Below are 63925 nucleotides of genomic sequence, written 5' to 3'. Positions count from 1 at the left end.
TAGTGACAAATCATACATTATAGACCATACAACATATTCCTTATGAAACCAAAATACCATTTTCCACTATAGTAGTCATCTAAATCTCTAGCTCAATCTATCATTGCTTTTACATTAATGCAAAAAAAGGCAGCACAAGTGGGAAGAATACGGTTATGGCTCCAACTATCTTGTGCACCTGGCCTGAAAGAAACCTCATTTCCCTATTTGCAAATGAAAAACAGGTTAAGAGGACCAACCAGTCACTATTCCCAGTGGAACTGATAGTTTGGTGAAGATACACTCACAGATAATATCTAGCTGTGCAGTTCTGATTTTGTCACTCAATTGTAATAATTTAAATTCTCTTAAGTAGCATTCCCACTTTATGGACTGATACATATATACTGCAGATTATAAAGTTAAATTCTGCCCTAAACATATAAGGGATATTACTGACAGCAGGCATTTGATAAAATGTCTCCTAAAATGGGTTGATAAAATCATTTTTGCTCCCTCTTTAACCCACTTTATAGTAAGACATTTAACAGCGTTTAGAAATGGCCGCAATTATATATTCCTTTAATTCTTTGTCGTCATTTATTTGATCCATAGTAAAAACCTTTAAGGTGAAGGAAGCAATCATTATCCAAATGTATACAAAGTACAAACCGATTTTATTCTGATGTAAATAAAGTCATGTTTAGTCAGTAACAATAGAAAATATACTGACACTATTAAACACACAGGCTCACTCTTGCCTGATAGTGAAACTGCTGGGTCAGTGAAGTAATTTTCAACTTACTGGCTTTCAGGTATAGAAAGACTAAAATATGTATAAAAAATGCAACCATTTGAACATCCTCTAGTCCAGCGATAGCCAACCAGTGGTCCTCGGACCATTGGTCCCTGAGGTCCGAATGTTTGGCAACCGCTGCCTAATCAACCATTGAAGACCCAGGAAAAGAACCACCTTTCCAAGACTTCTAATGATGTTCAATCACACACACAATTTTGATAGTGGGTCCTCTGTATCCCATTCCAGTGTTTCCCAGCTGCAAATCAGTTATTCTAGTAACTACAGATACTAAATATATAAAATCAGGCAATGAGATCTAATAATCTGAAAATCAATGGCAAATCTGCTACAAAATGTATAGTGCAGTGTAATAACTACTCCAAGATTATGGACAATTATCTCAGTTGTGTGTTTTTTTAAAACATGAGTAAACAACATGAATAACGAAGTTAATAGCAAAGGAATCAAGACCACCATTAGTGGCAATTCAACAAATGAAAAAGTTAGGTCTACTGCGTGGGCTTTCAACACACATTCCTGATTTCTAGGTTGAGGCCCTTAATTCTTTTACCTTCAGTGGTCCTCTTAGGTCCTTTCACTAGTTAGTAACACTGATAATTGAGTGTTCATAAGAATACTGGAGGGGCCATAACTGGTTTGCTCAGTGGATAGAGCATCGGCCTGCGGACTGAAGGGTCCCAGGTTCGATTCCGGTCAAGGGCATGTACCTTGGTTGTGGGCACATCCCCAGGAGGAGGTGTGCAGGAGGCAGATGATCGATGTTTCTCTCTCATCGATGTTTCTAACTCTCTCTCTCTCTCCCTTCCTCTCTGTAAAAAAATCAATAAAATATTTTTAAAAAAATAGTGCTCTTTAAAAAGAATACTGGAGGGCTCTAGCTGGTTTGGCTCAATGGTTGAGTGTTGGCTTGTGGACTGAAGGGTCCCAGGTTCGATTCATCAAGGGCACATGCCCGGGTTGCTGACTTGATTCCCAGTGTGGAGCCTGCAGAAGGCAGCCAATCAATGATTCTCTCTCATCATTGATGTTTTTCTCTCTCCCCCTGCCTCTCTGAAGTAATATATATATATTTACATAGAATACTGGAGGGAGTGACAGGTCTCAAAAATTAAGATAGCCCATCTTCAAAATTTCTCATGGCCAGTAATATAAAACAAACGGTTCTGGGTATAAACAAAGAGAAAATGGAGAACTAAAAACAGAAGCTCTAGTTAATAGTAAAGCTTTGGAGAAATTTTAAGTGACAAATGGAGGATCCTTAATATAAAATGAAGCATTTCAAATGATATATAGAGTTCAATTAGCCAAGATTCTATGTTATTTTACTTCATAAAATAAACACGTACAAAACCACTGAAAATTCTTAAGTTGCTGGTGGCCATACAAAAAAGGCTATGTGCATATATTAGCACAAGAAAATGATTCAATATTAAACTGAGGACAGAAATGGCCTAAATGGTTACGTCTTTATAAGGAAAACTGAAGCAGTAAATCTTTAAATATAAACCCTTTCCCCTCTTTGCAAACATTAACCAGTCCTCACACCAAACTAATTTAAAGGTTTAGTTTATACAAATGAGTTAATTCTGCAAACTCAATATAAATGGCAATAACCATTTATTTTAAATACTGTAATAAAAAGTCATTAGTTAATTCTATAATGCACTAAGAAATAACCTAAAAAACAAAATTGTAAATAAAGGCATATTTAATAAATTAGGGAACATCCAAATTACTAATAGACTGAGACTCTGAACTTTTATAATAGATACACAAAGGCAGTGAAAACAAATTACTACACATTGTTGCAGCAGAGAAGAAATCAGGTGTATTTTATTAACAATTACATCCTCTTTCCTATAGCCTGGCACAGGAACAATCTCAATATCTGATGTGAGTCTCCAACAGCAAGCAGATACTGCAATATGTTATCACCAACTTACTGCAATGTGATTTCACACCAGATGTGGCAGTAAGATATTTTTTAAAAATTAAAGGCACGTGTAAGCTAATGTCAAATATTTTTAGTCTGGGTTACTTAGATACAATGTTTAAAACACTTGTATAGCAAAACAATTTTTCAATAAACACTTCCCAAAACTTGAATACACAACTTAGGAGCAAAGGATCTGTACAAAAAAAAAAAAACAAAAACAGTGTAAGGATCATGAAATTAGTTAACCTATATTTAGAAGTTGAAAAATAACTTGTAACCAACCTATATACTTTAAATAAAGTGAATGGTTTAGAATAAGTATCATGTTTATTAAGTCAGTTCTCACTACAGTTCATGCCTATTTAAAATTCTATCTTTAAAGATGTGTAAACTGATTTTATTGTTCCGTACCACAATTAGACTTGACTTACAGAGCTCAAACTAAAGCAACAGCATTTTTCTTAGCATGCACACACAAAGTAATCTACCACTTAGTCATTTCATTAACTTATGTTTTCACTTTTAAGGACTGATCAAACTGTCTCAAAATATTGGAGAACATTTACTCTACTTTGATGACATGTTTATGCATCTCAGGTAACATTTTTATATTCATATCCTTTTCTTTAATAAATGTTTTAATACCAGTACACTTAAAAGAACATATGTAAAGATAAATGAGGCAGACTGTACTCTGTAAGAGTCATCCACATCACATGCAAAAACAAAATAAAAACTTGAAATAAGTTTGAATGTGTTTGTCCCCAAAATAAACGTGCAAGTACCCTACATTGCAGATGATTTGACTGCCTTAGCCTTTTGTGAAAGTACAAAGCTAAGTTCTTTCTGATGGCCCACTTTGAAAATAATCTAAGATCTATAAATTTGAGAAGCATTTTTCTTTAGTTTTCATTAAGTACAATTTATTGAGGTGATATTTATATCCTAAAATAGAGGTACAGGATTGAGAATTTAAATCTTTTTCTGAGTGCTTAGTACTTCTTAAAGGTAATACTGATGTCATAATTGCTGTATCAGCATAAATATTTGTAAAAATAGCCATTAAATACTAATCCATGAGTATATTTAATATACATATAAATCCTATGTTAAAAGTATGAGAAGAAATGTAGCATAGTTCTAGGATTTCTAAATTGCTGACCATCAAAAAGTAAACCACCCTCTTTAAGACTTAACAGAACTTTAAAAAAAATTGCTTCAACATATGAATTTAAGACGACTTTATTCAGCAAAATCATTTATTTACACAATGGGGAATGCTGGTTTGATTTTGTCAGTGAAATAAAAACAATTTGAACAGAGACAATACTGAACTGTATATATTTTGTGTTAGAGCTGACCAACTGTTTCCTTACCTGTATCAGGAACATCAAGAGCAACAGTATCATGAGGACACTGATTTAACAATATACCACATAGGTCCAATAACACCCCAGGAGCTTCCAATGCAATTACCAACTTTTTCTTTTTTTATAAATATATAAAAAAACAAAAAGTCAGCAAAACCAGCATTACGATGTAGTAAACAGAGTATAACTCCGAAGTCTGTGGGTCAGTAAAAACCTTATCAGACCATCCACAATTTATAAAGTGATCTGCTCTTCTTCAGATCACTAACACAGAATCCAAACAGGTGAAAAATATATCACTTTCTAGAAGATAACAATGATCTGATAAGGATTTCACTTAATAGAAGTTAAGGGGGAAGAAAAGGAACTGCAGAGCATAGCCCCTATTAGAACAAGCTAACTTTCCAGATTTTCCAATTTAAAAAAACAAAAACAAAATGAAACAAACAAAAAAAAAAACACTTCAACATGAAGCTACAATACAAAGTTTTTCCATTTTTCTTTGTAAAAAGTTCAGAGTTTGCAATTTAATCCTGGGTTTTTAAGGAGAAGGACAGTTTGGGCCTGGACTTCCCCTTGCCCAGGATAATTTTTTGTTCTTCTTTTTGTTGACGTTGTCGCTCTTGTTCTAGTTTCATCCTTTCCTCATGAATCTTTCTTTGTTCTTCAACAATTCTCAACTGTTCTTCAGCCTGAAAGTTAGAAGTAAAAAGTTGAAAATTCTGTGAATTTCATGGCTTTCATTCGTGGTATTTGGGAAATTAGGTGAGAATTTTTAATCAATAGAAGCAAACAATAGTATGTTTAATAAAACTTGGCCTAACATCATACAAACAGTGAGAAGAAAAATATTGAGAATTAGAAACGAATTTATTAATTATGCCTATATTTTCTAATTTTTAAAGAAAAAATATAAAGAAATTATAAAAAAGCATTTATATATTTTGAAAATTTCTACAAGCCATGCTTGAGGTCAGTATACTTTTAGTCCTGTTACATATTTTTATAGATACCTTCAGTACCATTAGATTAACAGATTATCAATTACAAACCATGGTATGGATTTATTCAGAATATTTTACCTACCAACTATGATAGCTAAATACATAATTAGCAAGCCATACAAAAAATTATAGGAGAAATCCTCACTGGGACTACATTACATTGTCAATATACAACCAAAAAATAGTAAAAGCCTCTTTCTTTGGAGAGAAAAAAGTTAAAACTTTTTTAACCTGGCTGACTATAAAATGCTGTCAATTTCAAATGGACACTTGTATAATTAACTCCTGCAGTGTGTTCAACTCCTTCAGTCTCAAAGCAACCACTTCCTTTAAGCATTCACTATAGATTTCCCCTCTGCCAAAAATACAGGCCAGTCACATGATCTTCTTCCTCAACAAGTCTCTCCTTGCACCCCAAAGGTACCATGCCTTTTTCCTTATTAATTTACAACCAGGAGCAACTTTACTCCTCTCTCAGGGGACATCAGGCAAATGTGTGATGGTGATTTTGGTTGTCACAATGGGGGAAATGGCTCCTGGCATCTAGCAGATAGAGGACAGGTATGCTGCTAGACATCCTACAGTAATGCATGGGACAGCCCTCCACAACAAAGAATTATCTAACCCCAAATGTTAATAGTGCCAAAGTTGAAAAAACATTTTCTAACTCTTGGATTTTTAATCTCAATGATCAATGAGTTGTCTTTTTCTGTATCTGACCTTGATCTTAAAACATTCAACAGAATCCTTTGAATGCCTACCTATTCGCAAACTCAAATATTAAAATGTCATTACTTCCATCATCTCCATTAATTCTACTGAAATTATTTTTTACATGGTCAAAAACTAACAGTAAGTTTAGTGCCCGTTCTCTTCAGTCATTCTCCTGCCCTTGAACTTGAGTCTCCTGTTCATCTCCACTGATAGGAAATGGACTCAGAATGCAAGATAAAATGTTGAAATTTTATCTTGCGGGTAAGAAAAAGCCCATTTTTTTAAAATACATAATTAACAAAGAGGTTTATTTTACTTTTTGCTCTCAGATGGGGAGTGGTGGTGGTGACAGGCTAAAAGGTAAGACAGTGGGGGGCAAATCCACTGTGATCAAGTAAGGTCAGAGATGAGGTAGATCAGAATTATAATAGGGGGAATCTGGTGGGTAGGCAAGATGGAAAAGTAGATTTCCATGTATTTCTAGGTCTTCATAGTCTCATAAGGTGGAAAATCCAACACAGAACTGAAATCTATCTTCTTCCTCTAAGATCTTTTTCCTAAGCTACATTTTCAGCTGGCTAATGAACATCCACCTGGGAAAGCTCTGGGCACCTTCAAATTTCAACATGTTCAAGATTTAAATTCCAGTAGCCTAACCCTAAAATACACCAGCCCTTTCAACGTTTCCCACTGCCATCCACATACTATAGTTTTCTGTCTTTTTCCTCTTTTCCTGACAACATCAAATAATCATAAAGTTATGTTCTCTCACCTAGAGTTTTTTTTTTTCCATTTCCAATTGTTACGTAACTGAGTGGTTCCCAAACTTATTTGGCCTACCGCCCCCTTTCCAGAAAAAATATTACTCAGCACCCCCTGGAAATTAATTTTTTTTTAAATTTTAATAGCAATTAAACAGAAAGATGTATTAATGTTTCTACCTTTTTCGTAAAATATAGTAAAGAAAGGTGTAAATTAGAAACATTGAAGTTTGAAATTATGAAACTATTTATTGAACTCAGAATAGAAAGGTAATACAAAAAAAGTTAAAACAAATGCACCTGTGGCCATCACCGCCTCCCCCCTGGATCGCTGCAGCGCCCACCAGGGGGCGGTAGCGCCCACTTTGGGAATCACTGCCATAACTGTTCAGGGCATATCTCTTACAAACTTAAAATCGTTTCTGTTTCTAGTCCCTGCCCTTTGATCCACCCTACACAATGCTGCAAGTCTCAACCTTCTTAAGCATTGCTCTCTCCTGCCCCCAAACTTCCAAAGATTTTCAATGTGCACAGAATATAGCTAATTTCCTAAATTAGCATACTACCTAGGACTTCCTTTTAAACGGCCCCAACTGTTTCTACTGTTCTCTCTTAAATTGTCCTTTCTATCTTGCTTCCCCTCCTCCTCCTTTGCTCATGCCACTTTTCCTCCTATTGAAATCCAGTCTGTACACCAAAATCCACTTCAAATCACCACTCTCTTGCTTAGACTTTCACTGGTAATTACAATAAAAAATTATCTGCTTCTGACTATCTTTAGTAAAATCATATGCCAATTACTTTACCCACAGTTTTAATAAATCATCACACATTTGGAGGTAAGAGCTGGCATGTGCAACTGAATCAAAGTAAAGATTCTTAGTGTGTGCGCATATCCTTGGGAAACCCTCACCAACACCCAGACTCACTTTTCCCTAAGGTTCTAGTTCAGCCCCGAGGAAAGTAGATTATAACCTTGGGGAGTGAAGGGTTTGAACATCACAACCTCAAGACATAAGAGAAATCTATTTACAAATAGCATTTTTTACCCTGTCACATTGATAGAAATTCCAAAGTATAGTATCAAGTGCTAGCTTATGAAGAGTATATTGGCAGTAATCTACTAAAATTGCATCTTCATAGTACTTTTACCCAGCTATTTAATTTTCTGGAATTTTATTCCATAAGTGAACTTGCACATATGCAAAATTATACAAAGTTATTTATTGCAAACATAGTTTGTAAAAGACTGAAAAACCCAAATATTCACCAATATGGAACTATCAATAAATTACAGATCTATAAAACAAAACATCGTGAAGTTTTTTTAGAAAAGGTGTCCCCTATATACTAAAATAGAAAAAATCTCCAAGTTACACTATTAAGTGAGAAAAGCAAAGTACCAAATACTATGTATCATATGTTACTTTTGTGCAAAAAAGGGAAAATAAAAATGTATGCTATTTGTATCTGCCTAACAATGCATTATAAACTCTGGAAAAACAAAAACATAATTGAATATACCTTTTGGAAATGGGAATGGTTAGTGGATGGACAGGGGAAAAAGGTAGAAGATTTCACTGCTTATTTTTCTAAAACAAATTTTTGAATCATACAATCACATTACCTAATCAAAAAATTAAAAACAAACAAGATTTTAAAAGTAATTTTTTTTATAGACAAACAATACTAATTCTACTGCACTGAAATTACTTTTAGATTGGGTAAAGAAAAAGTTTCAGTTTCACTTAGGTCTACAAATATAGGAGATAAAAGTATGTATGTGTGTACAGCAGCTGTATTATCACAGGTAACAGGGGTACCCTTAGTGTCTTACAAGTAAGTACTTGATAATGGAATAACTTTTATAAATAAATTAAACAGGTGACTATCCTGTCTTTACATTAAATATTTGTATTTTGTTCTATTATAGCTTTAAAATAAGCTTAAACATTATTCAATCACAGCTTGGCAAAAACAAACAAACAACAAGAAAGAAAAAGTAGACTTGTCTAGTAAAAACCAAAGCCATCTCTCATCTTAATACAGTGGCTCTCAAGTGATGAAAAACCGGTTTCCTGCCCATCCATCTGTATGGTCCGACCCTATACCTTATTTGTTTGGTACTCTTCTAAACCCTACCCTCTCTCTGCAGTAACTGCCTGACTTGCTGTATCGTTCCTGATGACTCCATTTGCTAGAGAATATACATTGTTCCTTCCCCTTTTGTTTCAAATTTATGCAAAAGGCATTATTCGCAATGATGGAGGGAGGAAGGTATGTGCATGTGTGTAAGTATGAACAATACTAAGCTCTCCTATAAGAATTACGTGGTAGACATCATGGAGGCCAAAGAGAAAGCTAACACCCATAATATTAGAGTCATTACACCCAGGGCCCTGTTATGTCTCACAAAGATGGCTTTCAATTCTATACCTCCAAAAATTGGCGAGATGAAATACACAAAAGCAAAACATACCATTTATAGAAGGCCTATTTATCCCTCTCAGTATCTTCTGTTCCAACTTCCTTTACCTAGAGGTCTTACTGCCATTTAAAAAATTATAGTAAGCGTTCTTCTTATGCTGTCTAGTTTTAGATTAAGGTAATCCTTTGCAGCAATCTCTAACAAATAAGAATACTGAAATCTACTACTCTCCACCTGAAACATGTATTAAATTTAAAAAATACAGATAGAAATATTTTATATGTTATAGGAATGATGGAAAAAAACAAAAAAATATTATAATTAGGAATCATGCCACTAAGAAATAACTCAAAACTATTGGTTCAACAAGATAAACTAGCACTACTGACCTAAAGTCCCATGCTGCCAACAACATTATCATATTTCCCTTCTTTCCTTAAATATTTTTTATTTTAATGGGGCTTTCAATAGGAAGATGAAAGGACAACAAAAATAGAAATCTCAATATGTGTCTTGCATCTTTATACAATAACATTTAAAAAATACATTTTTATTGATTTCAGAAAGGAAGGAAGGGATAGAAACATCAATGATGAGCGAGAATCACCAATTGGCTACCCCCTGTACACTCCCACGGGGGGTCTAGCTCAGCATGTACCCTGACCCAGGAAATGGACAGTGAGGAACGGTGACCTGGTTCATAGGTCAAGATTCAACCATTGAGCCACACCAGCCGGGCTACAATAACATTTTTTTGTGTCCTCCTACACAAAGGATATTCTACTTTCCTTGAAAGCATATAGAACCAAATAAAAGTTTCTCCAACATCAATAATAATTTCTTATGCTTTCAAATTTACTGAACACAAGAAGTAAATTAGTTAATTATGTCTAAATTCTTACCAAAATTTCTCAAATTCAAACTTCTTTTTCCAAAAGATACCTTTTCACTGAAGTTTTATTGATAACATGAAGTCAGAATAGTGTCAAACACAAATATTCTAGAACCACTAGTGCTAAAGGCCCATGGACCAGTGGCAGTCTGCAAACTAATAGATCCACAGGTATAAAAGTGTTTTAGAAGCTTTAAAAAAATTTATTTTTCTATTATTTGTCTTAACAGTATTATGCAAAAGTAGGACGCTAAGGCATATTGAAATTACAATACAAAAAATAACTGAACAATTACCACCACTTGAACAATACTGCTCTGTAATGTATTTGCTCATCTTTTCCCAGACACACAGAAAATAAGGTTCATGAGGGTAAACAAAAAGGCTACTAGATGAAAATCAAGAGGCCAAACTGTCCCTAGACACCTAGGCACCCAGACACCCAACCTAGAGTTAGAAGGAATCAAAATCTTGGCAGGGCACACTAAGTTAAGAAGCTTTGCTCTAGAAGTCACAATCTGGCATTCCAGGCCACCCACAAAGAACTCACTACACTATCCAATCTCTTATGTCCTAAGAGAAATTCTATTCTACTTGATGGAAATTCTGTTTCAATCAATGTTTTAAATACCAATTATAGAGTCCCTCTCTTCTAGAAATATCCATGCCTTACAAACCATACTGTATTTACCTTTCAAAGTTCAACCTTCAAGGCTCAAATTAAGATGCACACTTTCTTACTTCCTCCTAACTGCACTGAGATTTTCTCCTTACATGTAATCACTAAGAAACATTATCACATACAGGGTGGTACAAAAGTAGGTTTAACCCAAGCCATTATGCTCAATTAATATTTGACAAAGGAGGCAAGAGCATACAATGGAGTCAAGACAGTCTCTTTAATAAATGGTGCTGGAAAATTTGGTCAGATACAAGCAAAAAAAAAGAAACTAGATCAGCAACTTACACCATACACAAAAACAAACTCAAAATGGTTAAAGGACTTAAATGTAAGACGAGAAACCATAAAAATCTTAGAAGACTTTATAGGCAACAAAATATCAGACATATGTCGTAGCAATATCTTTACCGATATAGCTTCTAGGACAAAGGAAACTAAGGAGAAAATAAACAAATGGAACTACATTAAAATAAAAAGCTTCTGCACAGCAAAAGAAACCATCAACAAAACAAGAAAGCCCACTGCTTGGGAGACATATTTGCCAATGCTATTTCAGGTAAGGGCTTAATCTCCAAAATTTACAGGGAACACATACAACTTAACAAAAGGAAGATAAACATTCCAATAAAAAAATGGGCAAAGGACCTAAATAGACACTTTTCGAAAGAGGACATACAGAAGGATGAAAGACATATGAAAACATGCTCAAAGTCACTAATCATCTGAGAGATGCAAATCAAAACAACAATGAGGTACCATCTCACACCTGTCAGAATGGTTATCATCAACAAATCAACAAGGACAAGTGCTGGCGAGCATGTGGAGGAAAAGGAACCCTCGTGCACTGCTGGTGGGACTGCATACTTGGTGCAGCCACTGTGGAAGACAATATGGAGTTTCCTCAAAAAGGTAAAAATGGAACTCCCATTTGACCCAGTAATCTCACTTCTAGGACTATATCCCAAGAAATCAGAAACACCAATCAGAAAGAATATATGCACCCTTATGTTCATAGCAGCACAATTTACAATAGCTAAGATTTGGAAACAGCCTAAGTGCCCATCAGCAGATGAGTGGATTAAAAAATTGGTATGTCTACACAATGGAATACTACGCTGATATAAAAGAGAAGGAACTTTTACCATTTGCAACAGCGTGGATGGTACTGGAGAGCATTATGCTAAGTGAAATAAGCCAGTTGGAGAAAGATAAATATCACATGATCTCACTCATATGTGGGATATAATGATCAACATAAACTAATGAACAAAAATAGATCCAGAGACAAGGTAGCATTGAACAGACTGTCCAACCTCAGAGAGAAGGGGGGGGGGGGGGGTGGTTAGAGATCAATCAAAGGACTTGTGTGCATGCATATTAGCGTAACCAATTGACACAGACAGTGTGGTGGTGGGGCTTGCCATCTGGGGTGGGAGTGGTGGTGGTGGTGGGGTCAACTGGGGGGAAAATGAGACATGTAATACTTTAAACAATAAAAACATTTTTTTAAAAGTATGTTTATAGTAGTGAGTACACAAGTTTATTCTTGTATTATTATTGTATTATTTTTACATGAACTATAAACCTACTTTTTCCCCACCCGCTACTTATTGATAAGTAGCGATATATCTTATAGTGACTCCTTCTCCAATCCATTTGTATTGCTTTTTCTACTTAAGCAGATTTTAAGGTCTTTTTACTGAAAAAGCAGAATTAAGTCTTCCCCTTCCATTCTGGCTTTCAAAAAAACCAGGACAGTGATATTAACTAAGAATTCATTATACTGTGCTCACTAAGTTGCTTAAGGTATTTCCAACACTGGCTCTTATACGGGGGCACAATATCTTTTTTAAAAAACCATGCTCCAAAACAAGAGTGGAGAACCTTTTCTCTGCCAAGGGCTATTTGGATATCTATTAACATCATTTGCGGGCCATACAAAATTATCAACTTAAAAACTAGCCTGCTATATTCGGCCAAACATTTAATTAACTTAACTCTTATGCCTTGGCAAGGCCAGACCAAATGATTTTGCAGGCCTTATATGGCCTGTGGGCTGGATGTTCCTCACCCCTGCTTTAGAACCAACTACCCCCAAGGTTCTAACTGTTTTATATTCTTATCAACTATGGATACATTTTCTATGGTTCTCTTTCACTTCCACCTTCAATGAGATCCACTGTTAATTACTAATACCATCCCAGATCTTTTTCAGTGCCCTTATAGTCACAGAATTTGTTTTTTCTAAACCACTTAACTAGAGCTTGCAACTTGCTTTTCCCCCTCCAGTCAGCAGTATGACTTAGCTGCAAATGTCTTCCTATGGCTGTATGATTTTCAACACATTTCTAAATAGACAAAACTTTTTTAGACATCTAGAACCAAGAGTCTCTTTTGAGCCATGTCTTCATTCTGGGTACTAAATAGCACTAATCTCTCATTCATCCTAAAGTAAAATCCCTTCCATCTCTGACTTATATTTTTACTTGGAAGTAGAATCACCCATATGCCACGTTCATGATGAAAAGGCTTTTTTCCCCTATACAGAAATGTCTGATTATCCTTTGGTTTTTGGAATATTTATGCCCACAGACTGAATTCTAGCATTCCTTTTCATCAATTTTTTTTCTATTTTTAAAAAATTATTTCATCCTCGCCAGATAGCTCAGTTGGCTAGAACGTTGTCCCGATACGTAAAGGTTGGGGGTTTGATCCCCGGTCAGGACACATACAAGAATCAACCAATAAATGCATAAATAAGTGGAAAAAAATTACCTCAATATCCTTATGTTGGCTTCTTTAAAATTTAAATATTGCTTTATGTCACCTTTTCCATCTCTGTATCATGTTATAATTAATTGATTCTCCATACTTATTAGATTATAAACTTGGAATAGGAAAAAGAATTTACTAATCTGGTACACTTATCATATATATATATGAATATATATGATCCATCTATTCTGTCTAGCAATCGGTAACAAGGCAACTAATGCAAAGTGAAATGTTGCTTATTAGTTGGTTTAAATACTTTTAAGACTGTTTTCATTATTTCAGGCACAGAAGTGTGAATGAGGGTAGAATAAAAAAAAAAAAAATTGGGAATGAAGGTAGTACAATTTTCTCCAGGAAACTGGTTTTAAACAACTGCAAATTTCGGAATTTTCTTCAGATAATTAGAATATCTGGATGGTCCCCAAATAGATTACTGTGGAACACAGTAGCTAAATTCTAGTCAACTATTCCACTCTTGCCTCAAATACCTTAAAATGACCCTGAGAACTAATCTATACTAATAAAAGGGCAATATGCTAGACTGGGAGACCTTCCAGGAGACCTTCCAGACATTCTTCTGGACAAAGCCATGGTGGTGGGGCCAAGGCAGAGGCAGTTAGAGGCCAAGAGGGGAGGGTAGTTGTGGGTGATCAGGCCAGGATGGGACGGCAGTTATGGGTCATCAGGCTGATGGGGGTGGGGCCGTTGGGGGTAAGCAGACCAGCAGGGGGCCAGTTGGGGGCAAGCAGGCCAGTGTGGAGGGGGCGAGCACACTGACAAGGGGGGGGCAGTTGGGGGTGATCAGGCTGGCGGTGGGGCATTTGGGGCCAAGCAGGCTGGCAGCGGGGGGCAGTTAGGGGCGAGCAGGCCGGCAGGCAGAGTAGTTAGGGGCAATCAGGCAGGTGGGTGAGTGGTTAGGAGCCAGCAGTCCCGGATTGTGAGAGGGATATCCGACTGCCAGTTTAGGCCTGATCCCTGTAAACTTGCAGTAGGACATCCTTCGAGGGGTCCCAGATTGGAGAGGGTACAGGCTGAGCTGAGGGACACCCCCCCTCCCCCGCATGAATTTCGTGCACCAGGACACTAGTAATAATCATAAAGCACAAAATTATTCAACAAATTCAGAAAAAACAAAAAAATATTATTCATGTATGCTTTATACATACCAGTTTGGCTTGTGCTTCGGCAATTTTTCGGTTATTCTCTTCCAGTATTCGCTCTAGCTCCTCACGTTTTGCACGTTCTTCCTCCTAAAGGGGAGGACATGTTAAGATGTTAGAAAAATAAAATGTTTAATTTTATTGATAAATATTCACTAATCTTCCTCTGAACTTTTTTGATCTGATTTACAGGGTAGCTTTATATAAAGCTACCTTCTGTCTGACAAATGATAAACTGTGCAGCCACTAAAATTTGTTTCTAACCCTAAATTTCAATCATCCCTCCCAGTCCAAACAGCAACCGACTAAACCCTCCCTAATTGATAGTTTCCTGGCAATTATTACTAGTACTTTAATATCACACAAATCAACAAGGACAACTAACAAAACTGGAATAGTATTTACCAAATTAAAAAAAAATAATATAAAATATAAATAAAGTGAATATTTGTCTCACCAATTATGTATACCTACGTATTCTTTACCTATACTCCTTTAATCAGCATTAAAAGTTGAATATTTACTGTCTTGTCCAGTGTCCTGCAGAGTGTGCTCCTCGGCTGCCATACACGCCAGCTTCCTCTTTAAAATGATTTGTACTGTTAGCTTGGCAATACCTGCATCAGCAGCTCAACCATTTATAAACAACATACAAGGAAGGCTGAGCTGAGGAATGCAGATGTTTATGGTAAGAAGGAACAAAAAATGTAATTCATCATTCCTAAGGCAAACAATTAATAAGAAAAATACATTTACTGTTAGTGAAAAATACAAATGGTAATCCATACTTCATGGAACTAAGGGCTTCTTCCATGGGGAAAATGGACTTAACATTCAGATGTTGACAATTTCTAAAGGCAGCTTATCTTGTCATCTACAGTCTGAACTGAAATTCAGGAATCCATGGGGTGCATAGTCAGGAAATAAAATTCTGTAGTTTATTTTTTCTTGGAGAATTTAATGAGATTTTTATAATGCAAACTATATGAAGATTGCTCGATGGTTTGGGCAGTGTTAAGATCACAGCAGACATATTCAAATGATTTTAATATTTGGAAAGACTGGCAGAGGGTTGTGTCCGTGTTAAAAAAAAAAATATTGTTAATATGAAACAAAAAGCACATGAAGAGAAAAAAATCTTCCTATGATTAATAACTCGCTACAACACAGCACCATTACTCCAAAAATATCTTCATAATTAAAAGCCCCTATACAAAAATTTCATACTTTCAATTGCATCAAGTCTGTGATATCCACCAAATACAGACATGTATATATGTAGTTAAAGACAGCACAAGGGAAAATACATCTGAAAAGCTAAGCTTACTGAAAACAGAGATTAATGTCAATTTGTCCACAATAATGCCAGGACTAAAAATGACAATGAGGCATAAAATATTTAAATTCAAGAAAATATAACTATAGGATTTCCAGTGGCACACACCAATTGAATTCATATTCACTATGGAAACTATGTTGAGGGACACTCAGTGCTGTAAAATAATTTGCTCTGAGTGTGTTTCAGAGACTTTCAACAAGTTTTAGGATCCTGGAGTAATCAGTGCAAATAAGCCATAAAGCTTCAGTAGCAAATTACTGTCTCACAGAAAGACATTTTCAACTTCTGCTCCAGCTGCTGATAGAACAAATCATGTGTTTAGCTTGACTCCAGACAAGGACAACCTGTTCCTTCATAACTCTCTAGAGAAAAAAAGGAGTTGTTAGTAGATACTAAAAAGTGGATGAATATGGACATTTTTCCTAAAAAGATTCTTTGAAACACATTAGGAAAATGGAGGGCCTTATGATCAAAACACTAGAATTAGTCCATGGTGTTGAGGCAGAATTTGGGGCAGGAGATGAGGGATAAAAGAAGGGAAAAAAAGATCAAGAAAACCTATTTATCAAAAGCAGGTGCTCTCGTCACTCAATGTTAGGCCCTGCTCTTTTTAATCTGACTGAAGGCAAAAAGCCTCTCACAGTCTAGGTAATAAGAATGATAAACAGAAAAGAATACATAACCACAGGTGGATTTTTAACCTCTTCCCTTTAAAACTCCCTGTGTCCCCGACCCTCCCAAAAAAAGAATGTAAGTCCTGCAGCCATGGCAAAAGTTTCAAACACTTCTCAAATATGTAAGCCAGTTCCATTAAATCAAAAAGTTTCCTTGAATATGTTTTATGAAAATAACTTTTAAATATCAGTCAGCACTTCTGAATAGCTAAAAAATTAACTTTCGCAGCAATGTTAAGTTTAGATGAGAAAGGAATTAGTCTGTATTCCATCTCTTTCTGAACTGAGCAGGAGGCACAACCAAAACTGAAAGTTTTGCCATGGACTGTCTCTACTTTCCAAACGACCGAGCGTTACCTCTCTGGCTTTTTGTGCTGCAAGCTCAGCTTGTCTCTGTCGCTCGAGTTCTTCGAGCAACTGCTTTTCCATGATGCGCTTGGCTTCCTCCACCCTTCGGAGAACTTCTCGCTCAATTTCATCCTTCCTTTTCTCCAATTCTTCCTCTACCCTTTTTGCTACCAATTCTTCCACTCTTCGTGCTGTTTCTTCCTCGATGAGTTTTTCTTCTATTTCCTGCTGCCGGCTAGCAAACAAAATGGAAAAAATGACTTAGATAATATAAGAAATAAACCTAAAGTTTAAAACTAGTTATAAATCTGTAAAACATTGAGCCTGATATTAGGTTTCTATGATTTTGCAATTCATTTTCATGCAACATTCAAGGATATAATAGAAACCATGATGTTAAGTGATACAGAAATTCAAATAAACATAAAAGCATGGTTTTTTCCATCACTTTCTGAAATTAAAAAAGCAGTACAGTACATACAAGAGCTTACTTAATTCACCAGTTTTTTTTAGAAATGTAGAGCAAATGTACAACAGGAAATCCACTTTTGTTATCAACTTTACAATGAAAAGACAAACTGTAAATACTAGTATATGGACTTGCTCATTTGCCAATCCACCCAATCTAAGGGTTGAGCTGCAAAGAAGTCAGGAACAATCATTATGTAGCTTTTACTAGTAATTCAGACCGGCAAAATTCATTCCCCTCTTCTACCATCCAGGCAAAGTCAGAAGACAGACTCAAAGAGTTTCAGAGTGCCAAGGCAATAGTTGTATAACTTTTAGTGAAAAATACCTTATTCAGATTCTGAACTTTACTGTATCTTTTCTTTATTTAATTGGTTTTCAATTAAAAGTTCTTCTAGAGATGGAAAGTGGATAAAAAATATATCATCAGTTCTATTAAAAAGCCCAATGAACCAAATACTGTTTTAATTTAACTCCATTTAGATATTATGAATCAACTTACTTAAAATAAAATTCTGCACTGAAAGTACTGTCGTTTATCAAATCAGTATAATGGAAACCTTGTTTTATACCACTGGTGTCCAATGACTGCCTCACACATATCTAGGTTGAATTGAAAACCAAAACATAAAAAAAGACCTCATATCTTGATTTGATTACATCAAATGACAATATTTTGAGATAGACTGGAAATATATTAAAATTAATTTCAAAGGTTTCTTGAATAAAGTGAGCATTAAACACCCAAATCCACTTCAACTACATTTTGGGGGGTGATTCAATTTACACTCTAGCGCTTTCATTCTCAATTCCTGTTACCACAGTGATACCATCCTAATACTGACTTACCTTTCACATTCTGATTCATGTGAAAGATATCTTTGCATTTAAAATCTCTACATTTTTTTTCTGTCAAGATAACAGCTACTTGAGAAAGAATAACTTCTTTTAAATTTCTACGTATTTGAAATATCTATTTTGAAGATATTTAATTCCTTTTTTACCTTTATTTTTATTACTGACACTATTACAGATGCCTCCATTTCCCCCCACTTTGCCCACCTCTACCCAGCCCCCGCCCTTCCTTCCCTCTGGCCATCACCATACTGTTGTGTTGCTTTTTTAAAAAATAACTACTCCCCACCACATTAGTGATTTTATTTTTAAAAGGCACAAAAGCCTAACATGCTCTAACTGGAATTTTCTTTTACTCCTTTTTAATATCCAATAAAAATACAGCATTAGGGTATAAACCTTATAGCAGCTCAGTAAGAGAACAGATACCTACCCCAACATTAAAAATAAATAGCTAGGAATGTCTAAAGGAAATTAGGCAGCAATTTCAATGGAAATTAAACTACATTTCAAATAGAAAATTTTTGTTTACCTACTTCATCCAGAAAAAAATAAATAAAAGATAAAACAAGTAAGACTGACAGCTGCTAAATCTGGATGATGGATGTATTAAGCTTATAATATTCTCTCTACTTTTGCATTAAGTTGGAAAGTTTTCATAACACAAAGTTTTAAAAGTATACACACCCATATATACATATTTTGTTAGTTGGTTCTAATGCAGTTAATAAATTAGAAAAGCCTAAGAAGAAACTTTATAATGGTACAATTCAACTCTTAAAGGAAGGACAATGTAAAAAGTTCCAATTAAAATTTTCCATGTAAAGTAAAAAAGAAGGAAAAGAACAGGATAAAGCTTTGGTTAGCTTATCAATAGAAAAGTTGCCAAATTAACTTAGAAATTTGGTAAAGGTAAAAAGACCTGATACAGATTCAGGGTTTTTGTCAACCAGTCCTTAAGTAATAGCAATAACACAAGGGCTAATAGGGCCTCATTTCCAAAGATAAGTATGTAAGCAAGCAAGCAAGCAAGGAGAAAAGGAGTCTAAATAAATTCAGTTTATCACTTACAACAAAAGCCAGATCAGCATGGTGTTAGCTCCCCCATGTCTCTGCTCCCACTTATGGATACCAAACCACAGGGGCTGGGTGACAGGTACCAGCACAGGTGGTGGGTTGCTCTGCTGCTAAGAAGTAAATGCTAACTACAGCTCAGCAGTTTTATAGCCTGAAGGGGAGGGCAAGTGGAAAGTCCCAAGCTCAACTAAAACAGGGAGGATGAGAAATGGCCTTATAGAATTTCTCACAAGGCTGCTTATCTCCCTTTGTTCCTGGAGGAGCCACAGAGCAGCCCACCATGACTATAATTAAGCCTTGCTGCTGTGTCCAACTGGGAGACAGGCTAGGAAGGTTACACCCCTACAACAGAGTATTATCAAGAACATAATCTTTGTTGTTGCTGTTATTCTTGGTAAGGTTAAAATTGCTACTCTAGTAAATCAGAAAAAAGAATTTTAATCAATTTTTAGATCTAGTGCTGAAAAAGCTAAAATCTAATATTGCTTTAATTCTCCTCCCCGTAACACTGAATTCAGAAAACCAAGGGCACTTGTACAACTGAATTAAGCATGAGTTAATCTTTACTGATGACAAATTTACCATAATCAATGATAAAGCAGCTATTATACCAACTCATAAGAGGCACTGCAACTTTCGTAAAACAAACAAATAATCACTTTTGTTACCTTATAAAAGATGTATCATCTAATATCATTGCCTATCCACTCCCTCAAACTTTTGCCATAGGAATTGTCAGTCTCTTGATGTCCTTTTCTCTCTCTAATCTTTTCCTCTGGCTCTTCTGCAGAGTCCATCATTTCCTTGCCTAGATTTTGGGGCACTGATGAAAGAGATATCAAAATCTTCAAGTTTTTCAATGGAAATGGCGTAATATTAAGTCTCCTTGATCTCAGGTGTTTTAAAAACACTAGTCACAATTGATTTTAAAATGGCAACTATTAAAATATCAAGAGCCCAGAAAAACAACAGCTTTAACTGTTGAATTTGTACATAGCAGCTTAAAACATTATTTTAAAATGTCTTTAAAATGTATGAACTCAACCCTAGGAGCTTACTTCTCAGAACTACTTTCATAATATTACCAAACAACATTTACTAAGTATTGACTAGGTACCAAATACTCTGCCAACAGCTTTATATACCATGTCATCTACATACATCTTTGATGGTTCCTGAGGCTAAGCAGGTTACTAACTCGGCTATACCTCACTGCAAGAGCTAAAAGGTGATTCTCAATCTGGGCAGACTCCAGGGCTAATGATCTTAAGCACTATACCACCCGTCATTGTTTCTCCAGGACAAAAGTGAGAGATAAAGGCATACACAACGATCTAAATACCAAAATAATTATTTTAAAAATTCATAAAAATCTTACCAGCTAGTTTGTATGTTCTGATGCCCTCACTTCCCCAAAATACATAGTTCCATCTACTAAATTTGCTTACAAATGCTGCTCTCAGAACAAGTTCAAGTAGTCTTCAAATAATCACTCATATAGATCCCATGTTCAGTTTAGATATTCTAACTTAGCAGGCTCCCGATTGGTCATGCAGTTAAACACTAAGCCTACTGGAATCTAGATATCGCCAATTACCATTTTCCTGATTTGCTGCAAGTCATTTTCAGCTGCCCACTTTTCATCAGTTAATACAACATGCATACAGCATCTCAAAAGATAACCATATGGAAACGACAATAAAGGTGCGGGGGGCGGGGGGGGGGGGGGGGGGGCAGAGAGGGATTCACACTAAATGGCCTGGACTCAGGGAGGAGAGGCAGAGCTTTTGAACCAGGTGAATTAGCTATGGCATAGTATGCTATGCAAAAACAAGGGGAAAAAATCTTTTTAAATTTTAAAGGTCTGCCTTTTATTGCACTAAGATTGTAACTTGTAAGATCACTTCTTAAATTCACCAGGCTCAATATGGCTGCATTTACATAAATTATATTAAACAACATTACTTATTGAGGCCCATTATATGCCATTGTTTTGATAATTTAAATGCACAATTTCTAATCTTCATAATAAGCAAGTCAAGTATCTTAGTTTCAGATAAGAAATCAAACTTACAGGTAGGTGATTTATTCAAAGCCTCAGAATTGTTAAAATGGCAAGGCAATCTGGTTTCCATCCTTACCACAAACTTTCTAATTAGTTAAGCCCAGCAGAAGATTCTAATTTTGCTGTCTCTCTCCATCGCAAAATGGACCTCTTGAAGGTACACTTGACACTAGGCATTCTTCTGGTACCTTTTCTCAGCTTCCACCCAACCCAGTTGAAAATACAAACATTCCCTTAGGTTCTTTCAATCCCTGGAACTCTTTTCCACCCTCTCCAGGGGTCATTCCACTCTCAAGGTTCCCCCAGGTTTGTCCCTATATCAACGTTGTGTAAACTGACTATATCCAAAAATTAGTGCCCACAGTGAAAGTGCGAAATAAAAACTCCCTTTGAGGGAAACTCCCTTTCCCTCATCCCTCTCCACTGGGTTTCTGACATTTTAACCAGTGTCTGAGACACAGTAGTTAAATATTCGGTAGCTGAGATGTAATAGCCACAATATAAACATGAACCAACATTATTACTGCTTTCTTTCCCTATGTTTCACATCCAATTTTATTTGTTCTAAATGTTTAAATATCTCTCTTTGGCAATCCCACAACTGCTCCCTCACTACTCCTGTGTGGACTTACTATAACTAGTTTCTACCCTATACAGCAATCAGGGATTTTTTATTTATTTATTTTTTATAAAAGGCCTTATGTCATTTATCTGCTTAAAACCTTTCCTGTTTCTAGGGTGAAATCCAAGCTCCTTAATATGGCATACAAGACCCTTCCCATGATTCCCAGCTTCTACTTGACCTTTCCAGTTACTCCATGACTTTAGTATTTATAGAACTTCATGTTCCAATTAACATCCACCTTTTTACTCTTCAAGTATCCTTCTAGGCCTACTCTGACAATCTCTATTTTTATCCACCACTCCTTCCGTAGAACTTAAGTGTTGACCCATCCAAGATACTTCTTCCTTTCCACAGTCACATCACTATCACTGAATCTGTACCTATGTCTTCCAGTTAGATCAAGATCTTGGAGAGGGGTCAATCTTTTTTTTTTTAATACATTTTATTGATTTTTTACAGAGAGGAAGGGAGAGGGATAGAGAGTTAGAAACATCAATGAGAGAGAAACATTGATCAGCTGCCTCCTGCACACCCCCTACTGGGGATGTGCCCACAACCAAGGTACATGCCCTTGACCGGAATCGAACCTGGTACCCTTTAGACCACAGGCCAACGCTCTATCCACTGAGCCAAACCAGTTAGGGCAAGGGGGGGGAGGGGGTCAATCTGTATATTAACAGCACCTAGCACACTACCAGGCACATAAATTGGGTAGTTGAATGAACTAACCCAGCCATGGGCAAACTACGGCCCGGGATCCGGCCCGTTTGAAATGAATAAAACTAAAAAAAAAAAAAGACCGTACCCTTTTATGTAATGATGTTTACTTTGAATTTATATTAGTTCACACAAACACTCCATCCATGCTTTTGTTCCGGCCCTCTGGTCCAGTTTAAGAACCATTGTGGCCCTCGAGTCAAAAAGTTTGCCCACCCCTGAACTAACCAATAGGGATTTGCAAACAGAAGAGTTCTGCCCATTCTCATGGCTTCAAAACCTGGGTCTTTCCCTTATTTCCTTTGCATTATTTCAAAGGCACTACTAAACCATTTTAAGTAGCGCCCACAGTATGACACACGAATTCAGTGTACAGGTGGTTGCTAGCTCTGCCCATTCCTTCCTTTATAAATGCTAAAGGTAGTTTGCTTTTCCTATCAACTTGGAACTACAGAGCTGCTCTATTTTCTGAGTTTCATCCTTGGACTTCTCTGCTATTTATGTATTGCTCACTGCTAAATGATTCTAACTATTCTTAGCATACCACACTTCCTTTCACTTTTCCTACAAGTCTTAGCTTTCTAGTGAATGTAAAGTGTCTAGTGAATTGAAGGTCTCCTTTGCTTTCACATGAAAAACGTATGCAATATCTTAGGTAATTTTAAAAAATATTCATCTGTTGATAGTTATTTGAGAGCTACATCTTTACAGTTAATCTTGTTCCAGACCAAAAAAACTGGATTCTATATAATCAAGGTTGGTTGAGAAACAATTACTTGTACTTGGTTTTCATATATATCGTTGACAGTTCTGAAAAATAAAGGAAAGATGAAAGCATTGCTTACATTTTAAAATGAATGCAGCAAAATACTTCTCCAGGTACTGTATGCTCTGTAATATTAGTGTCCCAGTCCCCTACCTCTCAATAACTTTGCTCTTAGAAACAGGTTCTGCTGAAAAATCTACATAATACAAACCTATATGCAGAAAAATTAAAAACCCCCAGACAATTTAGTACACATAAACTAGAGGAAAATTGTCTCAGGAAAATTTTAAATTCCCTGCCTCATGAGCATTTTCTAAACATGCACTGAAGAACGGAGGAAGACAGCCAGTTCAATAGCGGAAGTGAACCTACCTAACTCTACCTTTCAACCAAACTGTGGGAAAGGACTATCCAGAGCAGAGCACCAAAACTAAATGCGACGTTTTAAACGCAAAAGTCCCTCCGTTTGGGATTATTTACACCTACTCTTGAATCAAAAGATACTTGAAGAATACATTCCACCCAAACAAGACTTCTGCACGCGAGCAAAGTCTCAACATCAACTACACTACAAGGGGAAACGAATGTCAGGACTGTGCCGAAGTTTGCCGCAGAAGCATATAATTCACAGCTCATCCAAAGCAGTTCGCAGGAGGAGGAGACTGACAGGGATGGTGTTACCCAGGTGAATGCCGGCGTCAAAACTGACTGTACTGCATGCACACCTAAGGTGTGTACAATCTGTCTTTACACCTCACATCACAAAACCAAACACGGAACAGCAGCCGCGACATTTTAAACTACTAGGAATACATTAAAATAGAATGTATTTGGGGGTGACGGGGTACTGTTGGACCTATAGACCTAAAAAGGGAAGCCCGGACCCACGTGTAAGCGGCAATGCAACAGTGCTCTGGGCAGCGGTGACCGGCATCCCACGGGTGGGCTCCTTCCTGCGGGTCTGCAACAGCCCTGCACACGCGTCTCCGGGCTGGCTCATCGCGGCCACGCAGCCCTCCGGCCCCACGCGGAACTCCACCCCCCGCTTCCTGCGCTCTTCACCCTCTCTCGCGCCAAAATCGCGTGCTCCCCTCTACGCCTATCCGGCTCAAAGTCCCACTATTTTCCTCCCCAGCCCAGTCCCGGGTATGTCCCGCCCTAGGCTCCCCGGAGGGTCCCCGCGACCCCCCGCAGCCCCCGGCGCGGCCTTCATCCCGACTCCCCAGCCCCCACCCCCCCCCTCCCCCGCGGGCGCTCACATTTTTCGCTGCCGCTCGAACTCCGCTTTCTTCTCCTCCTCCTCTCGCTTCTGCTTCTCGTCCAGGCTGCTGCGCTTGCTCACCGTGCGCCCGAAGATGTCGATGCGGTCGGGCGGGGACGAGGCGCGCTCCCGGTCCCGCTCGCGCCGGGACACGGCCGTGTTGGTGGAGCGAGAGCGAGACCGCGACTCCCGCCGCCGGTTCCGTTTACTCTCCCGGGACTTGGAGCGCTTCCGCACGCGCTCCTTGTCTCGGGACCGCGACCGGGACCGGCTCCGCTTCTTGTTGTGTTTGCTGCTCTTGGTGTGTTTGGAGCGGGACGAGCTGCGGCTCCGAGACCGGCCCATCCTTCCGGGCGGCGCTGTGTCTAACTAACCGCTGGCCTCAGCCCCGCACGCGCCTGGACGCTCTCGCCTGGGTCTCCGGACGCCGGCTGGCGACTCGCTGAAGCCGGGGGAAGGAAGACTGTCCGCCAGCTGACTTTCCGTCACTCCCTCAGGTGCACGGCCGCCACGAAGGCCACCTCCAAAGACAAGGCCGCAACACCCGGAGTTACTAAGATGGCAGCCGATGCTGCACCGGCCGCCCTTCCCACAATGCCCCGCGCGAAACGCGCTGTCGCGCCAGCCCCGCCCCCGGACGATTGTTGCCGAAGGCGAGGCGAGCATTTCCGAGTGCGCTCGGCTCCTTCCGCCAGCGCCCGCGCCCCTCCCAACGCGCAGGAGCCCGAAGTCCCTGGCTTCTGGATACGTAGTACACTTTTGCTTTCTGGTAAGATGCCACGCCTTAAGAATGAACCTAATACGCTGTGGTGCGAACGAAATCATGTCTTGGCAGGAACTGACGGCTTTATTTTTCTAGGCTCTGGTTTTGTCAGGCAGCCCTAAGTTACATCAGAGTGACCCTTCGCAGATGACTTGCCTCTCTGAGCTAACTTCCTCATTGGTACAGTGGAGATAACCACACGCTATGAGGTGATTGTGAGGCTTACAGGAGATAAAATAGGCTTTGATAAGTGGGAGCCTATGCTTTATATAGGCCTCCATGTGCCATTGTTTTAAATGCTTTGAATTTATGAACAGGTGTTTAATTCCCATTTTAGGGATGGGTAAGCTGACGTCCAGAGGGTAAAGTTGCCCAGGTCACACAGCTAGCAGATGGCAGAGAAGGAGTGTGCAAAATCCTTGCACATAACCAGTAACCCCACCAAGCCCTAGCCAGGTAAACTGTAATCCTACATAGTACAACAAACTGCTACTGCCCTTTTAAACAAGCAATAACCTATGAAAAGTGAAATAAAAACATTTTCTCCACAATGGCAGCAAAAACTATATGGAATCAAATTCAACAAGTTAAAAGATCCTGATGATGAAATCCCTCAACCTTTGTTGAAAGTCAGAAACAAGACCTGAGTAAATAAAAACCAATGCCCCTTTTTTGAGTGAAAGATCAGTATAAAAAATATGCCAATTCTTTCCAAGTCAAATGACAAAATTAGCACAATTTTCATCAAAGTGCCAATTCTCTTGAGGATTAGTTACAACTAACTAATTTTAAATGTTATATGGAAAATCACACAGTCATGAATTATAAAGAAAACCTTGAAAGAAAAGAGTAGTAAGGGTTTGCCCTATAAAAAAAATTAAACACAAAGGTTTTAGCACATAAATAGGAAAATAATCAGTTTAATAGAAGGATAATGTAATTCTCTTTCTTCAGATACATTTAAGTAAAATAACATTTAATAATTTAGGATGTATAGAATTACCCCCATTATACTGGAAATACTTATGTCAATCTATTATCTATATTATATACATGAACACACATACATATACATACATTTGTAATGATGCCCATCAAATGTTAAAGACAGTTTTTCCTAGAGCACTGCAAACTGATGGTATAAAATAACAGGAACATATTCGCTTACAGTTCTGGGGTCCAGAAGTCCAAAATCAGGATGTCAGCAAGGCAGGTTCTTTAGGAGGCTCTGAGAGAGAATCTGTTCAACCCCTCTCTCTTTGTTTCTGGTGGCTGCTGACAATCCTTGGCATTCCATTTTAGTCTCTGTCTTCACATGTTATTTACTGTGTGTCCTCTTCTTACAAGAATGCAAATTATTAATTAGGACACATTGTAATCCACTATGACCTCATGTTAACTACATCTGCAAAGACTCCATTTCCAAATCAGGTCCCATGAATTTTGGGGGGACATACTATTCAATCTGCTACAATTTACATATATATATGTAAATTTGATACTGATTATATATATATATATATATATATATATATATATATATATATATGGTTAATCCTCTCCAGAGGATAACTTTTCCATTGATTTTTTAGGGAGAGTGGAAGGGAGGAAGGGAGAGGGAGAGAGAGAAAGAAACATCGATGTGAAACACATTGATTGCCTCCCACACACAATCCAATCAGGGCCTGGGATTAAACCTACAATCTAAGTATGTGCCACTGAGCCACACTGGCCAGGGAACAGTTGAAAATTTTGTTTAATATATTGGTTTTTAGAGAAAGAGGAGGAAGATAGATAGAGGGAAGGGAGAGGGATAGACAGATAGAAATATCAATGAGAGAAAAACATATTGATCTGCTGTCTCCTGCATGCCCCCTACTGGGGATGAAGCATGCAACCTGGGCATGACCTCTAGGTTCCTAGGTGGACGCACAACCATTCAGCCACACCAGCCAGGCAATAGTTGAATTTTAAAAAGCTTTTTTCTTAGTATTTTTTTTGCATGTCGTGAATTCTTTATAAGTGCATGATATTCTATGAAAAGAATAGGAGATGTTTCTTTTAAGTAGTACAGGAATGTGAGAATGTCACAATCTAATATATGATAAGGATAATGCTTTAATTTAGTGAAAACATGGTTTATTAATAAATGCTGCTGTCATAATTAAAATAAAGTTATTAAAAATAAGGTACAGCCCTAACCAGTTTGGCTTAGTGGATAGAGCATCGGCCTGTGGACTGAAGGGTCCCGGGTTCGATTCTGGTCAAGGGCATGTACCTTGGTTGCGGACACATCCCCAGTAAGGGGTGTGCAGGAGGCAGCTGATCGATGTTTCTCTCTCATTGATGTTTCTAACTCTCTATCCCTCTCCCTTCCTCTCTGTAAAAAAATCAATAAAATATATTTTAAAAAATAAGGTACAATTAATTTAGATTTTTGTATCATAACAGGAACAAAAAACTAATATAAGATGGATTGAAATCTAAATATATTCAAAAGCTTAAAATATTTTTAAATATAATCATGTAAAATATAAAAATATGAAACATTGGTTCTACAACTTAGAGATTTTTTAAAAAATACAAAACCCTATTCCCAGAGATTTTCATACAGAGCTTGAGCCTCAGAATCTCAATTTTTAAAGAAGCATTCCACATAATTCTCTTGTAGACATTCCACCAACCATAGTTTGAGAAACACTGGTATAAATGAATAGGTTAATATATGTATCTACATAGATAAAAGACAACTTTGGGAGAAAATATTTGCAATATTTAGCAAGCAAGATATTAATATCATTAGTATATAAAGTTTCTAATAATCAATAAGAGAAATATAATTCAATAGAAAAATAAACAAAAGATATAAACAAGCCATCACAGAGAAAACACAACTGTTAGTAGGAGTTTATTACAACCTTTCTAGGGTGTAATTTGGACACGTCTATAAGCATTTTAAGTTTTTATACTCCATGATTTAGTCTTTTCACTTTCCAGAATTTGTCCTAAAGGTATAACAGAACTATATATGACATAACGATATGTAAGAACATTTATCTCAGCATTGTTTGAATGGTAGACAATTGAAAATACAAATGGTAAAGAAGAAAATGTTTTGGGTTCATTGAAACCCATGGGTTAGCATATTAACCTAAAAAATGTATGCTGAATACATGTTGAATGAATAATATGCCAGAAGCCAGTCCATCCTTGCTGCTTGACATAGTCGCTGCAGGGAAGAAACATCTGCACAGCATATGTTTCAAGGGACCTGGTGTATATGGCATACTGTTCTTAATATGTTTGCTCCCCTTCTTAGCACTATGTGTTTTAACCAAGGTCACCTCTCCGAGAAAGGCTGTTTCCCCAGGTGGGAATTTTTCCCTGGAGTTAGGGATTAACAGGACTAAGGAAGGGAATAAAACCCCTTAATTAAGTGCCAGGCGGGTAGTTAATCACTTTAACTATGAACAATCACACTTAAGCTACATAATCTTTACTTAGGATAATCTCCTTCAGTTGCTTCTTTGTAGCTTAACAGAACAATAGAGTAGTGACCTTGGAATGGAGATAACAAACGCCCTAACCTTTGGAATAGAATGGATAGGATTAAAATCAACTGGTATAAATACAGATGTAACAGGAGAATAAAGAACAGAACCCGGCTAGGCTGCTGATCAACTGAATGCTGTCTCCATGTCGTTTCTTTGCCAACTCCGTCCACACCTTTGGGAACCCCTGGACCTGTTAGGGTTGGACCCCAACAATAATAGTTGAGTGACTTTTACTTTGCATATGTGTTTGGTTCTGTTATTATCATAATTAGCTAGTTATTTATATTAATAAAGGGAAGAGAGCAAAAGGAAGTCAGTACCAGAGTTTATGGAGGTGAAGGGATAAAACAGAGGGGGAGGCAGACACACATACTCACACACTCAGTAAAGTGAAAATGGCTCAGGGGAGTTGTTGCCCATCAATCTAACCTAGGAAAAAGATAATTGGCTAGGAGGGTGGAGTAACATGAAATTTTGGAAAGTTAATTGGTCAAGTTCCTTTCTTGAAGGAAACAAAGGAACTTTATCTTTCTTTCTCCCTGACCAGCACTCACTCACCTGTGGGTTTGCAAGCTCCCTCACCATAGCCTTGTGGCCTTGGCAGCCACATGGCCCCTGGCTGTGGGGACTCCACATGCAGGATGCTGAACTGGACTGTACTTTAATATAGAGCAGAAACTATGGGCAGTGGCCTTTATTCTGTCCCTGCTGAAGACATGGTTGGACTGTTTCCATGGTGAGAAGGACATTGGAAACCCAGGAGTTGAGTTCCACTCGAATTATTACCCACCCTCATGACATTGCAAGAACTCCACTTCCACCGACAATGGTCCTATTTCTATTGTTTTGTTTTTAGACTCTCTTTAAACTTCCTGTTGCCTCCTCCCCCCCCATTCACTCCTATTAAAAGTGTTTCCTCCATTCATCTTTGAATAATTATAACCAAATATAAGTACCATGTTATTAAAAAACAGATCATTCTAAAGAATAATCTTGTAATGAAGAAATTACCAAGGAGATGCTTGTATTTATTTTTCCCCCTAATTCTTTACTAATTCTCAACACCTTTTGTCAACTTCTCAGAAGATGAGATGTATCCTGTAATGTGTTAATGAAGCTTCATTTATTCAGGTCATAAATACTAAGTACCTAGTTTGTGCAAAATACTGTGCTAGTTGTTAATAGATTTATACCTTTGCTGAAGAAATAGGCAGAGCCCTTGGCACCAAGTACCAATCTCTGGGTAGCTCACTTATCAACTGATCAGTCTTTGCTGTTTCTTAGATCATCTTCCTAACTTTTCCCTAAGCGATTTGAAACCCCATTTATACACATCCTTCCCTACCCCACTCAGTCCCTTGCCCTTTGGCAGGTTAGTTCTCCTTGGCAGCACTTTTCACATTTGTAATGTTTAGAAAATGTTAATTAGCTATTTAATATTCATCTCTCTTATGAAAAAGTGAGCTTCTCACGGGGAGGGGAGGGACCATGTCTGATTTGTTACTTGTATTTCCATTTTGAATGTAGAACTTTGCACATGGGAAGCATTCGACAAAACATAATTTGAAATGGTAAACATGGAATGAGTTACCTGGTTTCCCTTAGAAACCTTAAAACATTGCTTCTTTTAAAACTGCTTTAGACAATCCAAGATTACAGAATATTACATAGTTTGAACATAGAAAAACTGATTGCCATCACAGCTTTGGCAGTAAAATCAGCAAAACTCTAGTTTCCGAAAAGCTATCTTTTGATTCAATTCAGAATGTTTGGTTCTGCATACAACATACTGCTTCCCCACCCCCACCCCCCCACCCCCAAAACAAACGTTACTCTTATTCTTCATCTAAAACTATTGTCAGGAGGCCCTATGCTAGGCAAGGTTAATTATAAAATTGTATGTATGTCCCTATGCAAATATTAAAGGGGGGACAAAAGCCAACTTTGCCTAAGAAACAGAAAGGAAATGCTTTACTCAGAAAGCAGGAAAAAATGTTTTCAGACGGAGAGAAACACAAATAGTTCTAGCAGCAACAAATGCAGAGATCTCTATCTTTTCTGCTCAGATGCCTGAAGAGCAAGGCAGCAAAAAGGCAAAGGAAGCCCTCTGGAAACTTGTTGAGACTGGCTGGTGACTAGAGCTGATCTCTGAGATGGGCGTGTGAACTTGGCAGGCCCTGACATGGAACCAGTCCAAAGTGGGAGGCCAAATTTAGTGTCAAATAAGAAACAAATCCTGACTTAGTAAGAAGAGACTTTATTCAAAAGGATTATTGCCAGAGCTAGGGTGGGGGTTGGAAGACTATCACAAAAGGGAGGGGGAGACCTATGGAAGTAGGTAGAATGTCCTGACAATAAGATCTGCAAGTGTCTCCAGAGTTAGGCAAAAAGGGGTTTTCTTTTAGAAAGGAAAAAAAGAAAGAAAGAGAGAGAGAGAGAGAGAGAGAGAGAGGGAGGGAGGGAGGGAGAAAAGATTAAACGTGGCTAGAAAGTAAAACAAAATTAGAAAGAAAATAATATTTACATTATAAAGTAAATCAGCAATATAGTAATGCAGTACTTTAGAGCAGAGAAGCCCCCATTTGCTGTATTAAAATACTTTTAAAAGTAAAGCTGTATTTTTCAACAAAAAATTTTTCTCCACAGGAAACAGTATTGTATATGTGTGATTAATTGCCTAGATACTTGCTTGGGAACTACACTGCTAAGCAATTGTTTATCATCTGAAAATCTTGTGACATTTAAAAAAGAAAAACCTCTTGGGATTGCCTTATATTTTTTCCTCAAAGAATCTGTGCTACAGAAAGTTAAACTTCCAAACCAGGTTTTAATTCATTTTTCTCCTCAAATCAAATACAGTATTTTGGCTTTAGTTAGCCTCAGGTGAAATAAAATAGACTAGAAATGATTTTTCCCTCTTCATTCCCCATTTAAAAGCCCCATTAGAAAGGAAACAATAGTGTTTATATTTCAACTGCTGCATAACAAACCACCCCCAAACTCAGTGGCATAAAACAACCATTTCATTATGGTCCAAGATTCTGGGGGTCAGGAATTCAGAAGAAGGAGCCAATAACCTGGGGCCACATGGACTCACATGACAGTTGATGCTAGCCATTGTCTGGAACCTTAGCTGAGACTATCAGCTGTATCGCCTACATGTGGCCTCTTCATGTGGTCTCTTCATGTGGCCTGGGCTTCCTCACAACATGGTGGCCTGTGGCAGCTCCAGATGTGAGTGACTTAAGTAAGAGAACAAGTGAGACAGAAGCTATCTAGCCTTTTCTCATGTTATTTCAAAAGCTGTGTGGCTCATTTCTGCTACATTCAATAGATTATAAGTAAGATACTAAGGTTAGCCCAAATTTAAGTGGAGAATACTTACATACCACCTCTTGAGAGCTCCAAGAATGTGCAAGTGTGTCAAAAAATCATCACAATACCCTTTACAAGTCAATGTTTCACATAACCTGTAATGAAAATGGTAATGCATTCTAGTTGGAAGATGTCCAGTTCCTGTTTGATTTGAGTAAGATATTGTACCTCTCTAGCCCTCACTTTCCTCAACTGCAAGATGAAGGGCTGCACTAGGTGGGCTCCACAGCTCTTTGCAGAGCTATGATTTTATGGCTCTTCCTATAATCAAAACCTTAGAGAGTCTAGTTTGAATTTCATATCTGACCTTTATCTGAGAGAAAGCTATGATGCCACTGCGAGCAGCATGCCATTCTAGGGCAGAATGAAACAGAAACATGTATCACCACCCTCCAATTCTAGTTCTGCCCATTGTAATTACTGGTAAACATAGCATCCACCTATTGCAAGTGCTAGATGCTGTTTCTTTGCCTCCTTTGCCTTATTTTCTCTCCATCCTTATAGCAACCCTAACCTTGGTATTTCTTTAGATACCTTTTGGGGGATCTGCTCAGGCCCACTCCCTCATGGGGACATGGCTTCTCAGCTTTCATTAGAATAGCCAAGAGTCAAGGCTGTTGACTTTCAAAAGCAAAGTTGATGTGGTTATCAAAATAGAAAATGGTCAGGAGGTAGGAGGGGTGGAGGGTAGGGGTGGAATGCCTGAACTGACCAATTGAAGTCTTATGTGAAGGATATTGCCACCAAACTCTAACTCAGTGATGGCGAACCGTTTGAGCTCAGCGTGTCAGCATTTTGAAAGACCCTAACTTAACTCTGGTGCCGTGTCACATATAGACATTTTTTGATATTTGCAACCATAGTAAAACAAAGACTTATATTTTTGATATTTATTTTATATATTTAAATGCCATTTAACAAAGAAAAATCATCCAAAGAAATGAGTTCACGTGTCACCTCTGACACGCGTGTCATAGGTTCGCCATCACTGCTCTAACTAGATGTGTTGGTAGTATATCACATTGAACATACTTATTGCATGGGCCATACTTATACCAAAAATGCATTGTTTATCTGAAATTTAACTGGGTGACCTGTATTTTTATTTGCTAAATCTCACAACATGAACAACATATTCTTCCCATTTTTCTTTTTGTCAAGACAATTCTTGCTGCACCCTGTGAATTGCTGAGACCTGCTGATTATATACTTCAAGGACAACCTCCAAACCCTTCAGATATGCCAAGGTAGGCTCTTGCCTGTAGAGCACTCTGAGATAAGAGATCCCTCTGTATGAAGAGGTCATAGAGGATGCAGCCACCAATGACCCTCAAATTGAACCCAGTGCAATCAGAGGCCCCCACCCCCTCCTTTGTCCTTAAAATATATGTTGTGCCCACTCTTCTCATACCAGCAGTCATTTCAGTGATGTGGCCTTGAAATAGTAATGTGTTTCTAAGATCAACTGAACCGAATATGTACGTGAACCCTGGTTAAGGCCTCTAGCCTCTATGTAAATTGTAAGATTCCAGCAGGTGGGTGTGGAGATCTACTTGTCTTACGCACCCAGGACAAGCCTGATATAGAAGGTCCCTTGCTTATTACACCTGCCAGTGTAGTTTCAATAACTATTTTTTTTTTTTTATCCTCAGCCGAGGATATTTTTTCCATTGATTTTTATTTTTTTAAATATATTTTTATTGATTTCAGAGAGGAAGGGAGAGGGAGAGAGAGATAGAAACATCAATGATGAGAGAGAATCATTGATTGGCTGCCTCCTGCATGCCCCCCACTGGGGATTGAGCCCACAACCCAGACATGTGCCCTTGACCAGAACTGAACCTGGGACCCTTCAGTCCATAGGCCGATGCTTTATCCACTGAGCCAAACCAGCTAGGGCTCCATTGATTTTTAGAGAGTAGAAGAGAGGAAGGAGGGGGAGAGAGAGAGAAGCATGTAAGTGAGAGAGACACATCGATTGCAGGGAATCGAACCTGCAACCCTTTGTTCTATAGGCTGATGCTCTAACCACTGAGCAGTTGGCCAGACCTATAACTATTTTTCTTATTATGGATGGACGTTGAGTATTTTTTCATACGTTTAAGGCTTACATTGGCTTTTCTGTGAATAGTTTATATTCTTTGTGTATGTTTTCTTTCTTTTTTTCCCCATTAAGTTCTTTTCCCTCTCAATTTCTAGGAACTCTTTTATACCAGGAAGATCAATTCTTTGTTTTGAATATGACTGAAAATATTTTTCCTCAGTTTACTGATATTATCATGTCTTTTCACTATTGGTATTTATTTATTTTTGGCTTATGGATTTGTCATATGCTTATAGGAGAATTAAAACCTCTTCCCATGAGTGGGCTGTGTCTATTTCTCCTTGTGTATCCTGGTTTGTTTGTGGGTAGTTAGTGCATTACAAAGTGCTCTTCATGTCACTTGTAATGATTTGGGGCCAGAATTCTACTCTGTCTGATTTTAGTATCAGGACCAAAGCTTTCTTTTTGTTTGTATTCGCTTAGTTGTACTTTACCCATCTTTTTATTTTCATCTGAACTGAATCACTTTTATAGGGCATATCTCTTGTTTTTTTTTTTTTTTTTTTTTTTTTTAATTTTTCGCTAAAAGTATTATAAAGGGTATTACATAAGTGTCCTCCCCCCCCCCCACCCTTGACAAACCCCTGCCCTCCCTTACCCCCCAGTGTCTTATGTCCATTAGTTATGGTTATATGGATGCATACAAGTCCTTCGGTTGATCTCTTACTCCCCTCCCTCCTGTCCCCCAACCCTCCCTGGCCTTACCACTGAAGTCCGACAATCGGTTTGAGGCAGCTCTGCCACTGTATTTATTATTGTTCAAAAGTTTGTAATGGTCTTAATTATCCATGAAAGAGTGAGATCATGTGGTATTTTTCCTTCATTGACTGGCTTGTTTCACTTAGCATAATGCTCTCCAGTTCCATCCATGCTGTTGCAAATGGTAAGAGTTCCTTCTTTTTAACAGCAGCATAGTATTCCATCGTGTAGATGTACCACAGTTTTCTAATCCATTCATCTACTGATGGGCACTTAGGCTGTTTCCAGATCTTAGCTATGGTGAATTGTGCTGCTATGAACATCTGGGTGCATATATCCTTTCTGATTGGTGTTTCTGGTTTCTTGGGATATATTCCTAGAAGTGGGATCACAGGGTCAAATGGGAGTTCCATTTCCAATTTTTTGAGGAACCTCCATACTGCCTTCCATAGTGGCTGCACCAGTCTGCATTCCCACCAGCAGTGCACAAGTGTTCCTTTTTCTCCACATCCTCTCCAGCACTTGTCGTTTGTTGATTTGTTGATGATGGCCATTCTGACAGGTGTGAGATGGTACCTCATTGTTGTTTTGATTTGCATCTCTCGGATGATTAGTGACTTTGAGCATGTTTTCATATGTCTCTTGGCTTTCTGAATGTCCTCTTTTGAAAGGTGTCTATTTAGATCCTTTGCCCATTTTTTGATTGGATTGTTTATCTTCTTTTTGTTAAGTTGTATGAGTTCCCTATAAATTTTGGAGATTAAGCCCTTATCAGATATGACATTGGCAAATATGTTTTCCCACGAGGTGGGTTTTCTTGTTGTTTTGTTGATGGTTTCTTTTGCTGTGCAGAAGCTTTTTATTTTGATGTAGTCCCATTTGTTCATTTTCTCTTTAGTTTCAACTGCCCTAGGAGCTGTATCAGTGAAGAAATTGTTTTGGCATATGTCTGAGATTTTGTTGCCTTTGTATTCTTCTAGAATTTTTATGGTTTCCTGTCGTACATTTAAGTCCTTTATCCATTTTGAGTTTATTCTTGTGTATGGTGTAAGTTGGTGGTCTAGTTTCATTTTCTTGCATATGTCTGTCCAATTTTCCCAACACCATTTATTGAAGAGACTATCTTGGCTCCATTGTATGTTCATGCCTCCTTTGTCAAAAATTAATTGAGCATATTGGTTCGGGCTAATTTCTGGACTCTCTATTCTATTCCACTGATCTATATGTCTGTTCTTGTGCCAGTACCAGGCAGTTTTGAGAACAGTGGCTTTGTAATACAGCTTGATATCTGGCATTGAGATCCCACCTACTTTGTTCTTTCTCAGGATCGTTGCAGCTATTCGGGGTCTTTTTTTATTCCAGATGAATTTTTGGAGAGTTCGTTCTAGATCTTTGAAGAAGGCCATTGGTATTTTAATGGGAAGTGCGTTGAATGTATAGATTGCTTTGGGTAGTATGGACATTTTAATGATGTTGATTCTACCAATCCAAGAACATGGTATGTTCTTCCATCTGTTTATGTCTTCCTCTATCTCTTTTTTCAACGTCCTGTAGTTTTCTGAGTAGAGGTCTTTAACCTCTTTAGTTAAGTTTATTCCTAGGTATCTTAATTTTTTTGGTGCGATGGTAAATGGGATTGTTTTTCTGATCTCTCTTTCTGAAAGTTCACTATTGGTGTATAGAAATGCCTCAGATTTCTTGGGGTTAATTTTGTATCCTGCTACATTGCCAAATTCATGTATTAAGTCTAATAGCTTTTTGATGGAGTCTCTAGGGTTTTGTATGTATAATATCATGTCATCTGCAAATAAGGACAGTTTTACTTCCTCTTTTCCAATTTGGATGCCTTTTATTTCTTCTTCTTGCCTAATTGCAATGGCTAATACTTCCAGTACTATGTTGAACAGGAGTGGTGAGAGTGGGCATCCCTGTCTTGTTCCTGTTCTTAGGGGAAATGGTGTTAGTTTTTGTCCATTGAGTATGATGTTGGCTGTGGGCCTGTCATATATGGCTTTTATTATGCTGAGGTATGATCCTTCTATTCCCACCTTTCTGAGAGTTTTTATCAAAAATGGGTGTTGGATTTTGTCAAATGCTTTTTCTGCATCAATTGATATGACCATGTGGTTTTTTTCTTTCAATTTGTTTATGTGATGTATCACATGTATTGATTTACGGATGTTGTACCATCCTTGCATCTCTGGGATAAATCCTACTTGGTCATGGTGTATGATCCTTCTGATGTACTGCTGGATCCGATTTGCTAAGATTTTGTTGAGGATTTTGGCATCTATGTTCATGAGGGATATTGGCCTGTAATTCTCTTTCATTGTGATGTCTTTACCTGGTTTTGGTATTAGGGTGATGCTGGCTTCATAGAATGAGCTTGGAAGTGTTCCTTCCTCTTGAATTTTTTGTAGTAGTCTGAGGAGGGTAGGTTTTAGTTCTTCCTTGAATATTTGGTAGAACTCCCCTGTGAAGCCGTCTGGCCCTGGGCTTTTGTTTGCTGGAAGCTTTCTGATGACTGCTTCAATTTCTTCCATAGTTATTGGCCTATTGAGGTTTTTAGATTCTTCATGATTGAGTTTTGGAATGTTGTATTTTTCTAGGAATTTGTCCATTTCCTCCAGGTTGTCTAGTTTGTTGGAGTAGAGTTGCCCGTAGTATTGTTTAACAATCATTTGTATTTCTGTGGGGTCTGTTGTTATTTCGCCTCTATCATTTCTGATTTGGTTTATTTGGGACCTTTCTCTTTGCTTCTTGGTGAGCCTGGCGAGGGGTTTGTCAATCTTGTTTATCCTTTCAAAGAACCAGCTCTTGGTTTCATTGATTTTCTGTATTGTTTTTTTGGTCTCTATGTCATTGATTTCTGCTCTAATCTTTATTATCTCCTTCCTTCTGCTCACTCTGGGGTTTTCTTGTTGCTCTCTTTCTAATTCTTTGAGTTGTAGAGTTAGATGATTAACTACCATTTTTTCTTGTTTTTTGAGATAGGCCTGTAGAGCTATAAACTTCCCTCTCAGGACTGCTTTCATTGTGTCCCAGAGGTTTTGGATTGTTGTGTTTTCATTGTCATTAGTGTCCAGGATGTTTTTAATTTCTTCTTTGATGTCATCGGTAACCCAATCAATATTTAATAACATGCTATTCAGCTTCCAAGTGTTTGAGTATTTTGGGTTGTTTTTATTGTAGTTTATTTCTAACATTATGCCATCGTGGTCTGCGAAGAAGCTTTTTATGATTTCAATCTTCTTGAATTTGTGGAGACTTTGCTTGTGACCCAATATGTGGTCTATTTTTGAATATGTCCCATGAGCAGCTGAGAGGAATGTATATTCCGCAGCTGTGGGGTGAAGTGTTCTGAAGATGTCAATTAAGTCCATCTGATCTAGTGAGTCATTTAGGATTGCTGTTTCTTTGCTGAGTTTTTGTCTAGCGGATTTATCTAGTGATGTCAGTGGTGTATTAAAGTTCCCTACTATGATTGTATTGTTGTCGATCTCTCCCCTGATATCTTCCAGAAGTTTTCTTATGTATGTGGGTGCTCCTGCATTGGGTGCATATATGTTTACCAGGGTTATATCTTCTTGTTGTATTGATCCCTTTAGTATTATGAATATAGGGCATATCTCTTGTGCATGACATAGTGTTGGATTTTACTTTGTGATAAAATCTGAAAATCTTTCTTTTTTAATAGGTGATTTAATCCTATTTTCATTTAATGATTAACAGATATGTTTTGTATTAGCTCTGTCACATTATTTTATAATGTATGTCAGTATTTAGGGTATTTTTAAAAAGTCTTTTACGATATAATCTGTTTGCTTTGTGTACAGAATTTTTATATTAAAGGTATGTATTCACATTTTATTGACTACTTTTATATACATAACTAGAGGCCCAGTGCACGAAATTCATGCACAAGAGGGGTCCCCTCAGCCCAGACTACACCCTCTCTAATCTGAGACCCCTTGGGGGATGTCCGACTCCGGCAGTCAGACATCTCTCTCACAATCAGGGACTGCTGGTTCCTAACTGCTCACCTGCCTGCCTGCCTGATTGCCCCTAACTGCCCCCCCTGCCAGCCTGATCAACCCTAACCACCTCTGCCTGCAGCCTGATCGCCCCTAACTAACCCCCCTGCTGGCCTGGTTGCCCCCAACTGCCCCTGCCGGCCTGGTCACCCCCAATTGCCCCCCCTGCCTGCCTGGTTGCCCCATGCAGCCTGCTGTTCAGTTGTTTGGTCATCTCTCACTAACCCCCCTGCCAGCCTTGTCGCCCCATGCAGCCTGCTGTTTGGTCATTACTGTTTCTGTGATGGCATCACTGACAATTTGCATATTTCTCTATTATTAGTATAGATACTACACATACTTTTTACTCACTTATTTTTTTTAGACAGTATTGATGACATTAGAATCATCCCCATTCCTCTTTTTCTTAACTTGATTCTAATTAATAATAATAATATATTTCTTAGGATTTACATTTGAACAGTGTGATCTGCTTATACTTCTCTTACTTGGTGTGTCAGCTTTGAATCACATCCTCCCACTCTCAGCGCTCAGCAGATTGTCTCTATCTTCCATTCTCTTCCCCTGCTTCTGTTTGTTAATTGTGTCATCTCTACATCATCAGCACCATGGCATATGCATTCTTCTCCTTCCCCTTCATCACCACAGTACCTTTGGAGCCAGTCCTTCTGTGATGGTTTTGGTTGACTAAAGTTCATTCTCTGAGAATTCCCCAAGAATGTCTAATGGAAGTCGTGCTCACTGAGTTTGTGCAACTGCAAAACTCTCTGTCCCCTTGGTATTTGAAGGATACCTTCATTTGATATAAAATCCTTGAATCATGGATTTACTTGTTTTTGTTGCTGTTTGCTTGTTTCTAATCTTAGAGTGACTGCTTTGTTGTCTTCTTGTGTTGACCATTGCTCTGAGGAAATCAGATGCCAAACTGGTATTTTTGTCTATCCACCCAGAGGAGTCTTTCTTTAAGGTTGGATAACACCTAGCATATGTATTTGCATTGATGATACTAATACAGTTTCTCAAACATAGTGTGTGCTCTTCTTATTTAGAAACATGTTTGCTTTTATGTTTGGAAAGTTTGTTTTTAATTCTGTATTTAAATATGCTTTATATCATTGCTATTACTATTACTATTATTATAGGTGAGGGGATTCTAACCATGTGTACATTGTTTTTCTTTGCAGCCTTTGGCAGCTTCTAGCTTCCTTTTAATACTGTTAAATTTTTAATTGACATTGTTCATTTCTCTTATCTCTAGCTTCTATTATTTACTATGCCGTCAATAGTATCTCTTTTCCCTTATTTGACTTCCAATTTATCTTCATTTCTGTATGATTTTTTCTTTTTTTGTTTTTTTGTTTTGTTTTGTATTGACATTTCTTACTTGTGTTCTCGTGTTTCTCTTATGGGGCCTTAATAAAGACTTTTTTCTTATTATATTTCTTTTTTTTTTTTTTTTTAAGAATGACGGTGTTCCTTGGTTACTGATGTCAAATAATATCTGGTGAAGTTTAAGTGAATAAAGCAACAGACAGAGTCATGTGTCACTAATAGTATAAAAGAAAGGAGAAATAGAAATGTTTGTATATGCATAAACTATTTCTGAAATGGTGACATTGTTGGCCCCCAGGTGGGAGAATGCATGTTAGGGAGATACTAGCAAAAGGGAGATTTTTTTTTATTGTATGCTTTTTGTAACTTTTTAATTTCACACTATATGAAAGTATGATTACTTTAAATAAAATGAACTTGAAACAAAACTTAGGTCAGCTGGAAATACATATATGCTGAAATACTCATGATAAGTTTTTAAAATAAGATGAAAAATAATGTCATCAAGAGGTCCCTTGCTTTAACAGACATTAAGTTCGATAGATTTCTAGATATAAGTGGATTTAGGCCAAGGTTAGAGTCACAGATGAATGGGTCAGAATAGAAATGGAAGAACTGTCCTTGTCCCAAAGCTCAACCCCTGAATTGGGTCCAGATCCCATTACTGCTTGTTCTCTTCTCATCTGCATGGTTAATTTTTTTTTTCCTTCTCCTGAGTTAGTTCGTCAATTTGCAAACATGCTTAATTGACTCCCATGTTAAAAAAAAAAAAAAAAGTCCCTGATTCTAAACTTCTTCAAGCAGTTCTCCAAACACCTATTTTTGTGTTTACTGTTTCTATGTCTTCACCACTATTCTCCTTACCCCCTACTCTCTTCAGTTGGGATCCCTACTTCTCTACTGCCACAGCTCTTGTCCTTGTTGCCAGTGACCTCCCGCTCAGCAATGATCCATTTGCAGTCCTGATCTTACTTACCCCTCAGCAGCTTAGAGAAGATCCTTTCTTCCTTCTTAAAACACTTCTTTCATGGTCTCAGGGCATCATACACTCCCCCCCTTCACTGGTCATTCCTCTGCATTCTCTTTCTCTTCCCCTGATTTACACTCCCTCCCTAGGGAATCCTCCAGGCCCTGCATTTCACCTGAATGCTAATGACCCTCCCAAACTTGTATTTCCAGCCCTGTTCTTTATCCTGAGGTCCAGACTTGTATATCCACCCACTCACTTATTATCACCACTTGAATGGGCAGTGAGAATTTTAACCTTACCATATCCAAAACAAAACTTTTATTGTTCCTTATTCAAACTTTCTGCATCCCAAGTTTTTGCCACTCAGTTCTTCAGGCCTTCTCTAAATTCCATCCTTACCCTATGTCCAATAAATCACCAAGTCCTATAAGCTCTAACTTAGGTACATAGCTTGAGTCTGATCTCTTCTCACCATCTTTGTAGAGCCCACCTTAGTCTCTCTTAAATGACTCCCAGTTCTCCTTAACGGACCTCCCTAGTCCTGGTTCTGTTCCACTGTCAGTATTCTGGAAGCAAAGGCACAGGTGTGCTCATTTAAGCAATGTAAATCAGACCACATACACTCCCTTGCTAGAACAATCTTCAAATGTTTTTTAGTGGCCTACAAAGAGCACTGCCTGAATCTCTGAACTTCTGCTTATTCATTTTGGCTCAGCTATGTTGACCTTCTAGGTCAGTGATGGCGAACCTTTTGAGCTCGGCGTGTCAGCATTTTGAAAAACCCTAACTTAACTCTGGTGCCGTGTCACATATAGAAATTTTTTGATATTTGCAACCATAGTAAAACAAAGACGTATATTTTTGATATGTATTTTATATATTTAAATGCCATTTAACAAAGAAAAATCAACCAAAAAAATGAGTTGACGTGTCACCTCTGACACGCGTGTCATAGGTTCGCCATCACTGTTCTAGGTCTTCCTCACAAATACCAAACTTATCTCTCCCCCAGGGTCTTTGCACTTAGCTGTTTCTCTACCCCCAGACTTTCAGAAGTTCATTTCCTCACTACATTTGGGACTCCCTTGAATTATTCATCTTCCTTTTGCGTCTTTTATATGTCTGCTCAAATACCATTCCTCAAAGAGGCAGGCCTACTCTGACCACTTTTACTAAAAGAGCTCTCCTGTACTCCTCTCCACACTATCATCCTCCTGCTTTACTTTGCATTGTTTTTCTTCTTCCTGATTATCACAGTGTGTTCATTGTTCCTGCCTATTACTTGAACAAAAGCTACAAAAGAGAAATCTTATCCATCTCATTCAGTGCTACATCCCTTGTGTTTAAAACAGTGCTTAGAACATAGTATTTGCTCAATAAAGATTGGCTGAATGAGTAAATGAATGAAACAGATAAGTAAATACTGTTTTGAAGATTCATCTGCATGATATCTGAAGGCTGGAGCCAAACTAGACACTATCCAGAAATTTAAGTTTATGATTTTCTTAGTCGTATGGGTGAGTAGGGACTCCAGCTAATTTTTAAGTAACTGACTTTTCTTTCCATTGTTTCAGTTTGTTTCATAAAAGGTGGTTCCACCTGATACTGACAGGATTAAAATGCAAAGCCATGCATGCTTAGAATCAATTTATATCTGTGGGGAAAGTTATTATTATTTTTGCTTAAAATGGCTATATATCATGCTGGGCACTCCTACTGCCAAGAGTCTGAGATCATTTTATTTTAAATGTGGTGTTTCTTGGTTGGTCTCAGATGCTCTGCAGTATGTGGGGGTGGATATGCATGTGTGTGCTTTTGTGTGCATTTATTTTGAAAAACTTAGAGATTGGATTCAAGAAAAACTTTATCTCAAATGAGAGGGGATAGGTTTAACCATTACTATTATCCAGACCCCTTTCTCATTTCCACAATTAAGACTTAATATAGGGACTTTTGTTTAAACACAGAGTGAACACATTTAATTACAGAATTATGAAAAATCATTGTAATACAAAGGTATAAACAATCAACATAGAAACAAAAAGAATAGAAGAGACAATAGCAGATGAATTCAGAGTATTTTTACAAGTTGGAAAGTGGAAGCAAAATGATAACTAGCTGAGTTAGGAGAGGAGCAGAAGGCAGAATCTCAACATTCTGGAAGGCGGTATCAAGAAGAACTGAGCCAATGGAAGCAGCAGGTGTGGGAGCAGACAGGGGACAGGCCTGGGGGGAAGGAGGAATGATTGAAAACCTGAATATAGAACAGTCACATTGCTGGTCGCTGCTTCCCATCCACCACCAGGTGACCAGTTCCCCATATGTCTGCTGGAGACAAAGCCAGGGAGGGAGATGGAGAGTGGGAACTTGACAGATGGAGACAAATATTTTATGACAAAAATATTAATAAATTCAGTTATATTATAACCGAATGTAATTTTGTCCATAATACAACTTATTTCAGATCAAGGCATTAGATGTTTATTCTCATTTTACGCACATGATCTGTGACGTGTGTTTTGTGTTTGATGTTTGCTGTGTGTTGTGTGGGGGGTGTGTGTGTAGTGTGTGATTTTTTGGGTTTTATGTATGTGTGGTGTGTGCTGTGGTGTGTTTGTGTGTATTGTGTGTGGGGATGTGGAGGGTGTATGTGTGTGTTGTGGTATGTTTATGTATATATTGGGTGTGTTATGTGTGGTATATGTGTGTGTGGTGTGTGTATTGTATGTTTTGTGTGTAATATATGTATTGTATGTGTATGTGTTTTATATGTGCTGTGTGTTTTTGTGTGTATCTGTGTATTGTGGTTTATTTAGATGGATATTGTGTGTGTGTGTTGTGTTTGCGTGATTGCATATATTGTGTGTGGTGTGTGCATGTTGTGTGAGATATGACTTATATATGTTGTGGGTATGGGGTGTGCAAGTTTCTATGTGTGTGCGTGTATTGTATATGTTGGGTGTGGCTGTGTGTTGTGTATGTCTGTGAGTGTGTGCTGTGTATATTGTGTATGTGTGTTGTATATGTTGAGTGTGGGGTGTGTGGGTTGTGTATTGCATCTAATTCTTGCCACCTTTATCTATCACAGTTCTACTATAAGAGAATTCTTTTCATTTCAGTTTGTCCTCTATTTTTTCCTAAACACATTATCCACAATTTCATTTCCTTAATATATATCTTAATTGAAATGAATTTTTCATTTTTCTTTCTCATATTTACCTTTTTGTAAAATATTTTTATTGTTGATAGTATTATAGATATCTCCCATTCCTTCCACCCCCCCCCCCCCCATTATTCCCCTCGTTCCAACCCCTTCTACCCCCCTGATCTTCACTACCCTATTGCCCATGTCCATGGACTATGCTGCCTGTTTTTTAAGTCAGGCTCAAGCCTGCCTTCTTCTTGACGTCCTGTTTGACCTCATCAGTCCTTTGTCTTCCACACCTTTAACCTGTATTTCTCTGGTACTTATCATATGTTGCCTCAGGGTGTTGTTTTGCTTTAAGTAAATGTATTTTCTGTCCAACTAGAACTTGTGACTTTAAATTTTTGTTTTATTTTATCTCATTTCTATATAAAAATGTGAGACATTTATTTTACCTGATTTAGGAATAACTTGGCTGCAGAAAGAGAGCAGGAGGCAGTTTTCTCTGTTTTTTAGTAGGCAGTCCCTAACCTCAGATCATAGGTATTGCAGTTTTACATCCATCCTACCTTTTATGGCCTCAAAGTTTACTCCCGCATATTTATGTGCTGATCTAAGATTTAACTTAATGAAGTTCATATGCTTTTTTTAGCAAACAGAAATCCTCAACCAGTGTTTCAGTGTTTTTCCTTTAGTTGTTTTATTTTGAAATAATATTATATTTAAAAAAGAATTATGTAAGTAGTAGTCCCTAGAATATCTTTTCTGTTTAGATACATACATAAATATTTTTAACTAAAATGGAAACAAGATATATTGCTTTACAAGCATTCTTTATGTCTAAAAATATATGGAAGACCTGACCAGAGAGCTCAGTTGGTTAGAGTGTCTTCCTGATACAACAAGGTTGCAGGTTCAATCCCGTCAGGGCACTAACTAGAAGCAACCAATGAATGCATAAATAAGTGGAACAACAAATCAATGTTTCTCTCTCTCTCTCTCTCTCTCTCAAATAATAACTTTTAAAAAATAAATTAAAATATGTGTGGATATCATTTATGTCAGTAAAAACATACCTACATAATCATTCTTTTTTATTTTTTGTTTTTATTGATTTCAGAGAGGAAGGGAGAGGGAGAGAGAGAGAAACATCAATGAGAAAGAGAACCACTGATCAACTGCCTCCTGCATGCCTCTCACTGGGGACCGAGCCCATAACCTGGGCATGTGCCCTTGACCGAAATCAAACCTGGGACCCTTCAGTCCGCAGGCCAATGCTCTATCCACTGAGCCAAACCGACTAGGGCTACATAATCATTCTTAAGCCTTCATAGAAATGACAAATGTACCATAATTTAACAAATCCTTTACTTAGGCTGTTTACGCACTTATGCAATTTATAACTTTTTACTATTTAAAAAAAGTGTAGTGAGGTTATGTTAGTTAAATACTTATGTATTTCCTGGTTTATTTTCTTGGTGTAGATTTCTAGACATAAAGTGACTGAGTTAAAGGAAATGCATTTATAATGACTTCTGTTGCTCATTGCAAGACTGGTCTGCAAAGATTTTGCCTTCCCACCAGCTGCACACTGAAAGCTTTCTTTCATTTGATTCCTAGCTGCATTCAGTATTATCTTTTTTCATCTGGTTGACAAATTTTTCCCCCTTTTCTCTTGATTTGTATTTTCTGATTACTAGTGAGCACTTTTGTTTTAATGTTCAATGATTGAATATCAGATGTCAAATGAGTGAAATTCTTAAGCTTTGATGAGTGATAGGATGTTCAGTGTGGAAAGCAGCATGGGATGACCTCCAGGGGTTTGGGAACATTCAGGGCTCTGATAGTTGGGATTTCAAGGAACAGTAATAGAAAATAGCTTGAGGAGACTTTGGGAGACATTCATAATGAAGAACCTCTTTTGGGTCTGCATGGACATTCAAATGGAGATTTTCAGTGGGCAGTTTAAAACACAGGACACTGGAGCTCAGGAGTGAGTTTGGGGCTGGAGGTAGGAGTTAAGAATCGTTAGCACACAAGTATTAGCAAAGATCAAAGTTTTCGAGGTCATCAGCAAGAGATAGCTATGGAGTGGAGGAGCAGAGGGTTGAGGAGATGAACAGTAAACGCATAGTGGAAGAAGACAGGAAAGGGAGTCACTTAGCCTTCAAACCTTCAAATCTCTTACATTAAAAGGTGAACAAGAAGGTAAATAAATCCACCTTGAAGCATAAATGACACTTAACTTGGCTTCTTGTTTGACTTACTCCATTAGGTTTGGCTCATGTAGATCCATTTCAGTGCCAAAAAAAAAAAAAGTGTTTCATTGCTTTAAAACTTTACAACATTTTAAATATTAACTTCCTTTATTTTTTTATTAATCTGAAAAATAAGAAGAAAACTTAGGACTTATTTTCTTCTTTGCCATACATTCTTTCTGACCTTCATGAAGCAGCTCATGTGAATTGTTCCCTCCGGCCCACATTTGAACTACAGTTTGTCTTTTCCAAACCTACTTTTCCAGGTTGCTTCTTAGTGTCTTCAAAATCCAATAATGATTGCTTTGTGGGAAGGAGCTCTCATGCTGGTCCTGTGCCTTGAACCTAGGATGACACTTGCAGTAAGAGGTGTTTGACAACCTTTGTGAAAAGTTTTGGATTTATTCTGTTGCCATCTTCCCTCAGAGCGTCTGCTTCTTTCTTTGTGTACTCAGCTCCTGCCCTTGAGGCTTCATCTCCTCTTCCAGTCCCTATCCAGACATTATCACTGCCCTGAACCTCAGTAATTCTGTATTTACTCTTTGACTCTCTCTGCTTCTCAGAGCCCCAGATAACTCCCCTGTCTGTCTGTCTGTCTGACTTAGCCCATCTGGAGCTCTCCTTCGGAACCTCCTTGGCCTCCCAGAAGCTGTTTAGATACATAATTCCTAAAGATGATCTTAACCTGGAAGTCATGGGGCTTCTTGACATCCACTTAGCTGCCACAACCTTTTGCAGCAAGGATTCAGGATCTGGAAAAGGGGCTGATGCACAAATGAATACACTAGACAAGAAATATAAATTTAGAAGGCATGGGGGAGCCAGGCAGATAACTTCCCTCTTGAGGAGAAGCTTTCTGAAACCCTGGACCCATCAGCTTTAGTTACTTGAATACACATTTGCCCTTTAGGAATACAAACAGGCATATCAATGGTAAAGTTTGGTAAACAATAAAAGGATTATCAGGTTAGGGGATTGCCTTCAGCCATCTTGCCTACAGCAGGGTAATATAATGCTGATTGAATATCAAAGTCCATTAGCCTTCTAGCAGACTTCTCACATTTATATATTAACTACTGTTGGTCTTTGCCTCTGGCACTTAGCAATGTACAAACTAGGCAACAGTTTGCAATGAGTTCATTCATTCATTGTCATCTCATGGCCATTTCTTCTTCAAGCTCACTTACTCCAACAATTTTTGAACCACTCATGAACTGCATTTGTTTGATTTGAACACTCCCTTATCACTCTGTGACTCTTAGAAACATCACTCTTTTTAATTTCTTCCTCTCTTGGTAACATTCTCGATCTCTTGATCTTTCCCCCATATTATAATTTATAAACTCTGGCTCTGATTACAGCCATCTCCAAGCCTGGTTAATCCACAGACCCAACTCTCTAGCTCTTCTGTAACTTTACCTGTTGGAAGTTACAAGTTACCTGGGAAAATTGTACACCAGGTTGAAGGGTTTCAATGAAAATTAATGACCACAAAGCCCATATGAACACTCAGCATTCCCTCATCGTTCTGCTATGTTCTTTAAAATATTCTCTATTTTTTTACTCTTTTCAAAACTGATATATCCCCTCCTCTCCACGTCCCTCTCTGTCAGCTGTCAACCTCGACTTCCAAGCAAGCAGATAGGAAATCCCTCATTTTTCCTCACCAAAGCTACACATATCTGCCCCTACATTCTGTTATAAGAGTGAGACACCTCTGCTGTTTCTTAAAGGCAAACTCCTTCCCTTCTGACCTATGCCATCCTCCCTCACCATCCTGCTCCTGGCTTTTATTTCTGAAGTTTCTCTTTCTTTTTCTCTGCTTTGTCTATTTCTCTTTCTCTACTAGCTTGTTCACATGGGCACTTTTGTTTTCCATCTTTAAAAGGATCTTTCACTGACCTGTCATACTTTTCTGCCTACAAGGCTATTTCTTTACTCTGTATCACAGAAAAACTTGAAAAAGTTGTTTACATTTATTGCTCTAGCTTCCTCAATTACTATTTATTTTTAATTTTTTAAATGTGAGATAGATTGTGAAATATAGCACACATTCAAGAGTGTGTAAACCATAAGTGTATTTGTTTTCATATATTAATTTGTTATTTATATAAATAGAAGATGTATTTAGAAATCTCTGTGTCTAAAATAGAACATCAGCAGCAACTTACAAGTCCCCCATGTGATGTTCCTGAATCACATACTTTGCCCCTCACAGAAGTAACCACTTTCCTGAACTTTGTGATAATTACAGTATCTTTCTTTATAGTTTACCATTTTTATGTCCCCATAAACTACACATTTTTGTAGTCTTTCTGTTATGTAAACCATATTATTGTTCCTGAGACTAGTTTTTGCTTTTTTGTCTTTGCTTTACATAATATTATTGAATTTCTATTGTGTTCATGTGGGTAGCTGAATTATGTTCAATGTAGTATGGTATTATATGAATATGTTAAGATTCTTTCTCTTTTCTACAGTTGAAGGATATTTATATTGTTTCCATTTTCCCTTTTTATTTGCTAATACAAATAATGCTCTATGAATATCATTATATATAGGTACATGCAAGAAATTCTCCAGGAATTGAGTTGACAGGTAATAAAATAATACATGTTCAGATAACTAGATTGCAGATTTTTCTTTAAGGTAGTTAAACAAATTTGCACTGCCCCAAGCATTCCACAGTTTCCATCATTCTATACTCTTGACAACCTTAGGGTATAGACTTCAGACTTCTTAACTTTTTCAGCTGTTGGATATGAAAATGCTGGTTAGTTGGAGTTCTAATTTGCATTTCCTATATTGCTAATAAAGGTTAATCATTTCTTCAAATGTTTATTGACCGTTTGAGTTTCCTCTTTTGTAAAATTCCTATTTATATCTTTTCCATTATTTGTTTTTTCTTATTGAGTAATGGGAGTTCTTTATTTCCTATGGTACTCATGATATTATATGTATTATAAAACCTTCAGATACTTTATGTCTTGTGTTTTTACCTTCTTTAAGATGTCTTTTGGTGAACAAATGTTCTTAATTTAAATGTAGTCCAATGTATCAGTCCTCTCTTTATTTTTTTTTATTTTTTATTTTTGTTAAATTAAATCTTTATTGTTCAGATTACATTTGTTCCTCTTTTTTCCCCCCCCAACTCCCCTCCTCCCAGTTCCCGCCCCACCCTCCGCCCTCACTCCCCACCCACTGTCCTCATCCATAGGTGCACGATTTTTGTCCAGTCTCTTCCCGCATCTCCCACTCCCCTTTCCCCCTCAAGAATAGTCAGTCCATTCCCTTTCTATGTCCCTGATTCATTATGATCACCAGTTCATTCTGTACATCAGAATATTTATTCACTTGATTCTGAAAGGGCGAGGACTACCCCCTCCATCTTACCCTGTGTCCTCCATTTTGGGGCAGCCACATGCTTGGCAAGGAGCTTCTTCCCGGAAGTCTAAGCCTCTGCTAGCCACACCCAGGAACAAGACACCGACTTGTGCCTGGCCAATCGGCAGGGCCCACAGTCCTTTCTCCTCCCCTTACTCCAACCCCCCTATAAAACCCCTCTCCACACAGAGTTCTCTCTCTCTGCTTCCTGCTGCTGTGTTGGCAAGGTGGGGGAGCCGAGCTAGCTTGAATAAAGACTCTTATGCTTTTGCATCAGACCTGGCTGGCTCCCTGATGTGGTTTCTTGGGGATCCTGAAATCTGGGCATAACAATTCTTAGATTCACTTGTTGATAGATGCATGTCTGTTGTTCATAATTTGTATCTTTACCTTTTTCTTCTTCTTCCTCTTCTTAAAGGATACCTTTTAGCATTTCGTATAATACTGGTTTAGTGGTGATGAACTCCTTTAGCTTTTCCTTATCTGTGAAGCTCTTTATCTGACCTTCAATTCTGAATGATAGCTTTGCTGGATAAAGTAATCTTGGTTGTAGGTTCTTGGTATTCATCACTTTGAATATTTCTTGCCATTCCCTTCTGGCCTGCAAAGTTTCTGTTGAGAAATCAGCTGACAGTTGTATGGGTATTCCCTTGTAGGTAATTGACTTTCTTTCTCTTGCTGCTTTTAAGATTCTCTCTTTGTCTTTTGCTCTTGGCATTTTAATTATGATGTGCCTTGGTGTGGTCCTCTTTGGATTCCTTTTGTTTGGGGTTCTCTGCGCTTCTTGGACCTGTAAGTCCATTTCTTTCACCAGGTGGGGGAAGTTTTCTGTCATTATTTCTTCAAATAGGTTTTCAATATCTTGCTGTCTCTCATCTTCTGGTACCCCTATAATTCTGATGTTGGTGCGTTTGAAACTGTCCCAGAGGCTCCTTACACTATCTTCGTATTTTTGGATTCTTTTTTCATTTTGCTTTTCTGGTTGGGTGTTTTTTGCTTCTTTGCATTTCAAATCTTTGACTTGATTCTTGCGCTCCTCTGGTCTGCTGTTGGGTGTCTGTATAATATTCTTTATTTCAGTCAGTGAATGCTTAATTTCTAGTTGGTTCTTTATTGCAACATCGAGGGTCTCATTAGATTTCTTGAGGCTCTCATCCAGTTTATCGGCAGTTCCTAGCAAATTATTGAAAGCCCTCAAAAGTGCGTTTTTTAGCTCTATATCCTCTATTTCTGTCATGTTTTTTTGTCTCCGCATTTTTTATGCTTTCTTGGTGCACCCCCTTGTGGTCTTTGTGTGCAGTCTTGTTGTAATTAAGCCTTAATTGTTGTTGGCAATACTAGGGGTAAATTGTCCTCCAGGCTAACTGGCTTTGAGAGTCAGCTGTGTCTGCAGTGGGAGAGCTTCTGTGATGAAGCTTTAAGGCGGTGCTAATCCAGCCTTTGCCTGAGGCTATCCGGCAAATGCCTCTGAGCAGGGCTTGGGCGGGGCAGGTCCCCAGGGATCTACAGGACGGGCAGGGCGAGCAGTTATGGCTGCTCTCAGTTCTGTCCCCAGCGGCTCTGCAACCGCTGCAAACCTCGGAGAGAAAGCTGCCTTCCCGCTTATCCCGTTTGAGTCTGGGTCCCTAGAGACTCGCCCGGATCTGGAGCTCAGAGTCTGAAACTCCCTCCCGATTGAAAACAACAATCGCGCCCTCCGCTGCCGGCCCGCTCCATGCGCACCTCCGCACCTTAGTATTTCACCTCCGCACTGCGCCTCCTCTGATTCTCGGTATGGATTTCTCTTTACTTCTAGTTGTAGAATCTCTCCTCAGCCAGCCTTCCTGTGGTTCTGGGTGATGTCCGTTCCGTCTTTTAGTTGTATTTTTGAAGTGGTTGTTCGAGGCAGCAAACTCCGGCGTTAACCTATGCCGCCATCTTGGTTGTCCCTCATCAGTCCTCTCTTTAATAAAGTATCTTTCTGTCTTATTTTTAAATATCCTTGCTTACCTTGAGGTCATAAACATCTTCCATACTTCTCATATGTTTCAAATTTTACCTTTCACAGCTAAGCTTTAATTTATCAATCAAATGCAAATGGGGCAAATGGTCCAGTTAAAATAAAAAGATTGGAATTTTGGAAGTCCAATCATATGCTTAAATTGTCAAAGTCTAAAATTAATCAATATCTATCCTACATCTAGAAAAATATAAGGACTTAAAAGATGAATTCATTTAAAAATATATTTTTATTGATTTCAGAGAGGAAGGTGGAGGGAGAGAGAGATAGAAACACCAGTGATGCAAGAGAATCATTGATTGGCTGCCTTCTGCACGTCTCCTACTGGGAATGGAGCCTGGAACCCGGGCATGTAGCCTTGACCAGAATTGAACCCGGGACCCTTCAGTCCGCAGGCTGACACTCTATCCACTGAGCAACACCAGCTAAGGCTGAATTCATTTTTTAAACTCTTCTAACTGTGTCACTATCGTTGTCCTACATTGCCATTTTCCCTATTTACTGATTTGCACCATTTTGCTCTTCATTTCTTCTTCCATCTCAGATGTTCCATCTGGATCATTTTCTATTTCCTTTAGGCTTTCCTATAGTGAGGTACAGCCAGGGGAAAATTCTCAGTTTCAGAAAATGTTTTTTTTACTTTGCCTTGTTCTTAAAAGATATTTCTACTAGTCTTCAATTTTAGAGCAATGATAAATTTTTGACAGCATCATTCTTCTGCCTTCTGGTCTCCGTTTTTGCTATTGACAAGTAATCTGAAACTCTAATTGCCACTCCATTAAATGTAATACTAGTATGTGTGTTTTTTTGTTTTGTTCTGGCTCCTATTTTTAATCCCATAGTTCTTTTGTTTTTATGTACTGTGTACAGGTATGAATTTCCTTTTATTTATTGTGGTTGGTATTTACTAAGTACTTGAGTATACATACTGATGTCTTTTTGGAAATTTTAAGGCAATGGTAAATTTTTGACAGCATCTTGATGTCTCAGTAAATACATCCCCAAATATTGCTTGTTCTTCATTTTTTCTCTCTCCATTACTTCTGAAACTCAAATTAAATATATATTAATCTTCTCAGTGTACCTTCCATTTTCTTTACCTCTCTTTAATATTTTATAAGAAATTAAAGGTCAATAGGCATTAACTGAGCAAAGTTGTGAAGGTGTCAGTGTATTTCAGAGGGGAAAGCTTGCAGTTACTTGAGAAAAGCTGAGAGAAGGATTGTGTGGCTAGTACTTACCAAGAAGGAAGAGGTATGTGATGAAGTAGAGATGTACACAGGAGCAGGTTGTTTAGGGTCTTTAGCTAAAAAGCAGTGAGAATCACTGCAGGATTTAGAGTGATGGTTACAGGATCAGATTTATGTACTGAAAAACTCACTTGGCCTTTGGAATAGAGAATGGATTGGAAGATGGCCAGACAAGAGGTTATCATAGTATTCAGGCAAGATGTTAGTGTGTCCTAAGGTGGTGATAGTTGAAATTAGGAGAAAAGAGTAGAATGAGATATTTGAGACAAAAATTAACAGAACTTTGTGTTTTACAAGTTTTGGCTAGTACAATGAGAAGGAAACAGAAATAAAGGACATCTTATGACATAGACTATCAGATGCCATTATTTTCAGACTATATGCTTAGGGAATCTCAAATCATCAACTCAAAAGCTATTTGAATTAGTAAAGATATTTATAACCTTAATTTTCCCTACTCCATTTACTTTCTCACTTTCTAGGTAACTATTTAACCCTTTCTCCCCTCTCCTCAAACCTATATTTTTTCTATCTTCTTCAGTGCCCTTTCTTGGTCACTTTTCACTCCTGACTGTGCTTTCTATTTCGGAGAAAAACGAAACCAGTCAGAAGAGAATTTCTGCATGCTCCCATCACCATACCTGCCGTCTTATTTATATGAATATATTTCCTTATACTCTATATTTTTTTGTGTTCCTAGAGATGAATTATCCTCATTAAGGCCACACCCTCCACTTATTCACTGGCTTCTATTCCCTTTGCTCCCTTAAATCTTGCCTTTCTCTTGGCAACATCATTTTGTCTACTCTGTTAGAATATTTCTCTCAGCATAAAATTATATATCTTTTTTCTATTTAAAAATCCTCCACTTGACCCCATGTACCTATCCAGCCATGATGCCATTTCTTTGCTCCCATTTGTAGTAGTACTTTTCAGAAGAGCTCTCTATACCCACCGTTTGCAATTTCTCCCTTTCCATTCTCCCTTGAGGATACACAGTAGGTTTGTGCCCGTACCTCACCACTGGACCTACTTCCATTAAGGTCATAAATCATATTCATGTTGCTAAATCCACATGGACTGTGGCCAATAACTGAATGACACAGGGGTTTTAAATGGCCACCCCTTGCCTCAAGGTAGAGTGAACTCTGTGCACAATCACCATTCCAAATCTCCCTGTGGGATCAGACTGAAATTATGTTTTTGCTTGGCTTTTCCTCCTGCTCTATCCTGCTTCCTGTGCTCCTCTTCTCCTAAGATTACTCTCTAAGTAAACCTCTTGAACAAATATCCTCTCTCAGGCTCTGCCTCTAGAAGCCCAATGAAAGACAATTCCTCTCTGCCTCATCACTGGATGTTCGAGAAAAACTTTCCACATCTGTGTCAAACATAAAATGTTCTTAGCTATCATAATTAACCTCCACCAAGTTGTCAGTGTATCATGTGTCTGAAATGTTCAGAGGTAGTTACGTGCTGCTCAGTCTTTCTCTCTCCCTGTCCTACTTTCACTCAGCTCAGGATATCTTTCTATTAAAATTGTAACTAGCCTCTAACACAGTTCCCAATAATTAACACAGAGCTGGCACATAGAGGTTGTTCAATAAATATTTTTAAATGAAGGGATTATTTAATGTAACCCTCTAATGGACTTTATCCATTTGTCTCTGTTATCCTTGTTCTAGTTTGTATCTTCTGCCTTCTACTATCTGTAACCTTGAGTAGATGCTGACTTCCTGCACACAAACAGGACATAAACTAAAAAGACAAAGTTATTCTTCTAAAAGACAAGCTCCTCAAGAATACAAAAAAAGTCTAACATAGATGTATTCATAAAACAGCTCTTAGCAAATGTGAGTTCATTTGTCAGTTTGTAATATTAGAGGACATTGTGGTTAGGAGGGATCTTAATGGCATTTATTCCAGTCACTTCCTGTTCTAATCTTCCATCATTTGATGAAGCAGCATAGGCATGTATCCTATACAGGCATGCAATAAGGTTTGTTAAATCCATTTCCTTGCTGCCTTGTTTATCTTTGTATGGCTCTGATTGGCAAAAATTTATTCTTTCCTATTCATGCATCATCATGACTTCTAATACCAGTTATTGGTCTAATTCTACTGATTTGGGCAATATTGAATATAATATAACTCTTCTTCCACAAGATAGCCATTCAGATATTTGAAAATCATTATCCTGTTTTCTCTGAGTTTCTTTAATACTTAATTTTGTCCTTATTGAAATTCTATCCCTCTAATGTGCCCTGATTCCCATCTCCACTGGCTTCTCAAGGATTTCTATTCCCTTTCTTTGCCCCATGTCAAGCTCTCTAATGCTTCATTTCTTTTAGAACTGTACATAATCTGGGAGAGTATTCCCCCACTCTGTCAGACTCAATGTCCTTTTTTTATAAAAAAATATTTTGCAGTACTCTCTTTTATCTTCTAAAATGAAGTTCATTGACAATATAACTTAAACCTAGTAAAATATTAATAAAACACCTTAAACATCATAAATAGAGAAATAAAAGAAATGCAATTTAAAATAGAGCTTATATTGTTTAAATATATAATATATATATATTTTTTTACTTAATTTTTTTATTTTTTATTTTATTTTTTTGAATAAATCTTTATTGTTCAGATTATTACAGTTGTTCCTCTTTTTTCCCCCCATAGCTCCCCTCCACTGGTTCCACCCCATCCCATGCCCTTAGCGCCCCCCATTGTCCTCGTCCATAGGTGTAAGATTTTTGTCCAATCTCTTCCCATACCCCCCACACCCCCCTCTCCCACGAGAACTATCAGTCCACTCCCTTTCTATGCCCCTGATTCTATTATATTCACCAGTTTATTCTGGTCTTCATATTTTTTATTCACTTGATTTTTAGATTCACTAGTTGATAGATACATATTTGTTGTCACTTTGTTGTTCATAAAGTGAACAATAAATTTTAAAATACATAAATAAAAGAAGAAGCAAGGCTCTGAGAAAAGCTGAGAGAAGGATTGTGTGGCTGGTACTTACCCAATAAAGTTGGGTAAGGGTGAGTTGACTTATATGAGTGCAGTCTATTGCAATATATGATTTAAATCCTGACAAGGACTCTGGGAGATCATTTCAAAATGCTGCTGGGATGAGTCTTGGAACTCTGAACAAAATTATGGCCCACATTAAGCAAAACTGAAATGCCAGAACTGATGTCACAACTGTTATCTTTACCTTTTTCTTCCTCTTCTTAGAGAATACCCTTCAGCATTTCATATAATACTGGTCTGGTGGTGATGAACTCCTTTAGTTTTTTCTTGCCTATGTAGCTCTTTATCTGACCTTCAATTCTGAATGATAGCTTTGCTGGGTAGAGTAATCTTGGTTGTAGGTTCTTGCTATTCATCACTTTGTATATTTCTTGCCATTCCCTTCTGGCCTGCATAGTTTCTGTTGAGAAATCAGCTGACGGTCATATGGGTACTCCCTTGTAGGTAACTGACTGTTTTTCTCTTGCTGCTTTTAAGATTATCTCTTTGTCTTTTGCTCTTGGCATTTTAATTATGATGTGTCTTGGTGTGATCCTCTTTAGATTCCTCTTGTTTGGGGTTCTCTGCATTTCCTGGACTTGTAAGTCTATTTCTTTCACCAGGTAGGGGAAGTTTTCTGTCATTATTTCTTCAAATATGTTTTCAATATCTTGCTCTCTCTCTTTTTCTGGCACCCCCATAATTCGGATGTTGGTATGCTTGGAGTTGTCCCAGAGGCTCCTTACACTATCTTCATATTATTGGATTCTTTTTCTTTTTTCTTTTCCGATTGGGTGTTTTTTGCTTCTTTGTATTTCAAATCTTTGACTTGATTCTTGGGATCCTCTAGTCCAGTGATGGTGAACCTATGACATGCATGTCAGAGGTGACACGCAAACTCATTTTTTTGGTTGATTTTTCTTTGTTAAATGGCATTTAAATATATGAAATAAATATCAAAAATATAAGTCTTTGTTTTACTATGGTTGCAAATATCAAAAAATGTCTATATGTGACACGGCACCAGAGTTAAGTTAGGGTTTTTCAAAATGCTGACACGCCGAGCTCAAAAGGTTCACCATCACTGCTCTAGTCTGCTGTTGGATCTCTTCATATCATTCTTTATTTCAGTCAGTGGATGCTTAATTTCTGATTGGCCCTTTTTCATATCCTTGAGAGTCTCACTAAATTTCTCGGAGGTTTCTAGAAGATTCTTGAGTAACCTTATAACCATGGTTTTGAACTCTATATCCAGTAGTTTGCTTTCATCCATTTCTTTCATTTGTGACATGTTCTTTGTCTCCGCATTTTGGCTGCTTCCCTGTGTTTGTTTCTATGTACTTGGTAGGTCTCCTTGAGTGGCCTTGTGTGGTTGGTGTCCTATAGGGCCCAGTGACTCAGCCTCCCCAGTCACCTGAGGTAGACGCTTTTGGTGCACCCCTTTGTGGGCTGTTTGCACAGTCTTGTAGTTAACCCTTGATTGCTGTTGGTATCACTGGGAGGATTTGACCTCCTGGCCAATTGGCTGTGATGACCAGCTGTGTCTACACTGGAAGATCTGTTGCGCAGGAGACACCCTTATGGGGCAGGACTTGGTGCTCACTGAGTCTTCCCCTTGAGTGTGTCTCTTATGGATGTGAAGAATTGTAGTCTCATGCTGACCACTGGGTACACTGGCTCTTGGATCTCCAAGGCAGTGCAAAGTCAGCCACTGTCTGGGGCCGACCAGCAGGAGCTACAGAGGCATCTTCAGATTCCTCCTCTTTGTATGGGGTTTGGAAGTGCCCAGATGAGGCCCAGCTGTGAAGCAAGGCTGCTGCTGCTGCCAGGTAGTGGGCCTTCTTTTGGAATCTCTGGGGCTCTCTGACCCAGCTGCTGTTTTTTTTAGGCGAAAGGACAGGCCATTCATATGCAAAAGCTGATGCACACAGCTTGAGTAGGGTTATAAATTGGGTGGGGCGGGGTCTCTAGGAATCACCAGGGCAGAGCAAACAGCAATGGTTGCCCTGAACTGGAGAAGTCCCTGGTTCTCCACATCCCCCACACCCGTGCAGAAACAATGCTCGCTGGGAGCACCTCTAGGAGTAAGCCACCCTCAAGTTCCTGTCCCGATGCCTTCAGTCCAGTTTCTCCCCATATGTATCTGGGTCTCCCAGAGTCTCGCCCGGAACTGGAATTCAGAGCAAGCAGGAGCTTGTATCTCCCTCCAGTTTAAAGAACAGCACATCCAGGTTCCAGCACTTTTCGCACCTCCGCACCTCTTTCCAGTCTCAATGAGTTTTCTTCACCTCTCTAGTTGTGGAACTTCCACTCAGCCAGCTTTCCCGTGGTTCTGGGTGGTAGTTATTCTGCTGTTTAGTTATAACTTTGATGTGGTTGTGAGAGGCAGCAAGTATAGGTGATTACCTCTGCTGCCATCTTGGTTTCCCTCTAAATATATATTTTAATACGCAAATGCTTGGGCTTTATGGTTAGTAGCTTGTTAAAAGGCTCCTAGTTAAATTATACCTTTGTGTCATCCTTTCTCCTTGAGTGCGGATGGACCTAGTGGCTTTATGAATAGAATAGAATAGAATACAGCAATATAATGAGAAATTACTTCCAAGATTTTTTGATAAAAACGATGACTTCCATCATCCCTCCACCCACAACCCCACTCCTGCCCACTCTCACTCTTGCTTCTTCTTTTATTTATGTATTTTAAAACTTATTGTCTAAAGTTTTTCGTATGTCTCCTTTTTCCCCAATTGACGACTCTCCCTCCTCCCCCAGTCATTCCCACCCTGGGCAATCCCCCACCCCTCCAGTGTCTGGGTCCATTGGTTATGCTAATATGCATGCATACAAGTCCTTTGGTTAGAGAGCAACCAAAGGACTCTTGCTTCTTCTGATGAAGCAAGCTTCTATATAGAGAGGCTCATGTTAAAACAAACTATGTACAACCTCTGCCCCATTGTCAGTGAAGAACTGAGGCCCTCCCTTCAAAAGCCTGCATGGAACTGAATCCTGGAACGCCCACATGAGCCAGTTTAGAAGCGGACCATCCCTAGCTCAGCCTTCACATGAGTGCAGCTCCAGATGCTATCTTGGTTGCAGCCTTATCAGAGACCCTGAGCCAAACGAACCAGCTGAGCTGTACCTAGATTCCTGACCCAGATAAACTGTGAGATAATGAACGTCATTGTTTTAAGTCACTAAATTTTAGGGTGATGAGTTACTCAGCAGTGGAAACTAACCATCCACAATAAAGTCATGAGATTCCTGCATCCGCTTCTGGGAATCATTTGGATTTAAGAGAAGTAAGATCAGAAGTCATTCTGAATAGAAAGCTCAGGGACATGAAAGAGCAGAGATCTGAGTGGACACTGATTGAAAACCAATATTGGATTATTAGAAATTAGTTTTAGGAAAACGACAGTTACTCCAATGTTGAAAAAAAAAAAAAAATCAGCCCTTCTATAGCCCAGTAATCTTCATATGTTAAAAAAACTTAACCAACAAATGAATTCTTGTTGCCTCTACTTCTTGGACAAACACTGTGATTGGTTTATAGGATTTAAATGTTTTCCTAGACAAATGCTCTAATGTTTTAAAAATGCATATTATTAATATTCTTTTGAATAGCCTTTTCCACTTAAGTGTGTACTAAGTTTTTTTTAAACTTTATTGTTGAAAGTATTACAAATGCTCCCCCTGCCTTGACCTCCTCCCTCTCTTGCTCGCCCCCTCTCCAGGCCTTCCCTGCAGTATTGTGTGTCGTGTGTACTAAGTTTTGACTCCAGCTGAACTTTCCCCTTCTCTGCTGAGCATCAGGATGTCCCTTTTTCCCTATTTGATTGTGTGAGGCCCCTCCCTCCCTAATGACCATTGGGGAAATCAGAAGGGCTTCACAATTGATGGTGCTTTTCCCCCAAGGAGATAAAATAAGAGGACGAGGAAACTATCCTTAATTAAAGTGTGTAAGTTGATAATGTGTCCAGACAAGTTACAGACTGAGACTCTTAAAGTAAAAAAAGAAAAAAAGGAGGAAGTACTGTACTCATAAATGAACTCCGCTTTATTTATTATTTGTAAATATGGGGACAAAATAATTTTCTTTGTTATGATATGGGTCAGGAGTGATGATAGTATCATAGAAAACAAATCTCCTCTTTGTAGCCCACCTCTTTGAGAGCAGACATTCAGGCTTAATTTTAGATAAGATATGTGAAAATGGTGCAGGACTAAGGTCTATCTCAGTGATGGTGAACCTTTTGAGCTCTGCGTGTCAGCATTTTGAAAAACCCTAACTTAACTCTGGTGCCAGGTCACATATAGAAATTTTTTTTATATTTGCAACCATAGTAAAAAAAAGATTTATATTTTTGATATTTATTTTGTATATTTAAATGCCATTTAACAAAGAAAAATCAACCAAAAAAATGAGTTGTCATAGGTTCACCATCACGGGTCTATCTGCTCTTTTCAAATTGCTCTGCATACCTTTTCTTCCTTGGCTGAGCCTCAGGGTGTCTCTAACTCCTGCCTACTAAATGTCAGTAGTTCCCCTTCACTGATTGTGACAATCAGAAATACTCCCATAAATTTTTAAAACTTCCTTCTGAGTGGTGGTACCCCCATTGAAAATCACTGCTCTATTATTTCTTTTAACTTCATCATCAAGTCCTGTTGACTCTACTGTCAAAACAAATCCTGCCATTTGTAATATGTGAATAGTCCTTGAGCAAGACTCCGCCCTCAGCTCAGGAAAGGCACAGGAGACTCAGTCCTGAGTCAATCAATGCAGTTCATTCATTGGGCCACGGTTGGTTTAGGGTTCATGACCCAATCAGAGCCAATGACACATAATGGAGCTTTTGCTTAATATCTTGGGAAAGAGACTCTGGTCTTCCCAGCCAACTTGAATGACAGAGGGTGTAGGGTGTGGATCTGCTATAGACATTTTGCATCTCGTGATAGTAAAAATCAACCTTGTGGAGTGCATAGTTGACTCTGGGTTCCCTATAGGTGATTCCATGCTGTAAGTCCTCTTATGGTAGAAATATAGTTTATACCATAAAAATAGAATCCAGGGAGAACTTGTATATGTAATCTGTGATCCTAGTGCCTTCACATTTTCATGGCACTGCCTTCATCCCTGAATCAGTTATATGCTCTCAAAGGCTATATCCTCTACCCTCAGGGAAGGGAAGAAAAAGCAGGGTCTGCACACACACACTTTTCTAGTCTTAATTATTTTGTTTATTGTCTGTCTCCCCCCACTAGAAACTTACCTTTATAAAGGCAAGACTTTTTACCTGTTTTGCTCACTGCTGCATCCCCAGTGCCTAGAACAGCTGCTGAGAGATAAGGGGAAGGTAATTTTGGTTTCCTGGTTTTCTCTACTTGCCACCTAAACAGTATTCATTGACACACACTCCTTTTCTGTATTTTTCTTTAACTTTGTATTATGGGAAACTTCAAATATATACAAAGTAGAGAAAATATAAATGTACTTCCATTCTTTAATATTCCACTTTTCCAGTGTATTGTTCCCTAAATATATGACTATAAATCCATTTGTCAAAGAACTAGGAATCCTTACTGTATTCACTTGCCATAGGGACTCCTGAGGAACTGGTCTCTATTAAGTGGAGCCTGGGTCAGAAAACTGGCTCAGGGGTTGAATTTTATCACGCCTTTCATTTGTGACATCAGTTCTGGCATTTTAGTTTTGCTTAATGTGGGCCATAATTTTGTTCAAAGTTCCAAGAGTCATCCCAGCAGCATTTTGAAATGATCTCCCAGAGTCCTTGTCAGGATTTAAATCATATAGTGCAATAGACTGCACTGATATAAGTCAACTCACCCTTACCCAACTTTATCTTTTGCTGCCTTTGATCCATCATCTTTAAGATCCAGTCCCATAAACAATCTCTGTCTTGGTCAGTATACATGGGCTGGATTCTGCAAGCCCCTGGGGGTTTAGTTCCTTTTACTCCTCAGGAGGCCCAGCATTTCCCTGCCATGCGCTGTTTGCACCGCCCTCTAGTTATTGATCTGATGGGCGTGAGAGTAGGGACAGGTTGTGTATTATCTTACAATGCAGAGATTTCTGCTTCATGTTCAAACAAGGCACACGTACCGCTTCAACAGGGTAGAGAGGGCCCCTTTGGCAGGCCCACATGGCTCCGAGTGGAGTTTTAACATTCCAACCACCAGCATTAACTCTGATGTCTTCATTCAGGTGGCAGGGTCCCAGTCATACCAAGGAAGCCACTGTCATTGTTATAGCAGATTTCCCAGGGATGAAGAGTCAGATTGTTGGAAGTGCTGCTATTCTCATAAAGGAAGTCCTGGGCATTAGCCTTAGCTTTTTCTGCCCTCCATTCATAGGAGGTGAAAGTCTTAGATGTCACCAATGAGGCTTTCTAACTTTCACACTTCACTTTCAATTGCTGAATCACAGCTCTAAGCCTCCCATTGTCTTTCTTTAGTGATCAGTGATTCAGCAAGAGCCACCAGTTTCCATTGTTCTCAGAGGAGGTACCTTTTGGAATCTCTCAAAAGCCTGGATATTGCACCTACCAAGGCAGTCTCTTCCACACATATCCCATCCCAGTTCATCACCAGTAAAAGTTTTAACAATTGTACCTTTCCAGCAAGCTGGGGGTTGTCAGGGCCTCACCTCCCACCAGGTTGTTGGGTTTTCATTTCTAGCCAGCATGGGGATGATCCAGCTCTATGATTCCATTTCAGAGTCTTTTTCCTTGGATCACTTCTGCCATCATCTGTCTTAGGTAAGGTTCTCTGGGAAACAGACCTGGGGAGAAAGATCTGTGTGAAACAAATTTATTGAGGAGTGACCTTGATATCTATGCCCATAAAGAAATAGCAGAAGTAACCCTGGGCAGAGGGAGATCTGAAGTCTGTTGTTGAGTTTGAAGGACCTCAGTCAATCCCACTTTGAGTCTCAGCTGGGATGACCTTTTAGAATTGTCTGACCACGAGGGAAGGGCCAGGCCTCTACATCCCACTTTCATCCACCAGTCACTGGATGTGAGCTGCCATGAACTTGGGCAGGGCAGCTTTCTTCACTGAGGGCAGTTCACAGAGGGATTCAGCCAGGAGCCACCAACCCCTCCAAGCAGCTGGGGGGTGGATGGTGTAGGGGTCCTGGGAACCACTAAAGCTACTACTGTCCCTTTTTAAACTCTATTGTCTCATCTGCTCCACAGTAAGGATGGAGTCTACCCAGGCTTCATTCTCAGGCCTTTTCTTTGATGCATATTTTTGGGGGGGTGGAGGGATGTGTCATATCTTCTCCCATGGCTTTAACTATGCCCTG

At 38.4% G+C, this 63925-nt stretch overlaps 1 protein-coding gene across 2 annotated transcripts; it reads right to left on the bottom strand.

The window, feature by feature from the left end:
- Positions 1-3961: 3961 nt before the first annotated feature.
- Positions 3962-25303, bottom strand: ARGLU1 (arginine and glutamate rich 1). 2 transcript variants are annotated; one of them, XM_070408614.1, is made up of 4 exons: positions 24715-25299; positions 16892-17117; positions 14528-14611; positions 3962-4797 (listed from the first exon to the last, which is right to left on the bottom strand). In XM_070408614.1, the coding sequence occupies exons 1-4, from the start codon at positions 25059-25061 to the stop codon at positions 4633-4635; spliced, it is 822 nt and encodes a 273-aa protein (XP_070264715.1). In that variant the 5' UTR covers positions 25062-25299; the 3' UTR covers positions 3962-4632. The 2 variants fall into 2 exon arrangements, with proteins under 2 accessions (XP_070264715.1, XP_070264716.1); XM_070408615.1 differs by lacking the exon at positions 3962-4797 and having other exon boundaries at positions 14533-15103; positions 24715-25303.
- Positions 25304-63925: the final 38622 nt, after the last annotated feature.

The sequence above is a fragment of the Myotis yumanensis genome, unplaced genomic scaffold, assembly GCF_028538775.1.
Source record: "Myotis yumanensis isolate MYYU_CA2020_CCGP unplaced genomic scaffold, mMyoYum1.0.hap1 SCAF_3, whole genome shotgun sequence".
In the NCBI taxonomy this organism is placed as follows: domain Eukaryota; kingdom Metazoa; phylum Chordata; class Mammalia; order Chiroptera; family Vespertilionidae; genus Myotis; species Myotis yumanensis.
The sequence above is the reverse complement of the archived record's forward strand: the minus strand, read 5'-3'. Positions and strand labels throughout refer to the sequence as shown.

Excerpts from the sequence above, each read along its gene's own strand:
- ARGLU1 (XM_070408614.1), bottom strand. The coding sequence starts at position 25,061 with ATGGGCCGGTCTCGGAGCCGCAGCTCGTCCCGCTCCAAACACACCAAG. Across the intron at positions 17,118-24,714 it reads TTCGAGCGGCAGCGAAAAAT|CCGGCAGCAGGAAATAGAAG; the intron begins GTGAGCGCCCGC and ends TTTGTTTGCTAG. Across the intron at positions 4,798-14,527 it reads CCGAAGCACAAGCCAAACTG|GCTGAAGAACAGTTGAGAAT; the intron begins GTATGTATAAAG and ends TCTAACTTTCAG.